Below are 72,089 nucleotides of genomic sequence, written 5' to 3'. Positions count from 1 at the left end.
AAGTGATCCCACTCATTTGAAATCACTACTGATTGATTGATTCAGCTGTTACTTCATAATCATATTGGCAGCTGTAAGGCCTGTGAGGCCGGTTAGGCCTTCAGTCCAGCTCCTGAAGACCTAACCAATGGGAGAGCTTGGCTGTTTCTACATAGGCGCCACTATAAAAAACCTGAGTGGACAGTTTTCTGTCAGACATTGTAAGTTTTTTACCCTTTAGTTTCCAACCAAACTTGAAATGAAATGAAATAAGGGCATTAGTTCACAGAGTCTAAACACAATCATGAGGATTCTGAATAATATGATAAAAAATTTGAAATAAAAATCATTAGTAAACCATAAAATGAATGTGGAGGTTATGTAGTTATGAGTGTGAGCAGCTGAAGTGTTTCTTTCCTAAGCTAATGCTAGTGCCCCTTGTCTCTCGCTCACACTCACACACACACACACACACACACACACACACACACACACACACACACACACACACACACACACACACACACACATACTCTTCTGTTTCAGTGAAGAGTCGCCGTCAAAGTGCTGTTGCCCTGCTGGAGGTGCCCACATGGAAAAAGAGTCATGTCAGCCAGTCTGAGGCATTTAGCACAAGATAATCTCACACATACACAGATACACAGCACTGTAAAAGAAAACATCAGGCCAGAACGAGGCAAGAGGCAGCCTGAGGCCGGGAGTGATTAGAATAAAGGGTCGTCATTGTCAGGTTTGGTGTTTTGAGACATCACGTTCATTCAGACTGCAGCTCCCGAGGATGAGTGAATTCTTTAACTCTGCTGGGAAGGCAGAGGTTCATGGATATGGACACAGCTGCATCCACAAATCCAAGCACACAGCAACGCGCCCATCAGGGACGTGTAATTAAAATAATGATAATAATTTATAGAAGTCTTCCAGTCCACACTGTTTGTTAGTGCTCCCGTGTGGTCCGGCTGTTTTTTTCCCCTTTTCTGTACACGTGCAGAGCTGAGATCTGAGAACCTAGTGTTAAACAGTTTAAGCCTAGTTTTAAACTATTCAACTAACTGGATACATAAGTGAAATCAGATAATTACTTTTAAATCCTCAACCATTAATAATTAGGTCAGGCAAACAATTAAATTAAATAAAACAATAATAAGATGCAAATATATTTTAATAGACATACTTTTATAATTGAATAGGCATTTTATTTAATTGTATGCCCTGGATATTGTTCACAAAAAAAGATTTGCAGATTTGTTATATATTATATATATTATTATAATATTTGCAGACAATAAATAAAAATTGCATTTTTTTCATAAGGTTAAATAAATGAAATCAATTAAGAATGAAATAAACAATAATAAAGGCTATTCTAAATGAACTTTTCAGGCTCTTGTGCTGTCAGTGATGGATGATCACTTTGGTGGATCATGTTGATGATTATTCATCATCTTTTATTCATCCTCCGAACTGAATCATGTCAGTAAGTAAATATGAAGTGATTCATCTCAAAGTGGTGTTTATTGTTTCCTCATGACATGGACTCTTCCTTAAACACATCAAACACATTGGTTTTGAAGTTGAAACAGGGAGAAAAAGTTCTCTGTAAAAACTTTATTTTTCTGACTTGATATCTATGAGCTGCCTTCAGACAAGTTGTTTAAATAAACATATGTGAACAGCTGAACTGTAACACAGGGCTGCTACAGAAGCCGCGCTGGACCAAGACCATTTTTTTCAGTGGAGAAGCTCCGTGCAGCATTCTGTACCCGTTTTTAAGCAAAATTAGACTTGTTCAAAGAGGTTTTTTAAACACTGGAACTGATGACATGATCACTAAAACTTGACTGTCACCCATAAAGCCAAACCAAAACCCAGATTACAAGCACATGTTCCGCTTTACACCCATTTAGCGATTCCACACCATCATTCACACGTATCCAGACATGTAAAATGAATATCACTGTTGTCGGAACAAAACCTCGTATCTCCATTTTTCAGTTTTTGAAATAATTTGAAAATGCTCTTTTGTCCTTTACATTGTGTCTAAATTTCATGAAGGATGGACCAAAAGAAACGACCCAAAATGACTTGGAAAAAAATCTGGTTCCACTGACATACATTAAAAGTAAAGTATGTTTTTTCCTTCTCCCATAAAGTTACCAGTGGAGATACAAGGTTTTATTCCAACAATGAGTTAAATTTTGAAATTTAAAAAAAAATTATTTAAAATGCTGTTCCATGGTTTCACATCACCACCACACACAAAGATTTTTATTGTGTAGGTGGAGCCTTATTTAGCCACAGCCCTGGATTTTACGGCAGAACATGAGACTGCATCTCTGCCCCTCTCAGCCACATGTACTGTGTCCCAATTCAGGCGCTCCATCCTTTGGACACTGCATTTTGCTGATTGTGTCAGCGGTGCGACTAGGATGTCCCATTTCAAAGCCTTCTTCATATGCAGCTGAGAAATGTGTCATAGAGGGATCCAACGGGTGCGTCCTTCACCATTCAACATATTGTCACGATTGGCCTCTCCCACATTTGTTTTGGTCCAGCCCCCTCGTTTCATGACTTTGCCCCTGATTGTTTCCACCTGTCCCTCGTCAGCCCTGTTCTATTTAAGCCCTGTGTTTGCCCCTTGTGTTGGCTGGTCTTTGTCATCGTTATATGCTGTGTTGGTTGTTCTGGTTACTGTATGTTGTTTGAACCTGCTTATTGTTTATTGTTTGTTTGTCTGTCATGCCTGCCCCCCTCAATCCATGTTGGTTCTATGACCCTGGCCTATTATGACTATGACCCTGGATTTGCCTTTAATAAATCTCGCTTATATCAGCATGTGTGAGTTGGTTCAAATGCAGGATTCGAGAACTTTGCGGCATCAATAGAGAAGCACACGGTGGCTGAAGAGTTCGCTTTTAAATATAAGTATTGGGTTTAAACTGAGGCAAATGGCTAACGATACAGATACGAAAAGAACAACAACAAAAATAAATAAATAAACAATCTCATCAGTAGCCAGTAGTTAGGAAGCTCTAATATCCAGCTCTAATAAATGAAAAATAAATAAATAAAATCAAAGTGTCTGGCTTCAATTTTAAAGAACCAGAAAATTTGCCTTATTTTGGCTCAGCCTTCACGGGTCTAAGTGGCCTTCAAAGGACACATCTTGGTAGACCGCATCCTTCAAAGAAGCCACCCCCAGAATTGGGACACACTGAGTGTGAGTAGTTAAATCCAACTGATTTGTAGTAAACGTGTCCCAAAGTCTAAAAAAATCAGTTCTTACCATTAAGAAACACATTTGTTCTGCAATGAAGCATTTTTTTGCGTTTTAATGAAAATATTATGCTTTTATGTGTGTACATTCGTTCAAAGCTTTGAGTTCTGCTCAAAATGAGCTAGAACTGTCACTACAGAAACATTTAGTAAAGTTGTATTGGTAGTGGAGAAGTGGAATGTTCAAACACTTTAAAATGTGTGTGTGTTTTTTTTTTCTGATTTTGGACCAGTTTGGTAGATTCAGCCCATCGTAAGATTTAAACGTGCCACAGTGCTTCCGTGAGTCATCATGTGTCAGTACACCCTGCTACAGTGGTCTTGAGCCTTTGTACACTACTGCTAGTATTTCAGTTAACTAGTCCACTGTCTGTTTACTGCTTCCTCTGCAGTCTTTATGAAGACAGGCTGAAGTGAGTTTAAATTCTCAGTGCTAAAAGAGCAGTGTCAGAACCGACACACTGTAATAGTGTTGAAGTGATGAAAACTAGTGGTCATTATTGGAGAATCATTAAGCCAATTCCCTTTAGTAAAAAAGTTTAGGTTTTAATCTCAGTGATTTCTGATGGTCCTTTTTCAGCAGAAAGGAACTTGAACGGGCATAAAAAGGGTTAAATGTAATGCTCACACTGTTGATTTAACGCTGGTGATTTTGCAGTGTATTCAACATTGTTAAAGTGATAGTTTGGTGAACAACACTGTTGTCTGTAGAAATAGACAAAAGTATGAACAGATTTTGGGTTTCAGTGTTGCTACTCTGTATCATTATGTCATTCAATGCCAGCAACCACATAAGCAAGTCTATTAGAGATTACTGAACAGCTCAGCATGGTTTGAGGAGCCATGCCTCAAAGGGTCAATGCAAAACATCTTGCCTGACCAACTATGTTTTACGTTATGCACTAAATAGTAGAATACATTTTTTTGCTGAACTAATCCTTTGATCTGCCATATTGCCCACATCATTGTTGACAGTGAGATGTGCAATACTAAGGCTGCTTTTATACAGTGAAACTTTCACAACTTTCACATCATTTCCATGCAAACTGACTGTGACACAAAGCCATTCAAATGCAATCAAAGCCGCATGCTGCACATTCAGTTACTCTACTAGTCTGCTGAATTAGCAGCTCATATGTTTTGATACACTGTATTGTTCTTGCTTTAAATTCTTCCTCAAGACGTAATTCTGTTGTGTTTGCAGCTTTTTTATCATCCTCCAGTATTCCTCTTGAACACTGTTCAGGCCTAGTAAAAGCACCAGCTTATGGTTGTTGCTACCAAACAAGTTATTAAATCTAAAGGGCCACTAACTTTTTCCACCAGCACTTTGAATGTTTTATTGGTGCGCACAATAAAGAAATGAAATATTATGACTGTTTGTGTGCTATTAGCTGTAGCACATTGTGCTTGTCTAGACTTGTAACTTAAAAGAACAGATCACATTTTATGACCAATTAATGCAGAAAACTGCACTCTTAAAATAGACGGTTCTTCAGTAAAATCAGGAAACAGTTCTCTGCAAGGTGAAATATTTCTTCAGACTGATGGAGAATGTGTTGTATATTGTTCTATGTTGTAGCATCGGCAGAAGAAGAAACACAAGGCGATGCTTCTGCTGCGACAAAATACTCTTTATTAACACTTGCAACAGCATAGATAGAGACCTGAACTCGAGGGGGAGGTCACCACTAGCCACCCACTTCGCCCGCTTGACGGTGACCCGCTCAAACACGAAACCCACAGCCCCCAACACTAAATAATTATAAATTACACTATGTAACACAAGTTTTGTTCCCAGCTTTTTAATGTTATATTCCAATTGCTTATGTCTAAAACAAATTAAAAATTGCTTACATTCATCATAAACTTCGCTTTTGTGACCACGGCAACGAAAATTATGAATTTTCATTATAGAAACAGACGATTTTGCATCTTCTCATTTATACAGTCAGACTAAGAACTATAGGCATTGCAAATTTACACAGATTACCAAAAACTGTTCAGAAGTGTGTGGTTTTCCGAGATTTACGACTATACTGCAAATCAGATTCACGAATCAATCCCCAAATATAGTCGCCCATCATGTTCTCGTTATATTGTCCTTGGTAACGGCATTCAGAGTTCATAATGTCCTGGTGGAAGCGCTCGCCTTGCTCCTCTGAATAAGCTCCCATGTTCTCTTTGAACTTATCAAGATGAGCATCAAGGATATGGATTTTGAGTGACATCCTGCAGCCCATTGCAGCATAGTTCTTTATCAGAGTCTGGACCAGTTGTACATAGTTTTCATCTTTATGATTGCCTAGGAAGCCACGAACCACTGCGACAAAACTGTTCCAAGCCGCTCTCTCCTTCCTATTCAGCTTCTTGGGAAATTCACTGCACTCTATGATCTTCTTGATTTGTGGTCCGACGAAGACACCAGCTTTGATCTTTGCTTCAGACAGCTTAGGGAAAAGATCTGGGAGGTAATTGAAAGCTCTCGACTCCTTATCTAGAGCCCTGTTTTATGAGCCCCAACTTGATGTGTAGTGGTGGCATCAGCACCTTGCGTGGGTCCACCAGTGGCTCCCACTTTACATTGTTCTTCCCCACAGTGAACTCTGTCCGCTGAGGCCAGTCCCGCCTGTGGTAGTGCGCTTTACTATCCCGGCTGTCCCAAAGGCAAATAAAGCAAGGATACTTAGTAAAACCACCTTGGAGGCCCATCAGGAATGACACCATTTTGAAATCTCCAATAACTTCCCAGCCGTACTCATCATACTTCAAGGCACCTAGCAACGTCTTGACACTGGTGTATTCCTCTTTCAGGTGCACCGAGTGAGCTACAGGAAGAGATGGGTACTTGTTCCCATTGTGAAGCAGCACAGCTTTGAGGCTCTTGCATGAGCTGTCTACGAAGAGCCACCACTCATTCGGGTTACAGGTGATACCTATAGCCTCGAATAGACCGGCCACATTGTTGCAGAAGCACAGTCCGTCTTGATGACTGAAGAAGGTGGAAAAAACTTGGTGACGCTTCCTCTGACCTGTGACTTGGACGCTTTCATCTAATAAGTTCCATTGCTTGAGCCTTGATGTCAGAAGCTCAGCGTTGGACTTGGTGAGACCAAGGTCTCTGATCAGATCGTTGAGGTCTTTTTGGTTAGGGTAGTATGGCTTCCGCTCCTCAAATGCACATGAAGAGAAATCGTGATCTTCAACATCTTCCTGGGTGTCTGACCTGCTGCTTTCTTCTGAAGGTGGTGTTGCTCTGTCTGGAGGTGTTGGTACAGGAAGTTCAGGGCAGTGTGGTACTGGGGCAATAGATGAAGGAATGTCAGGATACGTTACAGGCGTTGCATTTTTGCCAGTGCGACGTTTGGAAGGGTCCACCATGCAGAAGTAGCAATTTGTTGAGTGATCAGTCGGTTCACGCCAAATTCTTGGGACAGCAAAATGCGTGGCCCTCTTCTCTCCCCTGTACCAACCTATAAGCAAACAAAATAAAATTTGGCTTGAGAATTTGATTTAGGCCTATTTCACACTAATGACTAGTGGTATGTACGATATTAACACAGTTTGAAATCTGTTATATATCAAACAATAAAATATATCTGTATATATTTGATATATTTAACTACAACATGTGAAAAGGTGTTAATTAAAGCTCTTTTAAACTTTAACTGATTTAAAAATTTTGCAAAATAAAAATTTAAATCTGCTATTTAAGAGAGTATCATTTATCCGCTTACCTTCAAGAGTTTTCTTGCAGTGCTCACATGTGAAATGAGGAGCCCATGGTTTGTCTTGGTCACCAACAGGCATGCCGAAGTATGCTTTGTAGGCCTCACACATCTTAGCAGATGCTTCCACAGAGTACTTTTTCGCTCTTGTCTTTATAAAATGGTCACATACATAGCAAAATGCGTCTGCTGGATGTATGCAACCTCTTGATGCCATCCAAATTGACTAATTGCTGTGTACTGTAAGGAAAAAGGATGTCTCTCCAAACTCGATAAAAATGGTCAATCTTTATTCCATGCAGTATCAAAGTACAAGAGTGTACTGAGGATTCAGCAGAGCAAGACTGATCACCCGGTAGCAGAGTAACACATAATATATACATTTGAAAGTAGTGGTCCTTCCTAAGCTCCTCTTGTAATGGGTGTGGGGTGAAGTGTGAATACTGTCGTTATCAGAATCTGAATAGAGAATGAATTCACACCTGTCTGTCTAGGTCAATTCCCCTTTGTCTGTGATGGCTGTTGCCCACTTACTATGCAATCCCAATCAATTAGATCATGTCTCTCCATCTCTCAGGAAGGGCTATAGTGGCCCTATATAACTGTAGTTATACAGCTACCTACAATTCTGTACAGTCCCAGAAAGTTCTAGATAATTCTGGACAGTTCTAGAAACTTCTTGATAGTTCTCACAATTCCAGAAGCTTCTTAAGTATCTTGAAATATGGCGAATATCCTTAAAAATAGATCAATTTCAAAATATCATTGTGCTGACCACAAAAGCAAAGTTTACAGGGAATAATAACTTTTTTCTATTCATTTAGGGTACAAACAATCAGGAAAACACACTTAACAACTGGGAACAAATTTTTTTTGAAAATTGTTACATGGTGTTGTAAATAAATCATTGCCCATACCTTTAACTGACAAACAATGACATAACAACACAGATATTCCCTTTGTTGGAGGGTGCACACCTACCATGAGGCTCCACTAGTGGCTCCATAGCCACAGCTCCAGAGTCTCTCAGTGGCAGTACCACCCAGTAGCAAACCTCTACAATAATTACTTTCTGGAAATGGTTTTATGTAGCACCAAAAAATGGGACAAGCTTGACATTGTAACAGCAGGCCAAAGAAAAATGAACGCTGCACAAGCAGCTGTTTAAACAATTAGCATTAGTGGAGTAGCTAATGCAGCTCGTTACAGTAAAGTTAGCTGTGAGAAAGTCACATTTGTTGTTATGGCTCAGGAAACACTACCATCCTTGAGTAGGTGGGAGGGGGGGGGGGGGGGGTCTACTTTACAACTGCTAAATTATCCATCTTCTGTTTTACTTCTTGTCCATTTATCCGGTGAGCTCAATCATTTAAAAGTAAGTCATTCGATGTCATCCCATGATGCATCAGAGCCATTTTCATTGGCTGTTTCAAGAAACTTCTTTCACAACGTCATAACTGTTGCGGCTGAGTTTCAAGTGAGTTTCATTATGCTACACATTGCGCAACTCAAGTGAAATTTAGTTCCATGTAGGTTTCAACCAACTTATGTTGCATGAAAGTTTCATTATGTGAAAGCAGCTGTTAGTATTTTGCATAAGGAGCAAAGAAAAGCGCAGTCAGCTTGTTTGGTATAATATTCCTACATTCTCAGGAGCTACTACACTGCAGGATACATAAAAAAGCATATTAAAGTGTATATTTGCCGTGAAGCATCTAATCCTGATGGCTAGTTTTACATTAGGAGCCGCATTAAAAGCTCTTTCATCAGACTGTAGAGTTTGAGTTTCCACTCAGAGCTCCCTTTGAAACGGTGCTGGAGCTCAGTGGCCGGATTGATCGTGCAGTCCAAAACCAACACAGTGTCCAGCTGTGGTCATTCTGGAGCCAAATAGAGAGCCGCTCTCCTGTCAGTCACGTTTCAGCGCCTCTCCAGCTCAATGACGGCTTCACACACATACATACACACAAAGAGTTGGCAGGTTTGTGTGCAAGTCTATATGCATTTTACTGCTGGGAGCGTGACTAGTTGGGGTGTATTTGTGAACATATTAGTAATAGCCCACTATAATTGGCTTGAGCAGATTGTTGCACAAGCTAAACTGTGTATGAAAAATCTTTTGGGCTGCTGAACAAAAGGTCTTTGTCAAATTCTGGCTTGTAGACAGTGGAGTATAAACCTGATACAAGTGTGGGGCCTAATGTATGGCTGCCTGTACGTTTTTCAATAGTGATGCATACTTGGTGCCATTTTGTAATTTATGTGGTAATGAACTATTGGACTTGCCCATGGCTGTTACTGAACATCTGGGGGCTCTAAGCGACATCCAACCTTAAAGGCCCCCTCCTAGCCCAATTATATAATTTACTGTGAAAGATTTTAAAGAAAGAATAAATGCTTAATGAGTATAATGAAAAAGAACATAGAACATAGGATATTTAAAGCAGCACTGCGTAGTATTTTTTGTTAAAAATCAAAGAAGTAGCAACACTCAGCATGAAAAAAAAAGAACACACTAAAATATGTGTGTGCGCTGCTGTGAGTCACACCGTAAAGCCTTGAAAGAATCACTTAAAAGTGACTGACTTGGCAGAAGTTTTACAGACCAAGTCATACGTCTTCACATATTAATGTCACACGCACAGGCCCCAGAGAAGGTCCGACTTGATGTTTAGATCTCAAATACAAAATCAGCATTATGCTGATAAAGATATGATGAGAATAGTAGATAATTCACTCACATCCTTCACCACGCTCTGGCTGAGTTCAAATATTCTTTCAACGCACTCGCAATTATCATATTCATCCACTTGTGGGGGTCCGAAGCACAGCCAATGTTACAAAACATTATTCCAAACACTGCATGCAATTGCACATTTCCACCAGGGAGGTCTCCAAATCCCCAAATCCTACATAGTGTTGCTTTCAGCTACTAAATTTACATTTTATTCCTAAGACACTTTTAATAAATTGTGTATAGTGTAAAATCTGTTTGTTCTCTCATTGAGGGGAGTATCTTTCTGGCAGGCCAAATCAAATGTCCTCATGGGCCAACTTTGGCCTGCAGTCCACACTTTAGGAGTAGACAGGCTTGCTTTAGCCTGTTTATTAGCAGTGTAAAATACATACATTATAATCCACTTTAATGACATTTTATGCATGTGCTCATTTTTGTTTTTAACTGTACAAAAAGGCTGGTTAATTGTTCATTTGTCCCAATATTATAAGTAAATCATCACACATTTGTCAGTCTTTTAAAAATTTAATTTTTAATTGTACAAAAACAACTAAATGGACTCAAATTGTGGTGAAACTTGAGATGTCCTGATGCACTGAGCAATTTCTTAAAGAATCACAATCAGATTGAATCACTGTGCTATTTACAGCTCTGCTGTCCAGTCTGGCCTAGTCCGGCACTGCTTCGTATCAGAGGCCGACTGTCTAGAGCATTTTGCTTCAGCTTTGGAGAGACAGGAGCTTTAAAGAGCAGTGAAACATTCCTCGTTTTGTTTCCTGAAGAGGAATGGTTCGATTTCAGAGGATCTGCCACCCAGATGGTCTTTTCAAACAGTCGTGATGCTTTTTTTTTTTTTTTTTTTTGCTTTTTGTCAGGAATTCAGCCTTTTCTGCACATGTGTATTTATGTGTCGTTCCCCACCCACATCTCTCATTGTGTTTCCCCTTTTTAAGCGAATCCCGGCTTTGTTCGGACGCTGACAGCGGCCCACTTAGCTCCGACTCCGCTGAGTTCCTGACACGCCAGAGCAGTGTTAGACAGGCCCAGCCCCAGGCCCATATTGAACTCATACTCTCATTTTCTGTTGGATCTGAAGTAAACTGTCACTTACATGAAACACACTTCGGCCTCCATGTGCCTTTCATCCATCCGACAAATGTGTACTGTGACCCTCAAAGCTCCTTTTTTTAAATGAAAATGGATATATTATTGTTTCAGAAGGAGAGACAGAGAATGAGTCACAGTACACATGGACTGCCTGTTTTTCATGTATTAATTCTGGGGAAGGTGATATGCGACATAATACGAAAAATAAATTTCTGCCAGATGGCTGAATTCAATTTAAAAGCCTTTTCTGTTTGAGGTGGGAAGTCTCTAGCAGTATTTGTTAAAAACCCAACACCAAGCTTACTTTCTTTCATTTAGAGCAGCTGTTTGATGTACATAGGAGTGAAGTAGAAGACAGCTGTGGCAGGCCAAAGTAAAAGTCCTTCATAGTAAAGGGCCAGGAATCTGTATTCTTTAAAAATGAAAGGTTCTTTATTGAGATCACTTGCTAACTTGCCATTATGAGGTTTTATCTGTAGTCCAATCAGTGTGGCTGATGGATGTGGGAAAACCAATCAGAATTCATGTTTTACCCATGTGCCCAAGCTTAGTTAGTCAGGGCACACAGCTAATGTGGAGGCTATGTTTAAAGGCTAAGTTTAAAGTTTACCATAAAAAATAAAATAATAGACAGTATATCTTCTTCTTTCCTCATACTACTACTTCCATGTGGGTCATTCGTCATTAGGAGAGGGAATTCAAGTGGATACATTTTTAAAAGGAGAACTTAATTCCAAACGTATTTTATAGTCACTGGTGTTAATTGAATATGGTGTAACACCAGTGACTTTAACACCAGTGACATTGGGCAGGTGACCTTGTGCAACTATTTAAAATCAGTAATAAAAATGATGTGTGGCTTCATTTTGGCAAACATTTTTATTACCCAGCCATTAAACCACAAAACACCAGTGAGACGTTATGTGCTGCCTGATCAACAAAATTATTAATAAATTAATGAAATATAGTGAGCAAGTGTGGACTTGCCTTCTTATGCCTTGAGATGCTTCCTCTATGATGAGTGTCGACCCAATTAAGCAGTTTAATAAAGCTGAAAATACTGTGGTAAAATGTAACAAGAGTCCTGATAACACCGTCAACCAAAATCTCTTGATAAATGTCATTTTTAAATAAAATACATATTTAAATGTAGTATAATGTCAACGATATAAAAAGTAAACATGAATCTTATATAAAAAAGTAAATATGAATTTAGTTTTCATTATATGGGCCCTTTAAAATGTAGGTACTTTTACTTCGGCCTGCCACAGCTGTCTTCTACTTCACTATTATGTACATCAAACAGCTGCTCTAACTGAAAGAAAGTAAGCTTGGTGTTGGATTTTCTAGCCTATAAACCTGTGCAAATAACTGAAAATAAAATTGATTGCCTTTTTATTGACCTACATTTGCCAAAATTTAGTATTTATGACAAGAGAGTTTGAATCTCAGACAACTTGGTGAGTTTCCATCCCAGTATGAGTTTAGTAGACAGAACCTTAGCATTGTTCTGAACATGAAGAGAATGAAAAGGTTCCATTCAAATGCATGATCAAAATGATCTCAATGCAGTGACTTTGTTACGATGTGAAAGTACCACAGAGGAGTTTTGCTTTTTTGAAAGTGAAATCTTTGATCTTTAAATATCTCAAAACTGAACGCAGACAGATCCTTAAAATTCTAAGCTGACAAAATATTAGAAAAATGTAGCTTGAATAAACAGTGAATCAAAAGTAAGTGCTGCCGGAAAGAATGATCAGGGTGCACAAGTGTGAGCAAGTGTGTGTGCGCGCATGTGTGTGTGGTTAAGGGAGGTTCTGCCAGGGTGGTCCGGAGCCTCTCCTGGTGTGTGGGATTGTCAACATGACCTCTGCTTGAAATAAAAATCCAGAAAGCTCAACACCGGCCCATCTGTGCAGGGCCCAAGGGACGAGGGGAATGAGGGAGCGAGCGAGTGGGCTGGAGGAGTGCGCACTCCTGCACTCCTGAGCCGGGAGAGGAGTGCGTGCACTGCGCTTTAACAAAGCGAGCTTTGACACACTCTCCAAAACTATGTGTTAATTAACAACACACTGTCTGTGTTAGCAGTGTTATAGCAAACAGCACAGCACCTCTCTGACACAGCATTCCAGGCCAGGGCTGCCCAAAGTCGGCCCGCCGGGACGTCTGATTCGGCCCCGCAGAACGCTGCCCTCACCTACTTTATATGAGTCATTCTACAGAAACGTCCATCGTTGTGCCCCTAGGATTTACAGAGATATTACACTTGAAAAACATGCTAAAGTTACAGTTCATTTATATGTTAAAATAAAAAATAAGTTATTTTAACAGTTTACCTTCTCAAACCGTCAATTTAGCAATATTGGTTTTAAGTCAATTATCTAGAATTCTAACCACAGAAGTGCTTTTCCTCACAGCCATGTGTAAAGGGTAAGGCCATATTTTCAGATAAAAAACATGTTTTTTCTGCTATTTTAACTGCAATAATCTACACATGACTATGAAATATTTGTTTATATGACATAAACTAAACTAATGCCAAATAAATATGATAAAATATATAATGAAATAGTTGTCTCCAGGAGTCGTGTCACTGGTGTTACTGCGTAACAAAAAATCTCTTATTTTGAAATATAAATCACACTGATGACATCACTTGACTTCCTTTTACCTTTTTTTGAGGATCTATGAAGAAAAGCTCATGATACGTCCACTGTCTTTCCACTTATGAGAAATTTTCTCATTTAGCTCATTATTTCATATGAAGCTTTTAGTCGAAGTCATTGGTGTGACCGACTTTATTCTTATGTAAGTGTGAAAAACTAGAATACAAATGGATTCCATTTCATACTCTAGTGGATATTCCATGATTGACAGCATGTGGTTTGATGCTCTGTAGCAGGCCATTTTGTAAAACGCATTTTTCATTTAAAATGTCTCTGGTGTAAACTTTCTTATGTATAACACCGATGAGGACTGATAACACCAGTGACTCTGATGGACAAATTTGACGTTTCTGTAAAATGACCTCCACCTCTCTCTTTGTCAACTTACACAGTCTCTCCTTCTCTTTCTCCATCTTTCTCCCTCTCTATTTCCATCTGTCTTTTTTCTATCTCTCTCTCTCTTTTCTCTCCATTCTCTCTTCTTGTGGCCCTTCTTTTTCTTTCTCTCCACCTTTCCATCTCTTTTGCATTCATTCTCATCTCTCTCTGTTGTCATTTTTCTTCCTCCAGCTCTCTTTCTCTCTCCTTCTTTCCTTTCTCATTTTTCTGTCACTCTCTTTCTTCGTCTTTCAGCCAAAAAGACAATTTTGGAACTATGGTTCGCACCCTCTCGTACCGCTCATCTTATTTGGCTTGCATATTTTTGGGGCTTTGGCTTTCTGGAATGTATGACGGTTAGGAGGCCAAACAAGAACACTCTTAAAAAAGATGTTTTCTTTAGTAAGGAAAATTGTTCTATACAGAATCATGAACACAAACAATTTGCTGGATTAAAGGGTTCTTTGCATCATGACTGTTGGAGAATGAGCTATAGATGGTTATACATATAGAAATGTTTTGAAAAGGGTGTTACGATATGAGGATGTAACAATAAGGAACCTGTTTTTGTGCTGTGTAGAACCATTTTAAAGAACCCTTGAAGAACCATCTTTTTTAAGAGTGAATAGTTGTATATTGGTTAAACACCAGAAAAGAACTGTTAAAAATAATGAGAGCTTCAACGACGTCTATAAACTGTTGTATTTAAGCTATAAGTGTGAGTGGAAACTCTTTCATACTGTGGTCTTTTCTTCATTCCTTTGTGTATGTCTCCTCTTTTTTGTGTAATGTATCACTGACCATCACTACACTCATCATTATTATAATGACTACTTGTATCCATTATTACCTAATGATTTTAATAACTAAATGCTCATTTGCCAATAAAAGATGAAAACTTTAAACGATGCGGCAACAAAATGCTTCAAAAGACAGCTCCAAAGTAGGAGGTGTGGGCAAAAGTAAAGAAGCCCATGACCAAATGAATTTGATGCCTACAACACATTCCGAGGAAGTTGGGACAGGGGCAACAAAAGACTGGGAAAGTTGAGGAATGCTCATAAAACACCTGTTTGGAACATTCCACAGGTGAACAGGTTAATTGGAAACAGGTGAGTGTTATGATTGGGTATAAAGGGAGCATCCCTGAAAGGCTCAGTCGTTCACAAGCAAGGATGGGGCGAGGTTCACCACTTTGTGAACAACTGCGTGAGCAAATAGTCCAACAGTTTAAGAACAAAGTTTCTCAACATGCAATTGCAAGGAATTTAGGGATTTCATCATCTACAGTCCATAATATCATCAAAAGATTCAGAGAATCTGAAGAAATCTCTGCAAGTAAGTATGAAGCACAAAATACAACAACGGAGACCCCGGACTGTTGAACAACTGAAGTTGTGCATCAAGCAAGAATGGGAAAGAATTCCACCTACAAAGCTTCAACAATTAGTGTCCTCAGTTCCCAAATGCTTATTGCGTGTTGTTAAAAGGAAAGGTGATGTAACACAGTGGTAAACACGCCCCTGTCCCAACTTTGGAACGTGTTGCACACATCAAATTCAAAATGAGTGAATATTTGCAAAAAACAATAAAGTTTATCTATTTGAACATTAAATATCTTGTCTTTGTAGTTTATTCAATTGAATATAGGTTGAAAAGGATTTGCAAATCATTGTATTTTGTTTTTATTTATGTTTTACACAACGTCCCAACTTCACTGGAATAGGGGTTTATATATATATATATATATATATATACCGTTGCTACAACATTGGAAAAAGCCTCTAGTTCCATTGACTTACAATAAAAGTACAGTTGGTTTTTTCCTTCTCCTGTAAAGTTACCATTTTGGGGATACGAGGTTTTCTTCTGACAACTGCGATATATATACACTCACTGGCCACTTTATTAGGTACACCTGTTCAATTGCTTGTTAACACAAATAGTTAATCAGCCAATCACACGGCCGCAACTCAATGCATTTAGGCATGTAAAGGTGGTCAAGACTGCTTGCTGAAGTGCAGACCGAGCATCAGAATGGAGAAGAAAGGGGATTTAATTGATTTTGAACATGGTGAGGTTGTTGGTGCCAACCATCTCTAGGGTTTACAGAGAATGGTCAGAGAAAGAGGAAATATCCAGTGAGCGGTCAGTTGTGTGGAAGAAAATGCCTTGTTCATGTGAGAGGTCAGAGGAGAATGGGCAGACTGGTTTGAGATGATAGAAAGGCAACAGGAACTCAAATAACCAACCAAAATCTCTGAGGAATGTTTCCAACACCTTGTTGAAAGTCTGCCATGAAGAATTAAGGCAGTTCTTAACGCAAAAGGGGGTCCAACGTTCTACTAGGTCCTACCTAATAAAGTGGCCGGTGTGTGTGTGTGTGTGTGTGTGTGTTTATGTGTGTACACACACATACATAATTATATACACTATATTTCCAAAAGTATTTGCTTGTCTTCCTTCACACGCATATTATTAATCCATTGGGTTTAACGTGATGTCAGCCCAACCTTTGCAGCTATAACAGATACAACTCTTTTAGGAAGGCTTTCCACAAGGTATAGGAGTGTGTTTATGGGAATTTTTGACCATTCTTCCAGAAGCTTTGTGAGGTCAGACATGTTGGACAAGAAGGCCTGACTCGCAGTCTCCACTCTAATTCATCCCAAAGGTGTTCTAGGCCAGTCAAGTTCTTCCACACCAACCTCACTCATCCATGTCTTTATGGACCTGCTTTGTGCACTGGTGCGCAGTCATGTTGGAACAGGAAGGGGCCGTCCACAAACTGTTCCCACGAAGTCGGGAGTATGAAATTGTCCAAAATCTCTTGGTCTGCTGAAGCATTAAGAGTTCCTTTCACTGGAACTAAAGGAGCCGAGCTCAACCCCAGACCATAATCCCCCTTCCACCAAACTTTACACTTGGTATAGTGCAATCAGTCAAGTACTGTTCTCCTGGCAACGGCCAAACCCAGACTTGTCCATCAGACTGCCAGACTGAGAAGCGTGATTCATCACTCCACTACTATATATATATATATATATATATAGTAGAAGTAAAGTTGCTGGCTGAAAGCACAAATCCATTAAAATGTTACTTAAGTACACAGAACTAATTAAATGGGACACGACAGGGTGAAACTGATTTTATTTAAACTTCTCTCCAACTCCTGTGTGTTTCTTTGTGATGGTTCTGTAATTCTTTAATGGTGGGGTAATTGTCACTGTGGAGGAGTAAGAGTCAAGTCCTGGGGTAGACACGTGGCACCCACACACACACACACACCCACACACACACACACACACACACACTGGACGCAGCCGCCTTTCACATCTGTTCAAATAAACTCACCTCTGTGGCATCAGCAGTCAAAACACAGTAATAGTTTTTTTGCCCTTTACATCACCTTCACCTCTTTCACTCCTCCTCCCCACCCCAGCAAAACACACACACTTTCTTGTCTTGTACAGTACTGTACAAAGATCAGAGAGCACCCTTCATTCCTTCAATTTCCAAACAAATGAGCAAATTGATGTGTCATTCATATTTCAAAAGATATTTCTCAGATCAGATGGAAGAATACGTGGAAAACATTCCCAAAACTGGAGTTCAACATGACAAAATGGGACTTCTAAAAACAATGCAAGACTTGCTAGACACACACACACACACACACACACACACACACACAAATCCTCTTTCCTCCTGTCCCTCCACTCCACATTCATTCATGCTCTCTATCTCTCTCTCTCTCTGTTTTGACTCTTCAGCACCTGTCATGGCTGATCTTTATGAGCAGCTCTGAACTCAAACAGTGAGAAGAAAGTGAGAGCCAGCGGGGTTGGGGTGGGGTGGGGTGGACACACACACACGTCAGCCCTAAGGAGACCAGAGGGATGTGACTGTAACACACACTGTGTTAGTTTATGCAATTGATTCATGACTGAAATTGATTTTGATCCAAAGAAAATTCAGTGAAAGCCAAAATTTGTGTTCAGAATCACAGAAAAATGTTTATCATTTATACATTGTATTTACAAGTATAAAGCATGCAGGCAGTAGCAGAGTCTAGTCAGGTGTTGCATTTAACACCGGGTAATAGCAAGTATCGACTCACACTCCACACGTTGTGTTCTTCAGATGTGCTTTTATAGAAAATGTATTATTACTTTTATTTTTACTAAGAAAATGACCGCCATGAATGCAAACCAATGCACATGTCCACAAAACTCCCCCACCTCCAATTATTATTCATTTTAACAGAAGTAGTAGCAGCATTATACTTTCTTAAAGCAGGCTGTAGGCCAAACATGCAGTGTGCTGAATGTAATGTATGAAAGTGCACACCACTCATTATGGGCACTCATACACTCATCAGCACAGTGGTGGAAAATGCCGCTCGGAGCAGTTTTACGAGGTTGGAGTGATGTACACAGGAGTCGATGGCATGACGACACTGTAGAGGGTTTATAGATCTCTCTGAAAGAATGAACAGACCTTCAGAGATACACTGCGCTACTCTCCCTCCGCCAAAACTAGCACAGGGCACATTACTGCAGAATAAAGAGAAAAGAGTGGAAAAACTAAGATAGCTGAGTGTGAAGGAATAACAGAGAGAGAGAGGATTACAGAGAGAGAGAGAGAGGATTACAGAGAGAGGGAGAGAGAAAGGGGGTAATAAAGAGAGAGAAGGAATGAGTACAGTACCCTTTGCTTTTCTGACAAAAAAGCAACCTTTGGCCTCATTCATGAGCAATTTGTAAGAGGAAATTTCTTATTGAAGCCCATTTCAAACTCTGACGTTCACCAGTGTTTTCTTATTTGGGATTTGTTCCTAGGTAAGAACAGAATCTACACACAACAAAGAGCACAAAGGCGTGAGCAGTTCTGAGGTTTAAGAACACGTCATGAATCTAACTTTTTCTTAGAACCCTTCTCAAGAACACATTTAAGAAAAACGATAGAAAGATACTGACGAATGAGACCCAGTGCTTTCTTAAGCATGCTTATGTAGACTACGTTGCATTTTACCGCATACCATAAACGATTTGAGACACATTTTGAGTTGGTATGAACTGTTATTCCTGCTATTTATTTTAATCCACTCTGAGGAGCAAAATGGGGGACAAACATTGAACCAAGCGTTTAAACAATTTTAGCAAACAAGAACTGGAGGTGATGGTGGAAGAAACAACCAAGTCAAAGCCCACATTGGAAAAAATTATCATTGTGGGGTGACAAATTATGACTGGGCAGGAGCAGCAGAGGCAGCGTCCGTGATAAACTCACCTGGTCACCTGGTCAACCCTTACAGCCTAAGACAAGTGTGAGACTACCACAAGGTAAAGAACACCTTTAAGAGTATTTTCAAGAAAATCACCTGCTCTTACATTTATACTTAAGACAATAGCTAAGAATAGAAAATAAGAGAATTTTATTTGAAGAATACATTTTTTTCATAACTTATTATCTTAAGGAAAACACACATTTAAGAAGATTTTCTTTCTTAAGACGCTTTTGTGAATCCAGCCCCAGGCTAGTTAACGCATACACACCACTGTGAGTGCTGGGACGTCCCGACTCAGAGAGTGTACTGTTAAATAAATCAGCGCTAAGTGCACACAAAGCACATCTAAACGCTAACTGATGAGTGTCTCTCTCTAACTTCCCTAAACGTCAAGATTAAAATGTTTCAGAGAGAGAGAGAGAGAGAGAGCGAGAGAGAGAGAGCGAGAGAGAGAGAGAGAGAGAGAGAGAGAGAGAGAGAGAGAGAGGGAGGGAGAGAGAGAGAGAGAGAGAGAGAGAGCGAGAGAGAGAGAGAGAGAGAGAGAGAGAGAGAGAGAGAGAGAGAGAGAGCAGCTTTTTCAAATTAGAAGACTCCTCCACTCTGCCAAAAGCCACAAATTAGCCCCCTCCAGCAGCAGAGAATTAGGAACAATTTTGAGTTTGCTATAAAAAAAGCAACAAGAGAAAGGAGGAGAGCAAAACTACAGCCACAACTGGACCACCGGAGAACACTCAGAACACACATAAACACAGGGTCACCAAACAGCATGGGTGGCACAGAGAGAGAGAGAGAGAGAGAGAGAGAGATGTAATGACACTACAAAAAAGGGAAAGAAAGAAATAAAGAAAGAGAAAAAGAGAAGAATTTATGATGTCTCACAAAAGGAAAATAATGAAAGAAAGAGAGAAAGAAAGAATTAAAGAAAGAAAGGAAGGAGGGGGGAATTAAGGAAGGAAGGAAGAAAAGGAAGGAAGAAAGAAAAAAGAAAACAAAAGAAAGAAGGAATTATATCTCAAAGAAAGAAAGAAAGAAAAGAAAGGAAGAGTGAAAGAAAGAAAGAAAGGAAAGAAGGAAGGAAGGAAGAAAAGGAAGGAAGAAAGAAAAAAGAAAAAGAAAAAGGGAATGGCATCTCAAATAAAGAAAGAAAGAAAAAGAAAGGAAGAGTGAAAGAAAGAAAGAGAAAGAAAGGAAAGAAGGAGGGAGGAAGGAAGAAAAAAGAAAAAGAAAGAAAGAAGGAATGACATCTCAAATAAAGAAAGAAAGAAAAAGAAAGGAAGAGTGAATGAATGAAGGAAAGAAAGAAAGAAAGACGTAGTGACAAAAAAAAGACAGAAACAGAAGGAAATAAAGGAACAAGCGACAATCAAAACAAAACAAAGGAATAAAAATGAAAGAAACAAATCAAGAAACAAAAAAGACTATGATACCAGAAAGAAAGAAAGAAAGAAAGAAAGAAAGAAAGAAAGAAAGAAAGCGCTCAGACTGAGTGTGTATGTGTGTGAGTGTACGTTAGTGTGTGCTGTGTGAGTTTCCACACGGTGCCCACTTTATTATCTCCACCTTCCTCGCAGATCCTGTTCCTGCATAGTTGATCCTCTCTACCCCACTCATCACTGGTCAGGACCACAGGACAACTGCTGTCCTGATGTTATTTGGGCGGTGGTCCATTCTCAGCACAGCAGTGACACTGACGTGGTAGTGTGTGTGATGCCGGTACAAGTGCAGTGTTGGAGTGTTCGTGCACACTAGTGTCACTGTTGGTTGAGAGTGAACGGCCACATGAAAAACATCCAGCCAAGAACGGCTCTGCGGTCAGAAAGTGAAGAAGGGCTGAAGGACGACTAACACAGCATGTGCATCAAAAAATGAGCTACAGTCTCCAACGCCACACCAGCAAGGTGCAGGCAGAGGTTTCTAATAAAGTGGCCAGCCAGTTTGTGTGTGCTCTGTGTGTGGCTACAGGAACACATACACTGCCGACCACCTAGGCTGACCAGGTGGTCCGGAGTGGTTGTTAAAACATTGTAAATTACAGATATCTAATAAAGTCAAGCAGGTCTTTTTATTCTGGAGAGCGTAAATCAAACCATTCTAAGTAATTCAACATGTCCAAACGTATAAATAGAAACTTCAGCAGATGCTCCATTGTCTCACTGCCTTCTAGTGGGTGAGTTAATGATAAACACATTGCAGCCCACATGAATCAGGCTAAAGTGCTGATTTTAACAGCCCAAATCAAACAGCCGAGCTTGTCTAAAGCAACGCTTTCTCTTCTGTCTGTGAAGGCATCAATCTTGCTCGAGTTCTTTCTTCTGTCTCGCTTTGCACTAACAGCTTAACTCTTTTCCTCTTTCTGTACTTCATCAACTAGCTTAATCTCTCTCTCTCTCTGTCATATGCTCACTCTTTCACCCCTCACTAGCTCTCTCTCGTGCAGAACGCATGGCTGAAGTGTGAGCTCAGTGCCCTTCTGGGTGGCTTTCCTGCTATATGTCACTGTCATCCAGTCAGCAGCGCCGTTGGGGGGGTTCTACACTTATACATACATGCACACACACTTCATCATAGCACCCACATGCTGAAGTCATGTAGATGGACCTGTAAAACACTGTAGTTGGGCCATGGAGTTTAATTGGTCCTGTGGGGAACATGCCAGTAGGTGAGAGGGTGAGAGGGTGAGAGAGAGAGAGAGAGAGAGAGAGAGGGTGAGAGAGAGAGAGAGAGAGAGAGAGAGAGAGAGAGAGAGAGAGAGAGAGAGAGAGAGAGAGAGAGAGAGAGAGAGAGAGAGAGAGAGAGAGAGAGAGAGAGAGAGAGAGAGAGAGAGAGAGGGGGAGGTTATAATTGAATAAGCCCAGAATATAGAAGGGAAAACGATGCCAGAGAAAGCAAAAGCTAAAGGACCCAGGCTGTGGACACCAGCCATGGCCAACACTGAGAGACTAACTTACTGACTGAGACTTATGTACTTTTATACGGCCCACTTGCAGCTCTGTATGTGTGTTTGTTTTTGTTTTTATTTTTTTCTCTGACAAAAATGTCCTGACTTGGCATAAATACCATAGGAAAACAGGGCTGACCTGCAGGAGCAACACACGCCCCACATTTCATTACATGGTTTAAAACTGAAAGGATTAAACTGTTTCTAATTGGTAAGAGGTTAAATTTATGTTAAGAAAGTTCTAGAAAGTTCTACTTACATAGTTCTGTTGTCTGAAGAAAACCTTGTATCTCCACTTTGTCATTTTTCAGTTTTTGACACAATTAAAAATTGCCTGTTGTTCTTCACATTGTATATAAATTTCACATTGAATGAACCAAAAAAAAAAAAAAACTGGTTCCACTGACTTACATTAACAAAAGTAAAGTAGGGGTTCTCTTCCGACAACAGAGATATATATACGATACATATGGAGTATATATGTACTCAAATGTATATAATACATATGGGACCCATTACATACACTCACCGAGCACTTTATTAGAAACACCTCCTTGTTTTGACTCTTATTGTCCATTTTATTAGATCCACTCACCATAAAGATGCACTTTGTAGTTCTACAATTACAGACTGTAGTCCATCTGTTTCTCTGCATAGTTTATTAGCTCCTTTTCACCATGTTCTTCAGTGGTCAAGACCCCCACAGGACCACCATAGGGCAGGTACTTTTTGGGTGGTGGATCATTCTCAGCACTGCAGTAACACTGATGTGGGGGTGGCATGTTAGCGTGTGTTGCACCAGTACAAGTGTATCAGACACAGCAGAGCTGCTGGAGTTTTTAAAACACCTCAGTATCACTGCTGGACTGAGAATAGTCCACCAACCAAAAACATCCAGACAACAGTGTCCTGTGACCACTGACAAGGACTAGAGGATGACCAACACAGACTGTCCAGCAGCAGATGAGCTATCATCTGACTTTACATCTACAAGGTGGACCAACTATGAAGGAGTATCTAACAGAGTGGACAGTGAGTGGACACAGTGTTTAAAAATTCCAGCAGCACTGCTGTGTCTGATCCACTCAGACTAGTGCAACACACACTAACACACCACCACCACATCAGTGTCACTGCAGTGCTGAGAAGGATCCACCACCCGAATAATAATACCTGCTTTGCGGGGGTCCTGACCACTTAATAACAGGGTAACAAAGTATCAGAGAAACAGATGGGCTACAGGCTGTAACTGTAGAACTACAAGGTGCACCTATAGAGTTAGTGGAGCTGATGAAATGCACAATGTGTGTAGAAACAAAGAAGTGTACTCAGATCCAAGGGGATCAAACCAGCAACCTTGCGGTCACAAGGTTGGTTCCCTAACCTCCAGGCCACAACTGCCCCCATTTACACAATGTAATATATATTATTATATCTTATTGATACACATTGTTACAAATGTAAAAGATTTGGGATACATTATAGATAATGTATATTTTACAAATGGGGAATAATAGCATAAAATATAGCAGTATACATATATGGGACTTTATTTTTGCATATAGGTGTTCATATTAATATATATATAGGACACCTATGTCATACTTACATATATAAAAGCATAGCATTATTACAGTAATTTTTATAATATATTTGAGATGTATTATCATTACATATAGATACAGAAAAAGAGAAAAGCTTGGTGTAAAGTTTTTGTCTATTACATTACTGTGTAAATGGTTAACTCTGCCACATCTGTACATTCAATATATTTACAGAAATAATTCACAGTCATACCAAAATTATTGAATTGGGGTGAAATTTGAAACCTAATGATGCACTGAATCTTTTCCACAAATTGAATCATTGCGAGGGTTGAATTTACCCCTCTGTTGCTTGCATTGCCAATATTCCACAACTGTGTCACAGCTGTGCATTCAGTGTATTTTTAATTCTGAACCGTAAATCATGATGATCTGAACCGTACATCATCAAGAAATTCAAGGTATCATGACTCACTGAATCATTTCCTAAGAAATCATAATCTGATTGAATCATTATAAGCTACACTGTGAAAAAAAACGATCCTTGAGAGAACTCAAGATTTAAACATGATGCAGACTTTTTAGTCACCCTTTTTAAGGGTAATTTGTTTCCATTTTTAAAAGGGGAAACAGGCTACGCAACACCTGTTGCAAGACACCATCATCCAGAATGACTTACAGTGTAATCATGTTACTGAGGTAAATGACGTGGCATTAGGAGTCTTATTTTGGGCCTCTTGGTTCTGACCCAAGCACAGGATAGAACCTCAGCCTGCTGACGTCTACACCCATATTAAAGGCGAGAATTTTTATAGGAAATACTGAGCCCAAGACGGCACGGTGCTACAGCAGAGTGGGTTCAATTCTCTGGTTGGGTGAACAGGTTGCTTTCTGTGTCTGAGTGGGTTTCCTCTGATTTCCGTCCACAGTCCAATTGGAGACACTAAATTGCCCCTAGATGGGAGTGTGTGTGCGAATGTGTACGTGTTTTCCTGTGTGTCTGCCCTGCGATGGACTGGCGACCTGTCCGTGGTGTTTCCTTCCTCTCTGTCTAACAAGCCCCTCGTGACCCAGGACGATGAAGCGGCTTAGAAGATGAATGAATGAATGTTGAGATGTGGTGTGTGTGATTATAAAAACATCACCATCTGGTCTTTTGCTTGCAGTTTGTATATCACAGCAGGTAACACCTCTGCGCTCCACACAGGCAGGCATATCATACTGCACCATTTGTATCTGTGAATGTGTTCTAATGCTTACCTCTCTAACATCCAGCCTAATGTTGGACAAATCTAAGGAGATTAAACAAACAAACATCAGTAAGGATGACTACGAGAACAGCTGTTGAGAAAACTCAAAAGTCTCAATGCATCGTGTTGCCTCTCGACTTTGAATTCTCTCAACGGGTTTTTTTTTTTCCCATGTGGGCTCCAGTACTGAATGGTCTGCAAAGTTTTTCCATCAGTCCGGTGCTGTAGAGGCGTGTGAGGCTGCGTTCACTCAGAGTTGGTCAGCGAGCGTTCACAGATGTGGCAGAACAAACAGAAGAAGGAAAAGATAAATGAAGAACAGGACAGAGCGCTTGTTCAACATGATCAGAGCAGCCCCAGGGCGACGTCTGCTGGGAAATCCAGTCAAGACACAGCCAGAGAGCTTTATCTATCCTGCAGCGGGATGAGGTTGTTACTTAGAGAAAAGTCAGACGTAAGACGTAAAAGTCAAAAGTAAATATCAACACCAGCTCTTAAAAATATGAGCAGAAGTTAACTTCACAGTTACTCCACTCATAAGGTACTTAAAAGCTTAGAAAATGTAAAAAATAAAAAAAAACTTTTTGGTGTGAACCAAGTCTACAGTGTTTACCGTGGTGGTGATAGGAACCAGACATCCACCTATAACAGCTCCCTTGCAGAAAGTTATTAAATGAAATGGTTATGAATTCACTGCCTGAATATGTATTATTAAAACATATATGTTATATGCAGGATGGAGGGGCACACTCAGGATGTTGTGACGCAATATATTCCCACTATTTTACCATCAACGACATTACATATACAAACTTGTAAAATAGAAAGAAACATGTGAGTTCATGTGGTTTGGGATTGTTATCCAGATCATCACCACCGTGAAGTCAGTATGTTTCTCTACAGTGGAGCTTTTCAATATCAAGTCACTCTGAATAAGTGTGTTTGAATCTCAGTGACTGAATTATGCTGATATGTTAAAAAAAAATTGGTAGAATTTGTAGAATCAAGGGGAGATCACGTGTAAATATTTGTGCCCATATTAATCACAAAGCTGCACTGGGAATGAAGAGAGAGGCCACACATTTTACCCTCTTGTGATCTTAGCGCTCATCAGCACGGAAATCTTTCAGGTGCTGAAACCACCTTTGGGCCAAAAGAGTTTCAATATGAACTTTTAACAATGGTCTGGAAATAAAAATCTGTTTTTAGCCTTTTGTTTATACTTAACTGAAACATTATTGTTAAAAAAAATCAAAAGAGCATAATAATGACATGCAGTATAATAAAGTGGAAGCAGAGTAAGGCAGTTTCTTCTGCAGGTGAGCCAATAGAGATCTGTCTGTTTTGTCAGGTGTTTCCTAACTAACACCCATCCCTCATCAGTTGAGCCCCTCCTACACTCTAATAATATATACTGTGTACTCCTTGGTTAGTGTGTTTATTGTATTACAGTCATATGCAAAAGTCAAATAATGCTTTTTTGAAGTTTACAAATTCTCTACAGAGAACAACCTGAACAAATTTGTTCAGGTTTTCTGCAAATTGTAGTGCACTATTTTTACTTATATGCTGACTTTAACCCCATAAATAACCAGAGCACCTTGGCAGGCAAAAATTTCCATTATACGATTTTATGACCTAAGAATAGCTCAGCCAGTTGCACTGAAGGCCCTGTAGTTACTGCATAATGAGCCTCAGTACATAATGAGCCTGGGAATTTAATGTGTTAACATATTGGGAAGGTGTTTCTGTCCATCCTTCACTATGAGAAGACAACTTAGCGCTGTGGGTCTGAAAGGATGTGCAGCTGTCAAGAAGCCTCACTTAGAAAAAGAGACAGACACATTAAACAAAGAAGCTGAACAATGGACTGACCACCCCAGGGACCAGGGACCTCAGCTTCACTGAATTTGTTTGATTACTTTGATCATAAGAAGCAGAAAATGCAAACCCAACTTCTAAGACTGAACTGGGGAGGTGTGGAAAAATGTCCCTGCAGAATAGATATCTAGAGGAAGCTGGCTAACTAGATTTGCAGTGTTTGCCAATATACTGTAGTAGTAAATGTAACAAACTGTGAGTGTACTCAGTTTTGGCACTTGTGAACATGTCGGTCTCATATCCAAATCTCATTGTTTTTATAATTAACCCTCTGCTGCATGCATTATAAGAGCAATTAAAAAAAATCAATCCACTTTTCTTGCATAAAGTATATGTGACTACTAAATTCAAAAACAGTCTAAAAAACTAATGTCAGCCAGGGTCCTATTGGACTATGTTGCCTTGAGGCAACATTATGCGGCAATGAGAAGAAATGACACAGAACCGTGTTCCCTGAAGTGGTGAGACCGGGCTTGTGACTGGCTAAATCCATTCCTCTGTCAGACAATGTTGCTTCTAGGCAACAAACATCTCTCTGCAAATTCTCATAACAAAAAACTGATACTGAATGTTAAAAAGGAGATTTAAAAGTGCCCAAGTAAAGATAGTATGACCAAGTACATGCTTTTAATTGACTTCCTCAAACACTTTTCTTGTTAACCTTATTATTGTCTTTAAATATGTTTAATGTTATTATAAAGTGATGGAAAATGAGTTTGTTGCCCTTAGGCAACATTGTGCAATAAAGGGGGTTGATGTTATTACACCATTTGGAAACTAGACCATTACATTGTATGAACTCTCCACTGATAGATGTGTTCCAAAATGAGTAAGAATAAGGTCTCATTACATTACAAGAACATTTCGTCCCTCTAATATAAAGCTACCATGCTGAAGATGTGGTTTTGTTACAACAGTGATGATATACTGCATACGATTTACTTTAAAACAAAAACCAGCTAGGATTAGTGCTTAGCAACACAACTGGGACATCAGTCCCTAGAGAATTAGTGAGCTGAGGTTTAGGATTGCAATTCAGAAACCAGTGCGGGGGCCAAGCACCTCAGTGAGCCGTTTATTTTCACAAGAGAAATGAAAAAAAAAGTCCTCCAAAACATTATTCATCTGCAGATATATCCGGCCTCTTCCACAGATAGAAAAACACACAGTGCTCCGTAATCCAAACACAGGCCAAATGACCAAACCAATGCAGGGATTGTCCTCTTCTGCACGTTGCTGTAGGCTCCAGCCTCGGCGTATTTGAAGCAGCGTTTGGCTGTGTGGCATTAGGGAACTGTCAGCCATAATAAAGGGCAGCACGGAACCACAGCAAAAGCTGCATTACAATCATATACATACATTAGATTCAATGTCATTGTGCTTAAGGGCTCATATGTGTCTGATAAGAGTCTCGGCTGTTTGTGCAGCGTGTGCATGTGTTCCTCATTCAGGCCAGTACAAGAAGTGTGTGAGGGAACACATATCTTTGGCTGTGAATTCCTGCCGCTCGCAGAATAGAAAATGCTTAAAAAAGAAAGAAAAAAAAGGCAAACAGGTCCAGTTTAGCTCCCTTATTTCAGTGGTTTCAGAGACGCATTCGCATTCGAGGCTTGTCAAAAAGAGAAAAAGTGAGAAAGTTCACTGTTAATATGAATTCATCCCTGCATAGATGCAAATGAATTTACTTGTGTGAAAATCAGGCACAAAAATGAATGGAAGAAATTGAGATTTGGTCATTTCTGCCAAGAATGCAGGCCAAACTAATACAGCACTGACACATACACTGTGAAAACCAACACTAATTCATTTCAAATGACTTAAATAACACTGTACAACCATAAACCTCCTTTACATTGCTATGTTTCTCTGCCATACAGACACTTCAAACCCAAGATCCCTGATTTCCCACTATCTAATCCATGTACTTCTCCTGAAACCCAAGAAAATCATGAAAAAAGGCAAAGGATTGGACTGACTGCTGTTTTGGCCACGAATGTGCAACTTACAGTAATAAATAAGATGGATTTAAACACATACAGCATTCCTAATTGATGAGGGGTGGAAAAAAGTACATCCTGAACTCAATTTAACTGAGTTTAATGTAAAGTGAAAGCATGAAGCTAAACATATACTTCAGTATACTGTATATATTTACAGTTATAAGCTGACATGTCTTGTTGATTTTAAGTGAAATTAAGTCATCCCATCCTCTACGACTTAAACATTGTGTATTTGTCTGCAAATTTTAGTGCACAATTTGAATTTAACATATAAAATATGTGTGTGTGTGTGTGTAGGATGTATTCACTTATTTTCACTCAGAAAAACAACAGAACATATCAAATGACGAGATGCCAAAACTTTTTGGCATTTTTTTTTTTACACACAACGCATGTAAAGGTAAAAAGTAAATTCAACAAATTCATTAACAGTATATATTTGCTTGGCTGTGTGCACCACTATACTCCCTTAAAAGTGTTCTCCAAGTGTTCATTAGGAAAGCCAATGGCTCTACACAGAAAATGAACCATCTGAATGCATAAATTCTAAAATGCATAAATTCTAAAATGCAGAAATTTGAAAAACTGCTTCTTTTCTATGATGGAAAACCTGGTGTATAGTTGTATACCTTCTTGTTGTTCTTTAAAAGAAAGAGTTGCATGTCACAGAACCCTTATTGGTTCTACAAAGAGCCCTTTTTGGTTAAAACGTTTGCTACGATAGAGCAGTTGTGTGCTGGTTTATTTTATGCTGATATGAATAAAAAAATATTCCAATTCATGTGAATTTGACTGAGTGGAGAGAAAAATCTGATCTTTGAGATTTGTAATGAGTCGCCAGCATTTTTCGCCCGTTTTTAACGCAGTCATTTAACCTCAATTATGTAAAGAAACTTAAACTAATAAAGGCAAAAGCTTCTGAAATGTGTTTGAAGCCAGTCCTGCTACTTGGCTTTTACTCACAGACTCACAGATATGAAGACTCCAGCGGTGGAAAATAATGTAAAGCACATTCATATTACACATATGTCCAGTTTTATATTCCTCAGTTTTACTGTGGGCCGGTTTAGTGTACTGTTTACCAAAAGGCACTGTCAGAGAACCCAACAGCTGGATCCTCAGAGAGAACATAGGCAGTAATGTTTTTCCTCCAGTCAAAAAGCTAAGCATCAGTCTAATGACGTGTTGACTGTGTTAATATAAAAATATAGATTTGCTTTGCGTTCTTTTCTCCCGTCAGAAAAACAGTTCCGATGTCTGTGACTCTGATGCTCATATACAGTATAAACACTTAGTGCTGATAAATATGGCTCTTTCTCGACCACTAGAACTGCCAATGCTGCTTTCTCCAATGCATTTAAGCCACTGTGTCCATTTCTGCTCTGTCTGCATCAGTTTAATGATTCCGACTGTTATGATCTGTACACTTGCAGATTTGATATGAGCAGATGAACACAGGTCATATTTTGGTGTTTGCCTATTCCATTAAGTTTGGTCAAATGAAATGTGTGTGTTGATATTCTGAGTGTAAATAAGTAAACACATCCTCTACAGAGAACAGACTTCGGCACATTTCGATGCATGATCAGGGTTTATGTGCCGAATTCAACATTGTGATAAAATGTGGCCTATGCAAAAGTTATAGCACATGGAACATTTTCATTTTTACCAGCAAATAAACAGAAAATTGTGCAGAAATATGCCATATTTGAGGTCTCTGTAGATGATGTGTTCAGTTATTTCATTCAGAAAGTCAGCAAAGCATATCATTTGAAGAGGAGTGAAGCTTTAAGAAGCTCGTGCAGGCGACAGTATAGCCCTTTACTGGAAAACCTGAAACCTGCTGTTAATGTAGATTCCAACCCATTTATTTTGATAATTCAGTATTGATCCTAAGAAATAACGGAATTGAGTTAATCTGAGGACTAACAAACCAGACTGTCTACTGTCCAATTTCCAATTTAAAACTTAAAAACAACTAAAAAAATGATGTATTTATTGCAAACGAACACAATTTAAACTGAATAAATGTGACAGTGAATTTTTCTGCAGCTAAAATTTTATCAGGAAAATGTCTAATTTCATCTTTTTTTTAGTTTATTAAATGTTGGAATGACCATTAGTTTTAAAAAGCGTTTATTATTAATGTGTGAATAAAAAGCTACAGTAAAAAACAACAACAACAAAAAACAAAACAAATAAAAATCATTTTAAATGACTTTGGTCGACTTAGATTAACTAGCGCTCCGTTTTGCTGTTAAATGCTTTAAGGTGGTTGTTTGTTGTTTTTCTTTTCCACAGTTATGTTTAAAATATGTTTCAAACGTTTAAGAAAACACAAAAGCAAAACTGTACCAGGGTTAAATCTGTCTCCTCCGTTCCTCAGCTCTTTTTACCTTTCCTAACCGCTTTAACACTTTGTGCTGGAAGTCTCGTCTGTTAGGGTTGATGGCTGTGTCCTAAATATCTCTGACAGCTGTACGCAGCTGTTTACAGCGTAGCCAGAGCGGAGCAGTGCAGCGCGCGCAGTTTGCTGTACTCGTGCTGCAGGGAGTAAAAGCTGGGAGGAAGAGGAGGGATGAAGGAGGCGCAGTGCAGCGGAGAGGCCAAACCGAGATGAGGAACGGCCGCGGCCGGAGGAGCAGGAGCAGGAGGAGGAGGAGGAGGATTCAGAGGATGAAGGAGGCCTTTGGTCCCCGCGCCGGGAGTCCGCGCGAGCAGCGTGGAGAGCGCGGGCCACAGGCTGACGGGCTGGAGCCGCGGGAGCGCGCTGAGCTGGAGCGGCGCGAGGCGATGCTGCTGCCGCTTGAAGCGCTTGCGGCGCCGCAGGAAGCTGCCCTGCTCAAACATGTCCGAGGACTGCGGGTCCAGCGTCCAATAGCTGCCCTTGCCGGGGTTTCCGGGCTCGCGCGGCATCTTGACGAAGCAGTCGTTGAGCGACAGGTTGTGGCGGATGGAGTTCTGCCACGCGGGGAACTTCTCGCGGTAGTAGGCGAAGCGGCGGCTGATGAAGGCGCAGATCTCGCTGAGCGTGAGCCGCTTCTCGGGGCTCTGCAGGATCGCCATGGTGATCAGCGCGATGTACGAGTAGGGGGGCTTCGCCGGGGACGCGCCGCTGCCACACCGGGGCGCGCGCTCGCCGCTGCCGTCGCCGCTCTCGTCATCGTCATCGTCCTCCTCTCGAGAGCTCCGCGCGCTCCTGGAGCTCCTCGCGGGCGCCGCCGCAGCTGCTTGATGCTGCTCGTCGCCGTCGCGTGCGGCCAGGCCCACCACGTCGATGTCGGGCTCGTCCATGGAGCCGCGAGAGGCCGAGTGACCCTTCAGAGCGAGAGGATCCTGCGCGATGGAGACGGAGAACCGCGTGCACGGCGGAACGTCGCTTATTCCTCTCGTGGCCACGTTGATGGAGGCGCGCGCAACGGAACGCCGTGCGCGCGGATCGGGGCTTAACAAACCAAAACAACGACAACTGCTTCCAAAGAGCTGGTGCCACCTGCGCGCGTGCGCGCGTGCGGGACACACCGGATCTCAGGAATGCAGATGTATGGTCGCGCGCGCGGGGTGTCCATTCACCAAAAAAGGAAAAAGAAACGCTCTGTCCGTTTTAATTCCCACCAGAAGCTGGAAGTACAAGCTGCGCTCCCTCCTCCTCCATCAGAGCTAAAGTGATGAATATCACTCAGGAGGCTCCTATGTAGTTGATCTCTGCTCGTTTATTTGAATCGAGCCTCCTGTCCGAGGAGAAAAGCCCATCCTGAAGAGTTTCTCCCTAACTCTGTCCGCCAGGGGCGATGACGTCACGGCCCGTCAGGGTTTTATACGAGAAACGTCCCACCAGAAATACCCAACACAGGCAGCGAGCTTCTCATTCAGCAGCCTGTAAATACTAAAAATACCCCGCGGGAGACACTGCACACCCTCCAGAAACACGGCTCTTCAAGGGTTACTTGGTAAAGTATTGCACTGTTCTGTGCTCAACTCTGTTCCTTTTTTCTCTGTATCTATAGTGACTTTTGTATCTAGCAGTATCTGAGCTCAGGACCAGCCTTCTCACTAACCTATTGGTAACTAGCAAAGATACTTTCTCCAGATAGATAAAGCACTTCTTGTAAGTCGCTCTGGATAAGAGCGTCTGCTAAATGCTGTAAACGTAAATGTAAATATAAAGGGAATAGTTTTATTTAGAACCACAAGTTCTAGAACCATTTCCATGCTTCTTTGCATCATGAAATGGTTCTTCAGATTGATGGAGAATGTGATGTTTGTTTTTTTAAAATAGTTCTACGTAGTTCCAAAAAGTTTGACATTGTACCAGTACTATATGCATGTTCTTCATCAGTCTGAAGAACCGTTTCACCATACAAAGAACCATTTCACAATGAAATGAAAGTAATCCAGATCCAAAAAAGATTTGACAGCATTTGTCAGGCTGCCCAACATTTTTGGATCTAAATAGAACCATTGCCTGTTTCTCTGCTACTGCTCTGCACCCATATATATATATATGTACGTACATATGTACATGTATGAGTATATGTACACACACACACACACACACACACACACACACACACACACACACACACACACACACACACACACAACACTGCCAAAAGTATTCACTCAAGCATCCAAATCACTGAATTCAGGTGTTCCAATCACTCCCATGGCCACAGGTGTATAAAACCAAGCCCCTAGGCCTGCAGACAGATATTTGTGAAAGAATGGGTCGCTCTCAGGACCTCAGTGAATTCCACTGTGGTACCGTGATACGATACCACCTGCGCAACAAGTGTCCGGTCGTGAAATTTCCTCGGTACTAAATATTCCACAGTCAATTGTCAGTAGTATTATAACAAAGTGGAAGCGACTGGGAACGACAGCAACTCAGCCACGAAGTGGTAGGCCTTGTAAAATGACAGAGAGGGGTCAGCAGATGCTGAGGGGCATAGTGCGCAGAGGTTGCCAACTAGTCAATCGCTACAGACCTCCAAACTTCATATGGCCTTCAGATTAGCTCAAGAACAGCATAGAGAGCTTCATGGAATAGGTTTCCATGGCCGAACAGCTGGATCCCAGCCTTACATCACCAAGCGCAATGCAAATGCAAATGGACTCTAGAGCAGTGGAGATGTATTCTCTGGAGTGACGAATCACGCTTCTCTGTCTGGCAATCCAATCGACGAGTCTGGGTTTGGTTTTTGCCAGGAGAACAGTACTGACTGACTGCATTTTACCAAGTGTAAAGTAGGTGGAGGGAGGATTATGGTCTGGGGTTGTTTATCAGGAGTTTTGCTCGGCCCCTTAGTTCCAGTGAAAGGAACTCTTAATGCTTCAGCAGACCAACAGATTTTGGACAATTTCACTGCCTTCCTGACTTCAACCTGATAAAACATCCTTTGTCCTGACCTCAACCCAATAGAGCACCCAATAGAACCAATATCAGTGTCTGTCCTCACAAATGTGCTTCTGGAATGGTAAAAAATTTCCACAAATACACTCCTAACCCTTGTGGAAAGTCTTCCCAGAAGAGTTGAAGTTGTTATAGCTGCAAAGGGTGGGCCGACATCATATTAAACCCTGTGGATTAAGAACGGGATGTCACTCAAGTTCATATGCATGTGAAGGCAGACGAGCAAATACTTTTGATAATATAGTGTGTATGTATGTATGTATGTATGTATGTATGTATGCATGTGTGTATACACATTATATATATATATATATATATATATATATAAACAAACATCTGGGTGCAGAGCAGTAAAGAGCCAGGGTGCAAGATGAAAGGTCAGTCAGTAAAATGCCAATGTAAACAGAAAGCAGTCACTTACGGATTTACTTGAACAAAAAAGTACAAAAATGTTTAAGGTTTAATCTTTTCAAATGCAGTTTTTTGTAATACACATTCATTCTGAAACTGATGCCTGCAATCACATTCTAGAAAAGTTGAGACAGGTGAAATTTTGACTAGGAACATTGTGAATGTTGAGGAAAAGCTGAGAAGTTTATAAGCGAGGAAGGTTTGAGGTTTGAGGCTCACCAAAAATGCAACAGTAAAAAAGTCCAGCAGTTTAAAAATAAGATTCCTCAGTGAGCGATTACAGGGAGTTTAGATATGTCACCCTCTACAGTGCATAATATCAAGATTTAGGAACTCCAGAGATCTCCCAGTGCATAAAGGACAACAGCAGAAACAACAACCGAATGCCATGAAATCTAACATGCTTCTGTGATGGACATTAACTCATAGGCTCAGGAATATCGACAAACTACTGAGTCTGCATCCACAAATGCCAGTTAAAAATGTACTATGCACAATGGAAGTCATAGATTATCAATGACCAAAAATGCTGACTTATGTCGGGCTTGAGCTTATCTGAAATGGACTGATGCCCAGTGAAAATGTGCATTGTGGTCTGATTAGTGAACCTTTTCAATTATTCATTGAAATAATGGATGTGTTCTCTAGACCAAAGAACAGACTGTTACCAGCATGAAGTTCAAAATCCAGCATCTGTCAGGGTATTAGTGGGTAACCTGCACATCTGTGAAGATGCCATGAACATCCAACACATTTTGGAGCAACACATGCTGCCTTATTTAGCTCAAAATACTACATTATATGGCTGCAAAGCTGAAGATTTCATTACAAAAAATTACAATTTCCAAACTATTTCAGAACAGTGTGTCTTAATAATCATACATATACAGTACTGTGCAAAAGCTTTAGGCATCTAAGCACATTTTTAAACAGTTTACCTCAGCAGTGAGTTTATCACAATATACATTAGAATAAAGTCGTATTCATAATTCAAATAAACATAAAAACAATAAAAAGTAACAATTTCTTGGGTCCATTTTTTCCATGACACCTTCACAGCCACCACAGAGACTTGTCAATATCATCAATTACATCATGAGCTTAATTTACTGAAGCAATGATTGGTCAATTCAGGAGCTGCTTTTTAACTACATATAATACTGGGCTTCCTCGAGGAGAGGCTTGGAAATGGGTAAATACATTAACATCCAGAAAATCTACACATATATGTGTGTGTGTGTGATTATATAAAATCATATAAATAGTGATTTTCTGGATGTTAGTGTATTTAACCATTTCCAAGCCTCTCCTATATATATATATATATATATATATACACACACACACACACACATACACACACACACACACACACACACACACATTCATTATTAATATTCTGTAAATTTTGTTTATTCATATATTAACAACCTCAGCAAATTAAACTACACAAATAGATTTTGAAAATGTGTCTTGGGTGCCTAAGACTTTCGCACAGTACTGTAATTATATATATATATATATATATATATATATATATACACATACACATATACATACACACACCCACACACAGACCATCTGAGTGCAGAACAGTAGCACTGAAGAGCCAGGATCCAAGGTGAAAGTGCTTTTGCTTAATTTTGTGCTGAGCCATACATGCACATTTTAATAAATCTTTGTTTATGATGATTTATAGCAGTTCAGAGCATTATGCTTAAATGTTAGAGGAATGTTTATGTTTGTAATAACCACTAGAAGAGCTCACAAAGCACTGAATACCTCAGAAGTTCATTACTAAAGATTTACTTTTATTGAATACAAATACAAGTCACATGTAGTGTATAAACAGGCAAGCGTTGTCCCCCTCTCCCCCCTTTCCGTCTTGACCCATGAGGGAATGATCTGCTGCTCCAGTGATGCAGCATTACTCATTTAAAACCCTGCAACAAAGCAAATACAATGAACCACCAACAAATACTTCACTGGTTTAAGTCACAGTCTAGTTCATAACCACAGCAGTCGCCCTAAAACTGAGCGTCTCTCAGACTGCTTAGACCTACACTGATCTAATAAACAACTAAAAGTCCACAAACTGATTCAGAGCAGATCAGGAGGACAGATGTGTGGCCTTCAGCGGTTTTTTTTTTTAATGCACTTATTTCACTTTTTTAAAATGGCTTACACAAAGTCTTACTATTAAAAGGTGAATAGTACCACCAATTTTAAAAAAATTACTTCTACACAAGTCAACTGCGGTAAACAGTATGTAAGCAGTCATTCAGATTAATGTGAAGTGCTTCAATGAAAAATAACTTGAGTAAAACATTTCAAATGCAAGATTTTGACTTAAGCCCAAAATTGAGTGTTTCCCAGTTGTCCCTCAGCTTTTTCCTTTTGGATAGGCTTGATTTTAAGCTTAAGTTGTTTAGTGAAAATGAGAAATTCTGCTTTGTGATACCCCCCGCCAGGGACCATGCATGTCTTTACATGTAGTGTTGATTGTAAAATAGCAGTAAATCCAGAAAAATAAGTTTTCTTTGGGGACCACTTTGCCTTACAACAACTTTCTGCCATTAATGCTTTTCCAAAAATATAATTTTGGCCAAAACTTTGCCTCAGAACTTTCACAAAACAATGTTTTATGCACCAGGCAGAAACTCCTGCTTTCACACTCAATGCTAATAATTAGAGGCATTAAAATGTGAGTTTTAGACATCTGGTTCCCACCACTGTGAACAATTCTGACCGTATGCTACTCTAGAATGGTGTACTTCACATCAGACCCTGCTTGATGACTTCAGTGAAGCATCAATATTTCTCATTCTGCTGATTCATTGAGAATCAATCCTCACATGAAAGAATTCCATGCTACATATTTTCTTTAATTAGTACACCAAAACGTTCATCTTGGATGCATCTAATTCCGAAAGCATGAAAATTTATTTGTAGTCATCACATGTGCAGGACAGGAACTACTTTTCCTTCAGACTAGCCTTGAGACAGAGTGAATGCTCTATAATGGCACATCAAGAGTTACTTCACGCCACTAAACAGTTTAGTTAATACTACTACAAAGCTTTTAAAACAATGTTACATTCACTTTTACTGGTTTCCACTGTACAAATAAAGAATTTACATACACAAGATGCCCAATATGCATTAACATTGGGACATCTGTCTCGGTATTACTTGGTATCAGGCTGAAAAGAAAACATGGCATCTCACCATAATGACTACACTGTTAGAAAGAAGCGTATTATGCAGGTACATGATTCATTCATCAAGATACAAACAATGCAAGTGTACTCAAGGTACAACAGTGTTTTTAAGGTCCAAATGTTGTAACTTACATGAGTTTTTCCTAGTGGAAAAGTAGATATTTGTACCTTTTCATAACTGAACGTTTTAAATCAGAACAATAACATAAAAGCCCTGGAGACGAGACGAGGTGTGTGGAGTCAGTACAGTTTGGAAAATATAATTTCAATGGATTCTGGTTCAGTTATGTTCCCTGACTAAAGGTACTGGAATGTACCCCTGAGGGTACCACGACAGTGACAAGAGGGGAACTTCCCCAGTGACAGTGTCGTACCTTTTTTCCTGAGAGTGTATCAAGTTGTAATTAGTCAAACTGCAATGTAAAATGACTCCTTTTGTATAATAACCTTTTCCTCATGTCAAATTCCCCAATACTTGAAGGATGGTATAAACTGTGCTTTTGTTCTAACTATCTGAATGATTTCAATGAATTAAATATTTTAAGGCAACAATATCTTTTTTTTATACAACAAAAGAAAAAAAAAAAATCTGAAAGACAACATGAACTGCCAAGCACATCCAGTACAGCAATATTAACTTTCAGTGAGCTTGCCTACTTCATACTGGAGCCAACTGTACATCACTGTATTCAACATATGCTGAGAATTAAATATGGTGTAGGTTTACCTAATAAACACAGCCTACAATGGCCTTGAAGAAGGGCTACTTGGTACCTCAATCTTCTGAGTAGCTGAGCCCCCAGGTGGCTGTAGGATGCATTACACCGCACCGTAAAAGATTGTTTTCTACAATTTTCAATTTATTTGTAACTAAATTTTCAGAATGACTTGTAAACAATATATATGTGGGTAACTGACCACAAATACCAGTGACAACAACAAAACAACTACAAAACCCAAATGAGGAAGCTGTGAGCACAACAGGAATAAACACTTTACGAAACACAACAAGGGGAAAGTTCAATCGCAAGTCACCTGAACAACACACACTGAAGAGATGACAAAGGTTTGATGGAAAATGTGTAATAGACTTATCTATTTGAATGAATGCATAAGTTGGTAAACTTATTTTTAAGTAGTCAGTTTATCTTCCATGAGGCAAAAAGATACATTTAAACACATGCAAGTCTCTCAATGACAATAAGGCATCCTTTCAATCCACATTCACATATCGAGAGCCAGCAACTAATCACTTGCCAACATCTCATCACAGAAGACAAGGCATGAAATGGAGAAAATGACCAGATTTGAAATAACCACTGCAGATAGCTGTTCATGTAGTGTTTGAGACAAGATGGGTGTACTTACAAGTGAGGAAACAGGCACCTGTGATGACTTGGAAAAACAACCCTGAGAAACTGAGAAATTCACTTGAGGGTTTTTTTGTTTTAATGATGCTGGTGTGGTGTATTGTTGCTTTATATGTTTAGAGATGCCTTCACTCCATTAGAAGATCCTTAATCAGGCTCCTAAAACCCCCAAGCTGATGGAGAACTCTAGAACACAATGACAGTGATTCTAGGTCTCACCAGTTCTACCAGCCAGTGTGTTTGTTTTGAGAAGCGAGCTGAAGTAGATCTCCACACTTCAGACATGTGGAGTTGGAGTTGGCCTCCTTCCTGGGAATGTTCCAACACTGCAGACAACGCACACGGTATTTCTTGTACCTGCCAGGTACAAACAAGGATTCCCCAATATTAGCAACAAAAAAAACAAAAAACATTGGTTTTGGGTAAAAGATGGAGAAGTTAAGCTGAATGGAATGCAGGCACTTTGGAAAAAGGTGTGGAACACCTCGAATTGAATCAGTTGGCTTGGGAATCAGCTGTCAAAGTATACAGTAGTATGTCAAAGTTTGGCAGTCCCTGGTCTAAATGAAACCAAGTTAACATGCCATCTGCTGGGAGCAAACTTAAATACGGCATTTTCTGTTAAATTAAGTTCTATTTTTGCACGGAGTTCAACATACTGGAAAAAACACAGAACATAAGTGTGCCATTATTTTTGCACAGGCTACATTTGTTTTTTTTTTTCCACCCCAATATGTAAAATTCAGCAAATAAACAGTAGTCAAGTCTAAAGCCCTCACCTGATCCCACATGCATTGCAGAGTGGAGTGCCATCTTCAGCATCTCGCCATAAAGGAGTCTTCCTTGTGCAGCATGACGCACATATCTTCTCTGAAAGGAAATAATCACCCAATAGCAAAAACACACATTAACTAATCCATAGCTTTTTATTTGCTGGCATGTATTCTTGAACTTTATTATTTATTGTGAACACTTAAAACAAAATTATATATAAGAAATGAGCCCCAAGTAAGAGGTTTGCTATGACTATGGATCTTCAAAAGTTATAAAGATCAAAAATTTGTTCTAAAATGAATCACATCATGTCCATTAAATCACAAGTGAAACACTTCAGAAAAATGTTGCTGTGTTAAAAAAAAAAAAAAAGCTTAGTTAATGATTAAATTTAAGAAGAGGAAAAGGAAAGGAAAAGGGCTAGATGCATCTTTCAGTAAGCCAGTAAAAAGCATCTCATCCTTAATGGGAAATACAATAAACTAGGACAGATCTAGCACACAAGCCATAGCTTTAGAGCAGAGGGTGTGAATGTCAGTCATGGGATTTTTTGTGAAACTGTCCATAATACATTTTACAGCCTTAATTTACAATGTATGCCAGGCTTGCTTGAGCTCTAATCTGTGGTCAGAGCTCCACCTGCTGGTGGTGGCTGGTACTCACTGGACAGGCCTGCAGGGTCACTTTCCTCTTCAGAGCTGCTGGCGCGTTGGGAGCTCTGCTGTGACCTGGACCTGCTGCTTCTGCTTCTCCGGCCACGCCTGCACAGCTTACTACAGCAAAAAGGAACAAATATGGGTACAATGTTCTCCAGCAAGCATGTAAAATGAAAATATAAACATAGCTTCTAGCATAACTGGGAGAAAAAGGAAAAGTTAGGTGAACTGATGTAAACACATTTAATTCAACACAGTTCTTTGCCAGTTCAATCAGACAGGTTTTCCAAGCTAAATACACACATTCATCACAATAAATACAGCATGATTAGTGCCATGCATGGCTAATTTATCTTGACAAGACAGAAGCACAATAAAACTGAAATGCAGTTTACTTACGTGACGTCTGTACCATGTTGAGAGTTATAAAACTTCTAAAATTATGACTACGCTCATTTTAACACAATGTTAAAACCAAGCCCACTATGTGGAAGCTGTACTTTTGCCTGGCGAGCTGACACAGTGAGATGCTTCATGTGTCAAATGTGTCATTATAGCCAAGAATGTGATTAAAATAATATAGAATAGAATAATGACTTATACACACACAACTCCGTAATCAAAACCACTTATGATGAAAAAAAGTCACTTTTAAGGTACAAAAACAGGGCCTTTATCTACATAATATATCCATGTTACATTTTATCCCAAATTAGATTATTCCACACTTTCTCACACAGTTTTTGGAGGGATGTAGCAATACAATGTTGTGGTTATATTCAATGTGTAAAATACCACCTCTTTTTCAGGGGGTCCCATGTTGGTTGGCTTCTCCAGCGTTGGTGGGCTGCCAACTCATTCACTATAGTTTAATCAACAATTCTTCTTCTGAAAATGTTTCATTGTAGTCACGTGGTACTTTGGTACGTTACCACACATTAACTGAGATCTTGGACATTTCTTTTATCTTTAGTTTGAGAAATGAGTAAAAGTTCTCACCAGTCTCTTGGGAAACTGGACATATTTTCAGAGGTATCCCATTACAACTGCTAGGCTATGAAGGACCAACTGGGAGAACCAATTTGCAAGAGTGCCACCCTGAGACAGACCAGTGCTGCATCTCTAGATGGTTAAGACGGTTGAAGCAGCTAAACAATGAGCTTTCCCTGAATTTGTGCATCCATTTCTCCTTAATTACATTATACATTTACTTTCAGAGAGAAATCGATACAATTGGGGAGTTCAAGAGATTCATTACGATGCTCCAGGCACTCCAGGAACCCACCTTGGTTAAACTGCTGCATTTTGCAGTTATGATACGTCTTGAACTTAGTACAAGTACATTCATAAATACTTGATAATCACACAGTTAAAGACTGGAAAGTTTATCTGGAAGGTTTAAAATTGGTTACCATACAGTAACAATGTAGTGATTTGTTAGAGGGCTTATTTGCATACCAAAACTTTTTGCCAGATCAGTATTGCACAGGCTGATTTTGTGATTACAGTGATATATTGTACAACCTTATTATTAAGTGTTTTTAAAATCATACTTCCTTATGATAGTTCCTGCTTGCCTGAAATTTGAGGTGATCAGCAGCCGACACTGGTCAGTGCTGCGGTCCAGCTCTGCGTGCATGCTGAAAGTGACTCCCTGAAGCTCCGGGTCCTGAAGGTCCGGGCTGCGGGCAGGGCGAGACTGCTTTCTGGGCGTTCGCCTACGACTGGTACCACTTCGCTGAGCAGAAGGTGCAGCTTGGTCATCACAAGGTAGCTGGAGCGTCTCCTCCTTGTTGTCCTCCAGATTATTGTTGAAATCCGTTGTAGATAGGGAATCTTGTAGGGTTGACTGTGGTGCCATTGCTGACACATCTACATTGTGAGGCTCTGGATTTTCACAGGCAGTGAAAGCAAAACACAGAGAGTCTTTTTCCTCAACAAGAGATGACGTGAAGTCAATTGAGCTTATCTCAGGGTTTGGGGCTTGTGGAGCCTCAGATGTTGATGAAGCACTGACCATTTCTCCTACTTCTGCATGAAAAGGTGTCGGAGGCTGATCACAACCTTCCACATCTTTTGACACAACAAGTGGTACAACAGATGCTTCAACTAGGAAACTGTTCTCAGTGCTTCCTTCACTCATTACAGTGGCATTGCCGAAGTGAGAGATGCCCGCTGTATTCTTAGATATGAGCTCTGCGAGATCTTCCACAGCTTCAGCTTTCTCATTGTCATGGTCATCTGCTATCTGATTTGAAAGTAAGTTACAAGTGCTGTCTATAATGTTTGCTGCTCCATGCCAAACATCAGATGCTGAATCAACTGTGTCTTCTCTAGAGAACACCATGTATGTGCCATGAACAGTTGGCACAGAAGAAGAGCTTTCCATAACAACAGTGTGCTCAAAATCATCCGTTTTACTACTTGTGCATGGATCAACTTCTACTTTTTCTCCATGCATTTGTTCACAATGCAGCAGCCTCTCACACTGGAGGTTTATGAGACTCATTACCTCCCATGGACTACTGGTCTGAACATCGTTCAGCACAGAGAAGGCTCCTGTGAAGCTAGGTTGCACCTCAGAGTTTTTCTTCTGAGCTTGTTGGTCCGAGGGTGCAGGATGGCAAGGAATGGGCATGGATAGGGTCTCCTCTTTGGAGTGAAGTCCCTCAGTGTCCAGACTGTAGTGGTTTGAAGGTGTAGCAAGCTTAGTGGCCTCCTGAAGAAGATATAAGATGGAAGACTGGGATACAGAAAGGTCTTCTAGATCCAGGTCCTCTTGGACGCTCTGAGGGTAATGTTTGAAGTCATCTGGAGTGTCAACTCCTGAACTCATGGTTTGTTGCCTATTTACTGGGCAAAAGAGTGTTCGTTTAGGAACATAACCCAGCAAACAGTGTGAATTTGTTAATGTCTAGTGATATTCCTGAATAATTCCAGGCGGGAAATTGTCTACAAAATGAACAAAATGGTCTCCAGACAGGCTACCATACAGGGCTGACAAGAACTTGGTTTGTAACTATACGAGAAAATGACACAACACTTCATATTTACGAGTAAGACAAGTCCTAACAGTCTTCACATAGGCGAATACATCGTGTTGACAACAGAAACCATCTAAATTTAAATAAAACGTCGTGTTTTTAAGCTGCTACTCACCACATCATTCCCTCAGCTAGATTTCCTTCAGAAATTGTTAGAACGTAAATATCTCTTAAGTGACGCTCAGAAAACAGGCTCGAGCGCCATCACGCTGCACGCGCAGCTTCACGAGCCCTCACGAGCCCTAGCTTAAATCTCTTATTCACCTTTAACACTGTTTTTTTTTTTTTGTGTAAACAAACGTAAATTTGGGCACAAAAGATATAAAGTTGTGATTTTGTAGGAACGGGCAATACCCAAACCCACTGCGTCCCAGGCTAATCTCACTCAACTCATCATCTCACCATCTCTGCACAATTGATAATATTTTTGGCATAATTAATAACACCAATTACATTCAACCTACCTCATAAAAACAGCCCTGTAAACTTCCGTCAAACACCAAAATGCTCTTTTTCATTACTTTTAAAAATTGAGAACATTCTGTGTCACGTGACGTTGGCAGATCAAGTGACCTCACAGAGCAGGTGTAGCTGATTTCTAACTTGGCCAATCATAGGGAACTTATCTAAAATTTAAATAAGTGATTTTGCGATTTTTTTCCCCCCTTTGAGGTCCTCTGATGACATTCATGTGATTTTATGTACCACAAACAGTCATTAATTACAATTAAACACTGTTTTTGTTACTGTGCCTTTAAGCCTTTAAGACAAGCCTTAAAAATTTATTATGAATGGCTGGGACTATAGTGTTGCGGGCTGAATAGTTGGATATACATAATACATCCAAAAGTATGTGGACACCCCTCCTCCAGTGTTTCAGCCACACTCATTGCTAAAAGGTTGCTAGAATTAAACACATAGCCTTGCAAGCTCGATAGATAAACACAGACAGTAAAAGAGGTCAAGAGCTCAGTGGCTTTAAACATTGCACTGACACATTTGCCACAAGTTAGTGAAATTTCTGTCTGGCTAGATCTGCCCCAGTCAACCGTCAGTGCTACTATTGTGAAATGAAAGCATTTAAGAGCAACTAGAGCTCAGTCACAAAGTGGTATACCATGCAAACTCAGAGCAGGACCACAGAGTGCTGAAGCACACAGTGCCTATCCTCTGTCGAATAACTCACTACAGTTCCACACTACCTCTGGAAGCAAGATCAGCAAAAAAATGATTAATAAAAAAAATTGCAGCTCATTTTCATATATGGACTGGGGATTGGAAGTTTTTAATTTTTATTGGCGTTTACATGCTGCATTAAACTCTTTCATTTAAGAAAGTAGGGTAAATTCAGTGCTGTGACTCCCTACATAGGTTGTAAAGTAATGGCTCAAACACAAACAGTGCATAATAAAGTGTAAAAAAACAGACATTTGGGATTCAGCCACAAGCACAAGATTATTCCTTACTGGACCTGTAGTGCACTAGATAAGTCACATAGGGTACTACATAGGGAGTAGGGAGCCATCTGAGATTGAATAGACTACCTACACACATTTTCCACCACTTCCACTGCTCCTGACTGCTACTGAACTGCAGTAACATTTCAAATATTACTCTTAAAAATGTGATGCCTTTGCCTCTCTTGATGTTTACATTCACATTCCTGTTGGCCTGCTGAAGAACTGTTGCTTATGTGAGTTAATACCACAGCCACACGTGTTTAAAGGGGAAATTACACTTTATTTACCAGACCATGTACAGATTCAGGTCAAAATGTTTGCCTGTTTTCACAGTTGTGCGTATACAGATGATAACAGTACAGAAGAATTGAAGGCTTTGTATCAGGTTAGGTGATCCAGAACAATAATGCAAAGTATCTTCTTTTAGTGTGGTTTTATGCATTATATGTAAAATCTCCATAATGCATTTTAAAATGTCAAACAAAGGTAACTAATATTTTGATCCACTGTTTTATTACATTAAAAGCCATGTCTCCATCACTTGAGAAGTGAGAACTTGTTCACCATAGATCCAAAACTCTAGCGTATGTTTTCCTAAACAGATTTAGGCCAAAGACTAAAGTATATTGCCTACTGAAATCTGTATAGTCTATGATTATAATCCAAGGGGAAATCCACCAATATTTCAAAATTGCTGAACAATTCTGTCTGAGATGTAAACAAAGGCACTGTGAGTGGTTTGATCTGAAATGTGCATTATAGAGAAACTTAACATTTCAGATTTCTTTACAGTGGTGGTGATAAGAACCAGGAGTCACAATGTCTACAAGGCAAATATAACCATTTTATGTAATATTTAAAATGAACAGGGAATTGACACATCTTATAATTTGTCTTCTAATTATTTTCCTAATAACAACATGCATGTACCTCTCCACCATGATTGGATGTAAAAAAATATATATTTTAAGCCAAAACAAAGTCTCGGGCATCAGGCAGCATACCTGTAATCATTCTATGTAATATCTTTCTATGAGGTAGCTTTTTAGAGCCACTGAACACTTCAGAAATCTGGTTTTCATCATCACCATTGTGGCTAATTCTGACTTGTTAAGACTTTGACAATTACTTTGTTTACACCTTAACTTCATTATGTAGAAATTTAGAAATATGATGCACGTGGAAAACACATAAGTAGGTCACACCATCAAACAATACTTTTATTTAGATTTCCTCAAGCCTCTGGTGAGATGAATGTAAATACGTTTTCAAGCACACATAACTTTATGAAATGAAAAAACTAAAGACTGGGTGATTAAGCCTCTAGCTTACCTTCACACATATGAATGACTGTATGAAAACAATTGTGCGTCTGACTGCTGTGCGTAACGCGGAATGTATCCTTCACTACGGTCCTTCTGGACCTGCAGAATTCTAGAATGGAACTTTTACAACTGTAACTGAATTGATTCTAGAATTTCTAGTCGGGCTGTGGCATTCCTGCTGAGCAAAGGACAAATCATTACCCTTTTTAGAGCCTTTTAGATACCATATTGTACTCCTTACCACACACCCCTGGAAATGAAGTCAAGTCTTTTTGAATCAGATGGTGCCCATTTTCGAGACACAGTTCAATGTTTATGGACTCTTGCAATGCACTTGAGGAAACAAATCGGAGTAAAATCGTAGATTTTAGTGCATGTTCTCCACAGTGCTTACACATTTAAAGGGGAGACTCTCAGCCTTCTAGATAAAAGACTCCTCCCACATCTGCCTTTAGCCCTGACCTCTGCACTCTTTACTCAGTCCGGCACGCTCAGTGAGGTTTGGGCACATGGCCATCCACATAGAAGTTTCGTGTGACCTTGGGAAGGATCAGCTCCATGCCGTCAAGCTCAGGGGTCAGAATGATCTGGCAACCCAGTCGTGAGTTCTCCTGCAGCACAGGGGCCATGTCCAACATGTCATCCTCCCTTTAGGGTTAAAAAGATGTTACAAGTAGGTTATATGCACAAAATATATGCAGATAATCATTGGTAGTAATCTTACATTAATCCATTTCTAAAGTACTCAGACACTAATTTACTTTGAAAATGGGTAGGAATGCAGAGGCCAGTCTGGTGGAAGTACTCGTGAAATACAGCCGTAAGTTTGTACACTCTCTTGTCAAATTACATGGTTTGTTGATTTTCTTAGCACAAATCTAAAATCTTCGTAAAGGAACACAATTAAATGTCATTTTCTGTAAATGTTAATGCACAAAATATATAACAAAAATATAAAATGTGCCATAAATCTTGCACAGGCTATTTTTTGTCTATACATACAGAACATTCAACAGTGAATGTGCATTAAAAATATGCAGAGGTGTGTTCTCTATAGAGTTCTCTAGGTGTTAACTTATTTTCACTTAGCAAATCAACAAAACATGGGTGACTGTACTTTAGCATATGACTATACACCTATCAGGCATAACATGACCACCTCCTTGTTTCTACACTCATTGTCCATTTTATCAGCTCCGTTTACTGTATAGCTGCACTTTGTAGTTCTACAGTTACAGACCTTAGTCCATCTGTTTCTCTGATACTTTGTTAGTTCCCTTTTACCCTGTTCTTCAGTGGTCAAGACCCACATGGCCCCTCACAGAGGACGCACTATTCGGGTGGTAGATCATTCACAGCACTGCAGTAACACTGACGTGGTGGTGGTGCGTTAGTGTGTGTTGCACTGGTGCGAGTGGATTGTAACTACAAAGTGCACCTATATAGTAAGTGGAGCTGATAAAATGGACAATGAGCGTAGAAACAAGGAGGTGGTCATAATGTCATGCCTGATCGGTGTATATACAAACCATGGTTATGCAGAATGCTTCAATAAGCAACCTGCTGACATTTCAAATTCTAACACAGCATGAGTTACCTAAAAAGAATGACTTACAAGGTGGTTATAATAGCTTGTTACCTTTCTACAGGTTCTGGTAGTTTATCATAGTATTTGTCTTTCACATAAACATGACAGGTGGAGCAAGCCAAGGATGCCTCACAAGCACCTGAAAACAAAGCAATTAAAAATTAAACCTTTACTACATCTGCTGTAAACATGCCTACTCTTATTCTACAGTGCTGGAGACGTTGTTAGAACAACATATATAAATAAACAACAATAAAAAGGGCATATATTTAACATTTATCTTGTATTTGATCTTTTTGTCAGGTGCATTTAGTGAGGTACCGTTATCATAATTACTTTTTACTTTTACTTTTCACCAAAGAAGTGCCTTCTGTAAGTATAGTAAATATTACGACAATGAAATGAAAACGATCATCTTTCCAGACTATTTCTACAGGCTATTTTCAAGAACAGAATACATAAGTGCAGCATACCCTGTGTGTTCTGTGGTGGGATTTGCACATATGTGTTTCCCCATTATCTTGCATGTCACTCTGTATCCTGTCCCTGTTCCTCACGCATGCTAGCTTAGTTTCCTTTCATTTACATTCATTAGGTTAATTCAGGGCTCAACATCAGAAGACAAGTTCTACAGGATCCTCATAGAATGACAACCATCTATGTATGAAGCTACAGAAAATACTAATGAAAAAACTAGAGCTCACCTTCAAGTTCTATGCCATGTTTTTGCGCTAAATACAGGACGTTGTCTCCTACTTTACCCTTCACTGGGATCCTCTGTCCAGACCGGTCAATGAACACCACATTAACGCTGCATGAGGAGACATAAGGGGTAGAACAAGCATACTATTATACACTCTGATGCAAAAAATACAAATATATTATCATAATATTTTATTATAAAGGTGCCATAGCTTTTTGCACAGGCTTTAATATGTTAAGTTCAGAAAATAAAAAGTAATTCTGCATTTACAGGTGGAGAAGTGTGTTCTGGGGACCTGTTCACTTTTCATTTGGAAAACTAACAAAATGTAATTTGAAAAAGTGCCCAGACTTTTGCGGACAACTGGATGCTGCACATAAAATATTGCAAAAAGACTAAACAGTAAGCCAAGTTATAGATATTATCACAGATTGTTGTATTTTTTCTATTTGTATATATGCCTGTAGATAGGATCTGGTATATTTACTCTTGTTTTACGTCTACACCCTTATAACTATTACTCTGCTGTGTTGTGTGTCTGCTACTGGCTGCTAAATTTCCTTCAGGATCAATAAAGTATCTATCTATCTAAGTCACAGATTTCTATTTCAATTTTCTGAGAAATAATTTTGCAGTGGGAAAAAATAGCTAAACAAAATGTCTATATATATAAGAATGAAGATTTTATGTGTAATATAAAGGTTCTAAACAGAACTGATGTAACGCACACATCCTCGTCTGTCTCCTCAACGTTAGATCTGCCCTCTTCGCTCTGGTGTCGATCTGAAATGATAAACCACAATGTGAGTAAACAACACAGCAATGAATCTAACAAAGACAGCTTCATCTACTTAAGGGCTATGCTTGGACTTTTCCTGCTCTCCCAGCCAAGCCCTCATAATGAGATTTCACTGTGATGTTCCAGAACAAGAACTCATGATTGAGCAGGTAAGCACTGCTACAAGTTGTAAGCTGTAACAAGTAAAGAGAAGTTTGTAGAAACACACTCACCCAGTGTTTGCTCTGAAAGCAAGAGCATTAATAGGAATCCCCCCTTGCTGCAGTAGCAGCCGTTACTCTTCTGGGAAAGTTTTACACTAGATGTTTGAATATTATAAGGATTTGACTACATTCAGCCACACTCAGTACTAGTGAGCTAATGATGTTGGATAAGAAGTTCTGGATTGCTCCAGCTCATCCCAAAGGTACTGGATGGAGCTCCATCACTCCAGAGAAAAAGTTCCACTGCTCCATACCTCAATACTGGGAGCTTTATATCCCTCTAACCCATGCCTGAGCAAAGTGACCTTAGGTTCATATGCTGACTCTCTAGAGGGTCCCGTTCTATTGGTCAATGCTTTTCTATGGATGTTATAGAAGCTGTGCATGCGTAGTTGAATGCCTGTGTTGACAATGGATGCACCTTAAAGTAAATGAACAAACTCACTGGAGGACCATTTGGATACTTTTTGACACATAATGTAAGTCTGAATGGAATATTTCCCAAAAATCTTAATACAAACTCATTATTCAGTAGGGAAAATGTTAGAATGTAGAATCTGGAAAAGCATACAGCAGCATCACTGAAGTTTCTGCATAATTAAATTTATAAGATGTAAACAAAGTCATTCAGAGTGGTTGGGTGTGCTTTGTCCAACACTCTTAAAAAAGACGGATGTTGAAGGGTGCTTTAGTAAAGAAAATGGTTCTATACAGAACCATAAACACTCAAAGAACCCTTTGCATGATTAAAAGGTTTTTGCCTCATGAAAGGGTTCCTCAGACGGATGGAGAATGTGCTGTTGATGGTTCTATCTAAAATATTTTTTAAAAATGGTTTTATACAGCACCCACAAGAGTTCTTCTACTGCAGCAGGTGCTATATAGAATCCTTTAAAAAGAACCGTCTGCAGCTCATTGACGTGCAATAACCCTTTCAAGATCATAAAGGCTTTCATCATGGAAGGAATCCTTTAATCAGGCTAAAGCTTCTCTGGGTGCTCATGGTTGGATATAGGACCATTTTCCTTACCTGTGGACCCTTGAAGATCTTTAAGAGTGTACGGAACTGTTCATAGTGGTGGTGACAGGAAAGTCAAGCATTTAATGCCTCTAAAAATTCCTCATAGAAAATTAGTATATGAAAGTGTTTATGGATACACGGCCTGGTGCCTGAGGCAGCATTTTATGATAGTTTTAAGAAGGTTTTGGCCTAAAATGTTATTATTAAAAATCCACTCATGGTGGAGAGGCACATGCTGGGCGTTGTTCTAAGGTAAAATACTCCCCAAAGTAAAGTTATTTGTCATATTTACTGCTATTTTATCATCACCACCATCAACAACATTACATATAAAAAGACAAAACCTTTGGTTTTACTGCTGGGTTTGTGTTGTACACATCGTGACCCCTGGTTTATATCATCACCATTGTAAAGAGATCTACTCAGTGAGTTTCTCTACAACGAACCATTTCGCACCAAACCACTCTGAAAGGCTTTGGTTACATCTTAAAGAGTGAAATTGTGCAGAGGTTTTGAAAAACTTGGTGGAATTGCCCTTTAATGTTAATGGAAGCTCAGCTCGACTCACTGATGGAGGTCTGTAGCTGTCTGTTAGGCGCCGAGTAAAGCTTCATGGCCTTCCTCCCTCTGGCTGAAATCAGCACGACTCCGCTGCACATATTCAGCCGGTAAAACGGACAGACGGTGCAGTCCGGAGCGACTTTACCAAGCCTCACACTCAGAGCACGGACGGCAGCGGCAGCCGCCATGACGGTGTTTTTATCACTTGACTCCCAGCAACCAATCAGAAAAGAGAGCGCTCTGATGACGCAATCAACACGTCTTCTTTATAAAACGGCTCATTTATATGATCAATATGACCATTTTCACTCGTTTTCTGTTGCTGTTGCTGTTGGAACTGGACTGTACCCATCCTAGAAATATCGAAATGATATTGATTAACACCACCTTCATCAGAGAAACAAAACAGTGTTTTCCATTAATTACACACACGTTAACACGCAGGTTCTCCAAAGGTTCTCTAGACCCTTTTCATGCTTACACGCGTCTTTGCCTGGTGAAAAGGTTCTTCAGACTGTTGAAGAACGTGTTTTATTTGTTTCTGTATAGAACTTTTTTAATGGTTTTATAGAGCTCCAAAAAGGGCTCTGCTATTGTTTTGATGTCAAGCTTGTAATAATAGAAGAACCCTTTTTGTTGCTACATAGAACCAATTTCAAAAAGGCTCCATATAAACATGTAACACATTCTCCATCAGTCTAAAGAACGATTTCACAATGCAAAGAACCATTTAAGCATGAAATGGTTCTATATAAAACTCCATCCATCCATCCATCCATCCATCCATTTTCCAAGCCGCTTCTCCGTCAGGGTCGCGGGGGGGTGCTGGAGCCTATCCCAGCAGTCTTCGGGCGAAAGGCAAATAAAGGTATATAAAACTCACGGTTCTAAATAGAAGCATTGCCTTTACTCAAAATTCCTGTTTTTAGTATGTAGGTTTATGTCAGCTGTCATTCTTTAATAAATAAATAAATAATTTCACTGAAAAATGGATTTATAACATTCTGCAATTCAACATTTCAACATTTGAAACGCGCTATCGCCTCACAGCAAGGAGGGCCTGGGTTTGAGTCCCTGGCCAGGCGACCACAGTCCTCTCTGTGTGGAGTTTGCATGTTCTCCCTGTGTCTGCGTCTGAGTTTCCTCCCGCATTCAGGCCTTTTGGACATGCTAAATTGCCCTGCAATGGACTGGCGACCTGTCCAGAGTGTATCCTGCCTTTCGCCCAATGACAGCTGGGATAGGCTCCTGCGACCCAGAAGGAGAAGATGTGTGTTTCCAAAAAAGTTAGGCCCTGTGCAATGACATGCAAATCATTTAATATATTTCATCCTATAGTACAGTTTATTGAAAATAGTACAAAGACAACATATTAAATGTTAAACTGAGACATTGTATTGTTTTTTTATAGAAATATATGCCCATTTTGAATTTGATGCCAGAAACACATTTCAAAAAAGCTGGGACGGGGGCATGTTTTTCAATATTTTGCATCACATCTCTTCTTTTAACATTTTTTGTAAGCGTTTGGAAATTGAGGACACCAATTGCTGTAGTTTGAAAGTGAAATGTTTTCCCGTTCTTGTTTGATATGGGATTTCAGCTGTTTAACAGTCCATGGTGTCCCTTGTCATATTTTTGTTTGATAATGTGCCAAACATTTTCGGTGGGTGACAGGTCTGGACTTCAGGCAGGTCAGTTTAACACCTGGACTCTTTCACATTGGAGCTATGCTGTTGTAATACATACAGAATGTGGTTTGGCATTGTCTTGCTGAAATAAGCAAGGCCTTCCCTGAAAAAGGCGTTGTCTAGGTGGCAGTATATGTTGTTCCAAAACCTGTATATCGTTCAGCATTAATTCTGCCTTCACAGATGTGCAAGTCACCCATACAATGTGCACTAATGCGCCTCTCATAACCATCAAGGATGCTGGCTTTTGAACTGTGCATTGATAACAAGTCAGATAGTCCCTGTCCTCTACAGTCCAGGGAATACAGTTCACAAGAATTTTTGTCAGACCAGAGGACTGTTTTCCACTTCTCCTCAGTCCATCTTAAATGAGCATGTGATGATATTATGTAATGTAGATGATGAAATCCCCAGGTTCTTTGATATTTTACTTTAGGAAAATGTTACTCTTGATTGTTGCACTATTTGCCTTGTACTATTTGTGCAGTTTTTCAGAGAGTGGTGAATCCCTCCTCATCTTTACTTCTAAAAGACCCAGCCTCTGTAGGATGCTCTTTTATACCCAGTCATGTTACTGACCTGTTTCAAATTCACCTAGTTATTTGTGAGATGTTCCACCAGGTGTTTCTTTTGGCATTACGCATTAACTTTATCAGCCCTTTGTTGCTCCACCCCAACTATTTTGAAAGTGTTGTTGGCATCAAAATCAAAATGGGCAAATATTTTTAAGACAAACAATACAATTTCTCAGTTTCTTTGTTTAATATATTGTCTTTGAACAATTTGTCAATAAATATAGACTTTAAAAGATTTGCACATCATTGCATTCTGTTTTTAAATTCATATTTTGCACAACAGGTTCTTCTATTGTTACAATGTCAGGCTTGTGACAATAGAAGAACCTTTTTGGTGCTATATACCATTTAGACAAGAAAACAAACATACACAAAGGGCTTGGGGGTCTGAAGTGTCTGCACATAGTAGCAACAAACGGCCCTGCTGGAAGTGCTTTATTTTGACATTGGGCTGTAGCTGATTTATCCAGTAGGGGGTGCGACAGGACAGATGATGCTCCTCAAGGGTTTATCGAGGTGAAGTGCTGAGGTAAGAATGTCAAATTCAGGTCCAGAAAACAAATGTTTGCCCCTTTTAATTACAAACAATGACCTACGTCGAGCTACAGATCATACCTGTGATTTCATCAGCTATAACACACTGTTGTATTGCTTAAACCATAAATAGGCCAACTGTAAAACTCTCAGATGCAAATAACTTTGCAAGTAAAGCAAATGTGCAGCTAATCTGGTCTGGGCATCTCCCTTGCAGCCCTACATTAGATTAGTATGCCTGCATGCTGGCTTCCTGAACGAGACACAAAACAGAGAGCTCTTTTGTCTTTAGAGAACAAAAAGTTAATCAAAACTGTCCTGAGCTCTTCCTGTCTCGACGTTCTAGCTTACATTTACATCTAAAGCACAGCTGAAACGACCCTGCACTAGTAAATATATCAGCAACTCTAATCTGGAGGAGCAGTTGAGTGTCTGTCTGACCTGCCAGATCACTCACTGTGTGCTCTTTTTTTGTCCATCACAGAGATGTTCAGGCTGGATGTTTAGGCTGTAGAGCATGCATGCAGCCTTCAGTGTGTTGTTTTGGGTTTTTTTTCATGCCACAGGCAGAGCAGACTCCTCCAGCCTCCAGCTGATGGTGACTGCTGATTAAACGCAGGCACATCTGTGTTATCAACCCAGGCTTTTCTTTTCCAGCCTTGTATGTCAAACTGACAACATCTTTCTCAGAAGAACTTCATAGTTTCCACCTGAATGTTTAGCATAGTTTCCTAATAATATCTAACATTCTTCTTTTTTTTGTTTCTGTGCCTTAAATGTTTAGGACATAAGCCTGACATGTTATAAGTTATCTACTGGTAGTAGTTTTCATGCAGTCATGTGGAAATCATGACTGATATACATGATATACATGATAAAAAACTACAAACCCTACATGGTTGCTGGCATGTATGTGTGTGTGTGTGTGTGTGTGTGTGTGTGTGTGTGTGTGTGTGTGTGTGTGTGTGTGTAAAATGAACATATGAGAATAAATACAAATAAACATAAATGCAGTAAAAATGTATGAGTTTCTCAATTAAAGTGAGTTAATATCTTAGATTTTGATTCCAGATTAATTGATTGATACCATCACCACTCATGATAATATACAATTTCATAATGTATAATAAAATATTTATAATTATAATAAAGCACTGAATAGCCTAAACCTGAATAGCACCTTATAGTATGAATATATATATATATATATATATATATATATATATATACCTTACTAGCAAAAACACACTTGCTAGGATAAACAGTTTAAATTGTTTTAAGCAAACCTGCCTGCCTGAGACTGAGAAACTGTGGAACTCTTGTCGTATTTAACACATTCACATGTTCTGAGTCACTTGGCAAGTATAAACTAAAACAACTGAAGCTATACGTGGAATCAGTGGTGAAAGGAAGAGAGTAATCTGTTTCTATAATAATATAGAATAATCTGTATAAATCCTCCACACTAACTAAAAGGTGTACTATATCATACCAACTGACTTATAACACTAGCAGAATTGATTTCTTATTTATTTGAGTTCAACAAATTGGACATTGGACAGGCAGTTGGAAAAAATATATTTGCATGTTTGTTTTACAACTGCCTGTACCACAGAAATCTGGCAGAGCCCCCTTTTTAAGGCCGTGCTGTATATTTTACAGTGTTTCCACTCCAGTACATTGTAACTGACTGCTGTGCTAGTTTTAGTACTCAGCTGTGGGAAGAACTCTTGAAGCCTGAAACCCACATGTTACAAATTTGTTTGTCATTTTTCCCTAGGTGTGAAGTGAAGTGGTGCCATGTGTAACCTCAGGGATGCAGTGTCACTTCACTTCAGTCATCCTACTGAAGTGTTGCTCTATCTGAGCAGATCTATATGAGTGAACATTTCCACTTCTTTCACCACCGCTGCCTTGATCTGACCGAGTCAGGGTAACAAGTTAAACTTAGAAAAAGATCTCGGTGTCTGTAGTGAGATAAATAGCAGGAACTGTGATAAATATTGTAAAGGTGAGAAAAACCATCAGAGCAAAGCCGTCTGACAGAGCGGTGCTGAATGAGGGAAAAAAGAAACAGCTATGGGCAATTCCATCTGGCATTGATGCGTTGACCAGCTCCCTGGTACCTCAGTCAGAGTGTGCCTCCGTGGGCAAATGGAGAGAGCCCAATACCTGCCCACAGCAGATCTCCACCCACCTGAGTGCACTCTCAGGTGCAATATGATGAGTCATGAATGATAGTGAAAATTAGGTCAGTACTTTCCCAGAGCAGCGCTCAGGATTGTGAAGGTAAATAACCAGTTGATTACAGCAGTCGGAGAGATCGAACATTTTCCACTCATATAACTGATCATATTGCATTGATTTATAATTATTACAGTGCTTGTAAGATGGGCATTGTGTTGTTATTCCTCCCTGTTTCTCTGTGGTGGTGTTTACTAGTCAGTAATAGTATTTTGATGAGTTGATTTATCAGAGTAAATGAGTCTGATGGTTTAACAAGTGTCCTGAGATTGATACCAGATTCATGGTTTCCTAATAGGATCTAAAGGTTTCCGAGAAAAAAAAAACTAGTGGACTCTAATGGTAAGCCTTACTGTTTCTAACAGGTTTTTATTAGTTTTTATATTTATTGGTATATATTATGATTTGTAATTTCAGTGAGTGTGTGCTGCATAACCGTTTTAAACATTTCAGGTTAAGAGCATTTCCCCACACAGCTGTTTGGTGGGATCCTCTCACAGTTTGAATTCCAGCTGCCACAGCTCATGACGTCATAAGGGCTGATTGGCTGTGCTTGTTTAAATCCTGTGTACTTCTCTTTCTTCATCTTTTCTTCATTTCATTCCTCCATCTTTGCATTTCAGTTTGTGAGATTATTTGTTAGACTTTAATAAATGATCACAAAAAGCTGAAACATTTTTTCCTCATGTGTTGTATTTCTTTAATTAATGTAATAAAACATAAAAAAAAATTAAACTTCATTTTCTGTCTATTTCAGGCTTAATTCAGTTCTTGTTGCCTTACATTTTTTCTCTTTTTCATTCATTCTTTCTTACTTTCCTCTCTATATCTTCTTTTATTCCTTCTCAACTTGTTTTCAATTGTTTGTTTGTTTGTTTGTTTGTTTCTTTCTTTCTTTCTTTCTCTTTTTTAAATCTTACAAAGAGGAAAAAGTCAACCAGTTTACCTTCCACCCATAGAGGGGAATCCCCCTGATTTTTAGCACTGTTCTGCTTAATGAAATGGTTTAGGTGGTTTGGTGTGAAATTCCGTGTTCTAGAGAACATTACTCACTCAGAATTGTTAACAGTGATGGTGATGGGAACCAGACGTCTGAATAGTGGAATGCCTTCAAAAGCTCCCACACAGAGAGTTATAACATGAGATACCTCTAATATACAAAGCCTGATGCCTGAGACGTTGTTTTTCAAGAAGAGGTTTGGGCCTAAAATCCACTCATATCAGAGAGGCTCATACACAGCGTTTTATCAAGAAAGTTAGAAAAATTGAATTTTAATGTTTTTGCTTACATTTACCTGAAAACCTGTATGGGATTATGATGATGTATTAAAATATGGCCATAGAATCTGTTGTGTACAAATGACTTGGTATGTGTGGCGCTTTTCTCTTTGAAAACGTTGGAAAAACAAGCCTGAACGTTATTATGATATTATGCTCTGCGTTTGTTTTATTGCTCCTTAATGCTGTAATACATACAGAACAGCTTAGCTTACATCAGCACATAGTCACCACACAGGGCTGCCGCTGTTACATAACTGAGAGCAACGTGTTTACAAAACGAGCATTTCTCTTCCTCTGTCTCTCTTTCTCTTTATTATTCTCTCCTCCTTCTCTCTCCCTCTTTCTCTCTATCCTCCCTTCTCTCTCTCTTCATCTCTCTCTCATTCTCTCTCCTGCCTCGCTGTTTCTGTTCTTCTCTTCCTCCCTGTCTCTCACTGTCTCTCTCTTTCTGTCTTTCATCCCAACAGTCTCTCTTTTATTCTTTCTTTCTCATTTTTAAAAAATCTTTGACCCTTTCTCTCTTTCTATTCCTTGTTTCTTTCCTTCTCTCACTTCCTCTCTCTCTCTCTCTCTCTCTCTCTCTCTCTCTTTGTTGAGCATGGTTTGCCTCTCGTCACTATCGGTGGGGTGCCAGCGTATACAGTTCTACAGTTAGCACAGGAAGTGCAGTTTGGGGGGGAGGGGGGTTCTTCACTTTCCCCTGAGGCCCACCATCCGCAGACAGTCTTTAAACTGATCTATAGTGTTTGATTGATATAGTTGTAGAAAAGTAAATTATGGGCTTTTTGTGTTTCTAACCTCCTCCTCACTCTCTTGCCTCTCCGCAGCACTGCGAATATTACTGTGAATATTATTATTATTTTGTGTATGTATACAACCAGTGCATGTCCACTGATGTCCTTGTGGTGTGTGTAATACTGTAGCCCTGCTTGTGTATAATTACAAAGTTAAATTATATTTAGGAAGATTTTTTTTAATGCCAGGAGACATAAATATGTTACATATTGAGATATTCTTACACTTTGGCACATTCTAAATGTTTACAGTAAGTATTAACAGTGTTAGTATTACAGTAAGTATTAGCAATAGCATTATTGGTCAAACGGGGCGAGGACAGGTGAGGACAGGCAAGTGAGCACAGGTCCAATGTGGACCTGGGTGTGTGCGCTTCTGGGATGAAAGAGGCGTCTTTTCAGCTGAAACAGAGAAATAGATAAAAAGCAGGTTACAATACGCCCTGATAAGGCTCATCCTCGCTTTTGAGTGTGAGAAAGAAAACGGCCATCTCGCTTCAGCGAATCGGCACGAGCTTGCCAAGCCTTACTGCTTCCTTGGAAGTTGCATTGCTAAAGGCCTATGATTGTTTTCCTGCACAAGCACATTTCATGGCTTATCTCTGTTTGTTTTCATTGACTTTTCACAAAACTACAGCTTTCTGTTTACAGGTAGCTGTGGTCAGTGGGCCAATATGATAAATAACACTGAAATAGTTGATAAACTGCATCACGATGCACTTTGCTCAGCACATTGTTAATATTTCTTAATTATTCATAAAAAAATGCAAGATTTAGACCAATCATACACAAGAACCATTGGAGTGGAGATTACACTGTGAAAACTGAAAATGTATAGTATCTGACAGGTTGTTAGCCAGTTACGACAGAATGCTGCAGCTAAGTGTTACGAGAGAATGCTGCAGCTAAGTGTTACGACAGAATGCTGCAGCTAAGTGTTACGACAGAATGGTGCAGCTAAGTGTTATGAGAGAATGGTGCAGCTAAGTGTTACGACAGAATGCTGCAGCTAAGTGTTACGAGAGAATGCTGCAGCTAAGAGTTACGACAGAATGGTGCAGCTAAGTGTTACGAGAGAATGCTGCAGCTAAGTGTTACGACAGAATGGTGCAGCTAAGTGTTACGACAGAATGGTGCAGCTAAGTGTTACGACAGAATTGTGCAGCTAAGTGTTACGACAGAATGCTGCAGCTAAGAGTTACGACAGAATGCTGCAGCTAAGAGTTACGACAGAATGCTGCAGCTAAGAGTTACGACAGAATGCTGCAGCTAAGTGTTACGACAGAATGCTGCAGCTAAGAGTTACGACAGAATGCTGCAGCTAAGAGTTACGACAGAATGCTGCAGCTAAGTGTTACGACAGAATGCTGCAGGTAAGAGTTACGACAGAATGCTGCAGCTAAGAGTTACGACAGAATGCTGCAGCTAAGAGTTACGACAGAATGCTGCAGCTAAGAGTTACGACAGAATGCTGCAGCTAAGAGTTACGACAGAATGGTGCAGCTAAGCGTTACGACAGAATGGTGCAGCTAAGTGTTACGACAGAATGCTGCAGCTAAGAGTTACGACAGAATGCTGCAGCTAAGAGTTACAACAGAATACTGCAGCTAAGAGTTACGACAGAATGCTGCAGCTAAGTGTTACGACAGAATGCTGCAGCTAAGAGTTACGACAGAATGCTGCAGCTAAGTGTTACGACAGAATGCTGCAGCTAAGTGTTATGAGAGAATGCTGCAGCTAAGAGTTACGACAGAATGCTGCAGCTAAGAGTTACGACAGAATGCTGCAGCTAAGTGTTACGACAGAATGCTGCAGCTAAGAGTTACGACAGAATGCTGCAGCTAAGAGTTACGACAGAATGCCGCAGCTAAGAGTTACGACAGAATGCCGCAGCTAAGAGTTACGACAGAATGCCGCAGCTAAGAGTTACGACAGAATGGTGCAGCTAAGAGTTACGACAGAATGCTGCAGCTAAGAGTTACGACAGAATGCTGCAGCTAAGAGTTACGACAGAATGCTGCAGCTAAGTGTTACGACAGAATGCTGCAGCTAAGAGTTACGACAGAATGCTGCAGCTAAGAGTTACGACAGAATGCTGCAGCTAAGAGTTACGACAGAATGCTGCAGCTAAGAGTTACGACAGAATGCTGCAGCTAAGTGTTACGACAGAATGGTGCAGCTAAGTGTTACGAGAGAATGCTGCAGCTAAGAGTTACGACAGAATGCTGCAGCTAAGTGTTACGACAGAATGCTGCAACTGTTATAACACATTAGATTATTGAAACTTCTACAAGATAATATTTGTCCTGAAGCTTGTTGGGCAAACAAGGACTGCCGTCAAATGCTTTACAAACTGACGAGAATCAAATAACATTCAGGTTAATCTGGAAAAATCTGAGCTAGAGCTGTATTTGCTACCATTTTATGGGTCCATCCTTAAGGCATAAGGGGACTACTTTTTTAGTGGAAGGAATTGGAAATATTAAAGCACATTTTGCATTTTTACTTATTTATATATATTTATATATGTTTTTGCAGAACTCTTATATAAAGCAAAAATACACTCAGTGTTATTATCATGACTAACAGCTTGCAACACAAAACCTCAAGTTTTACTGCTTAAATATACACCATGTATCATCAAGACGTGGAGTAGGCCATCAGATCGTGTGAAATTCTGTTGCTGCATGTCTGGTTTTGAAGCAGTGACCATTGACCCCTCAGTTCCAAATCCCAAAACAGAAAACGTGATATGCCAGTTCATCCAAGAGTAACAAATATGATGCTTAAAATAACAGGCAACGTGTGAAAAAGGGAAATCTGAGCAAACAGAGTGTTGAGAACAGGGTCTGTTTGATCTTGGAAGCTCTGTGAAAGAAAGAACAGCATGAAACTGATTGGGTTTGAGCTTATCTGTCCAGTCATGCGTATCATCAGAACTGAATCATCACAACAACTACAGTGCAGTTTCAGTTTGAAACAGAGACCCATAACACATTTTCACATTCACGTTGAAGTAGATCTAAATCTCTCTCTCTGACTCTGATTGCTCTGACAGAAAGGAGAAAGAAAAAGACGTCTATGGAAAAGGAGCGTAAGTGAAATAGGCTGCACCATGTTGGAAATGCATCGAAATGAACATGAAATTTCACCTGCATTGATTTTGGAATGATTTTGCAATTATAATGGAAAGTATTCTAAGTCATTAAATGAAAAATGTTCAGTAATAAATATACAGTATATATCCTCACCTGTATCTACAAATACACAGTAAAATAATAAATTAACAATTTATGAAAAATGTAAAAAAAAAAAAAACAGGTTGAAGCTACATGACATTATTATTATTGTTGTTAGTATTATTATTATTATTATTATTAGTAGTAGTAGTAGTAGTAGTAGTAGTAGTAGTAGTATTTGTAGTAATAATAGTTGTAGTAGTAGTAGTAGTAGTAGTAGTAGTTGCTTTAGTAGTAGTAGTAGTATTTGTAGTAGTAGCAGTAGTAGCAGTAGTAGTAGTAGTATTTGTAGTAGTAGCAGTAGTAGCAGTAGTGGTAGTAGTATTTGTAGTAGTTGTAGTAGTTTGGGGTTTTGTGAAATTGGCTAAAAAAGAACTTTCCTCTGGTATAGAATTTAGAAATGGATTTAGAAAAGTTTTTTTGTACTCTTTTGTACAAGCTGAAGATAAAATAAATGAAACATTTGTATGTTATTTAGTGAGTAATAAATGTTCATATTTGTGGTTTGGTTTAAATTTAAACCCCTTTGTTGCTTCATTCTGTGAAACATCTTTTAAATGCTGTGTCAACCATCCCTGTAACATGTGGCAGTCAACCCCTGCTGGGGCTGCTTACAACATGAATTTAGTCATGAAGGCATTAATTCCTATTAATAACTATTTTCTGAGTTTTTTTTTTAAGCTAAGATGTGAGAAAATGAACGACTTGAGAAAATGAAAGAGAGTGTGTACATCCGTGCTTTAACCTGTCTAAAAAATACAGAATTGTACTACAGTAATCACATTTTAATCAAATTGTGCTGAAATTGGAGATTTTATGATGTAAAATCTCTCATGTTTAAATGGTTCTTTAAGAATGATTGAATCACTTGAATTTAGAAATGTATAAAAATTTTGATTGATTGAAATTACTTGATTCAGATGAGTCCATCGTTTCCACTTTATGAAACATATTAGATATATTAGTATACAGGTTACTTACTTTTGATGTAATATATTTCATTCATGTCAAAACAACGGACACATTTGAACCCAGCCAATTCAATCTGTTACTTTTCTTTAGTGTAGGCTTCACTATCTCTGTCTAGCTCCATGTCTGACGAAAGACTAGATGCTGTCCAGGGACAGCTGTGGCTCTGAATTAGCAAGAGGGAGCAATGAGTGAGGAAGGAGGTGATGGATGGGAGTTTTCTCTCACCTCCCACGAGCTCTGTGGCATTTCACTGACCTAGAAACAGGACAGAAAACAGTGGGCGAGCCGTGGGTGGCAGAAGAAAAACACAGTAGTGTCACAGACAGGAGAGAAAGTGGTGGAGAAAAACTTAAACAGCTCAAACAGCACACACAGACACACACACCACGGAAAGCTTGAAGCAGGGCGGCAGTTTTTCACATTGACCACAAAAAGAGACTGATTAGCATTTCACATACGGTCTGTTTCATTCTGAGTTATGGTGGCACAGAAAAGCTCTGGTGCTTTGATTTACTTCAAAAGACTTTCCACCGTAGTGCTGTAGATGGTTTTTTTTTAACTAGACACTAACCTGATTTTTTTATCTGATCAACATTTCAATGCTATTATTTTTATTGTTTATAGCTTTGTATAAAAGGTCAAGCTCCAACATTCTTACTCATAACATCGACTTTACTAGAAACATCTACCTTCTACTTCCACTCATTCACCACTTAATTAGTAACACCTCCCTTCTACTTCCACTCACTGGCCACTTTATTAGTAACACGTTCCTTTTACTTCCACTCAGCTGCAACTTTATTGGAAACACCTACCTTCTACTTCCACTCAGTGGCCTTTATTGCAAGTAAATATCTTAAAAAAAAAAAAAAGACGGAAAAAAGACGGAAGGTTGCCGGTTCGATCCCCAGCGCTGACAGTCCATGACTGAGGTCCATGACTGCGCCACTCCGGGCATGTTTGCTCACTGCCCGCTAGTGTGTGTGTGTGCTCACTAGTGTGTAGGTTTGTTTCACTTCACGGATGAGTTAAATGCGGAGGTGAAATTTCCCCATTTGTGGAATTTAAAAAGTGATTTTGGACTCACAAAATTGTGTGAAATTTTGTGACACAGTATTGAGCTGCTAGTGAGCAATTTGGGGTAAAATGGGTGGAATGAGAACCCTATGCTGTGCTCTGCTGTTCACATTTCTCCACAAACACAACCAGGCTGAGATAAAATGGACATCTGCAACTTGTGCGGCCTACAGGTTGAAAACCAATGGTGTAGATCCATTCCATTATTTTTAAACTTAAAAAAGGCTTCTTTATGCTTGTTCACATAAATGATTCTTTAAAGAACCACACACTGAAATGTTCTTTAGGGAACCAAGAGTGATTCTTCTGGGGCATCACTCTAAAGAACCCTTTTATTTTTAACAGTGTGCTCACATTCGCTTGAGACCATAACATGTTGCTGGAGAATCTTTACCTCAGTTCACAAAAATAAAGTGCTGCTGATGTTTTCTGTCAGTTGGAATGTATCACATCAGCATGTATGAAAATCCCACAATCCCCTGTTGGACACTGCAAACACAGCATATGGGCTGGACCCACACTGTAAAACTAACACGGCATGGTAGGTCTGGACCGTCTTCAATCACTTTTCCACTGCATTTTGGTCTGCAGCACCATATCTCACACGGGAACAGAAGCCTGAGAGGTGTGGACGATCGCTCTTTTGTTTCTTTTTTCTGACCATTCTCTTTCTCTTTCTTTATTTCCTTTGATTTGCCTTCAACTCTCTGAAACCACAGATATGCTTTTTCAGCAAAGATCACAAAAGAGACGCGATAGCGTGCATGAAGGTTTCTTTCCTCCGAGGAGGCTATTCACTCAGCATTAAAAGCCAGCTTGAAATAGAGGAAATCCATTCTTCATTGTTCATGATGGAAATATATGGAATGAATAGCACTGAGTGCAGTGAATGAAGAGCTTCTCTTGGCAAACCCAACTAAACCGCAATCCTCACTTGTCAGTTTCGCTACAGAACGTTGACGCACAATATAACCATATGTTAATTCCATTCACAGCTATATTTGTTAAAATTGTAAGTGAACTGCAGGTCTTTACACTTCGAAGCCTTTACTATCAATCAAGAAAAACATTCGTATCAAGACTTTTATCTGTTGGTTTACTTTCCATGTATTTGTCATAGTTTTCACACCATTCTTGGATTATTACCGTAGCCTATTGTTGACAGTTTTTAGTCGTCTTAATCATAAGTTTGGAGTTGCAACAAATGATGTAAACTAGATCTGTTGGTTTAAGTTACCTGCATGTACAATAAATACAAAATAGCATCATGGGTCTCACACAAACAACACAAGTCCTGTTTCAAGTCAGTGAGTGGTGTTTGTTTATTAGATGTTTGTTAATAACACCTTTAGAGGGCGACAGTGAGTGATGTTTGTTTATTAGATGTTTGTTAATAACACCTTTAGAGGGCAGCAGTGAGTGATGTTTGTTTATTAGATGTTTGTTAATAACACCTTTAGAGGGCGGCAGTGAGTGATGTTTGTTTATCTGATGTTTGTTAATAACACCTTTAGAGGGCGGCAGTGAGTGATGTTTGTTTATCTGATGTTTGTTAATAACACCTTTAGAGGGCGGCAGTGAGTGATGTTTGTTTATCTGATGTTTGTTAATAACACCTTTAGAGGGCGGCAGTGAGTGATGTTTGTTTATCTGATGTTTGTTAATAACACCTTTAGAGGGCGGCAGTGAGTGATATTTGTTTATCTGATGTTTGTTAATAACACCTTTAGAGGGCGGCAGTGAGTGATGTTTGTTTATCTGATGTTTGTTAATAACACCTTTAGAGGGCGGCAGTGAGTGATGTTTGTTTATCTGATGTTTGTTAATAACACCTTTAGAGGGCGGCAGTGAGTGATGTTTGTTTATCTGATGTTTGTTAATAACACCTTTAGAGGGCGGCAGTGAGTGATGTTTGTTTATTAGATGTTTGTTAATAACACCTTTAGAGGGCGGCAGTGAGTGATGTTTGTTTATCTGATGTTTGTTAATAACACCTTTAGAGGGCGGCAGTGAGTGATATTTGTTTATCTGATGTTTGTTAATAACACCTTTAGAGGGCGGCAGTGAGTGATGTTTGTTTATCTGATGTTTGTTAATAACACCTTTAGAGGGCGGCAGTGAGTGATGTTTGTTTATCTGATGTTTGTTAATAACACCTTTAGAGGGCGGCAGTGAGTGATGTTTGTTTATCTGATGTTTGTTAATAACACCTTTAGAGGGCGGCAGTGAGTGATGTTTGTTTATCTGATGGTGCTTTATCTGAAAGCACACATTCTCTTTTGCACACACTTTCTGACACTCTCGAAACCCACTAGTTTGCTATCAGAGACGGAGCATGTTTTAACCCCTTTAACACAAACACTTTTATGTAAGAATTTACCAGTAATCAATCAAGACGGGATGTGAACCAAGCTAGTGTTGAAACCCCAGGAAGACTGGCACGGCAATCAACCATGACGGAAGCTCTTACAGTTCCTGGAAAATTATTGGGAGGGATCATATCTCAACAGAAGCCAATACATTACTGGAAAAGAGGATGATAATGTAAAACATGGATCCAGTTCAAAACATTAAAATATTTACATTGTAAAATATTAGCACTGCATAGATTGTTAGCACAGTTCTACATATTAGCACAGTTTAAACTATAGTTAAAAAGTTGTTCAAAATTAAAAAGTATAGTTAAATAGAGTTTCAATCAGTGGCTCTGTTTTAAAAAATAGCCACATTAAAACAGCACCATTCAAAATATTTCCACAGTTCATGTCCTGGATACTGAATAAGAAACTATGTACTGACCCACTAGGTGGACATAACCAAGTGAGCTCTCCAGCTTCTGAAGGCTCTAAACATTATTATTGATTTCCTACATAATTAATAACATTTTGATTTACAATGATGAACATATATTTTGATAGAAAAATATCACTTCAGGCCACAAGAATGCAAACGTAGCCTAAAGTAAATTAGCATTCAGGAGTGGTTAGCTTGACAGCTTGACTTTATGATGTCTGACAGGCCATAATGAACAAAGGCATTATTAGTAAGAAGTATTATTAGTAAGAAGTATTATATTGTGCCCTGGAGACTGGCATATGTAAATGACCTCTGTTCTGATTGGCTGAATTGTATTATGCTACATTCAAAAATGTATACATATATGGACAGCATGGACTGTTACTTTCTGAAATGTTAACACTGCATCACACTTTTTTCCAAGATAAGGACCCTTTAATGCTTGTGATCTGGTGACGTTTTCATTATTTGAATCAAAAACTCTGCTAAGCAGACATTCCAAAAATGGAAGGTCTCCAGCAATCCAGCCTAGAGACATGCCTAGATACGTCCAGTGTGTGGCAATTTGGTAGGTTCTTTTCAGTGGAAAGTTCAATGAGATTATACTCCCATTTCTCAAATGTTAACTATGTGTGTACACCACATAGTTGTAGCAAGGTGGTGTCAAAGGATTTCAAAGGAAGGAACAATAAAAGCTATAACCTTAAACCTCTGTATCTCTACCAGAACATGGAACCGTTGTTTCCAATCATTTACTGTTCCTAACGGTTTACTGTTGATAAAACTGAGCAGACCTGGCCGGGTGATGGAGGTTAACCTAGAGCTGATGACATCTTCCTGTGCTTCTATGTGGTAATGGGGGTGACAAGCGTTTGCAGCGTGTGGGTGTTGATGGCCGTGGGCATGCTGCATCCTGACTCCTCATATTGCCACAACTCTGCCTGATAAGACCACAAGCCTCAGACTGTAAATAACACTGGAGTTCCTGTCAACTGTGTCATATTCTACTGCAGTCGCTACATAATACAGTACAATTGCACAAAGTGCATCATACTACAGTTCAGTGCGCTACATTCTTATAAAGGTGACAGAATGGGTACTTTGGAGTGATGCCATGCCTAAAGAACCGTTCTTTGGTTCATCCAAGAGCTACTTTTGTTAATGAGATGTACAAGAACCCCATAAAAGCTTTGGAACTATAACATTAAGCCTTTACTAGATGTGTTGCCATATGGCAACGATTACTTTCTTGTTTCACTGTTTTCCTCTTGCACTCTGTACCACTGTTTCACATCACATGGTGAGACCTGGCATCTAGAGTGCTCTAATATTGTGTGTTGAATAATGTGCAGGATCTATATATAACAACAACAACAAACAACAAAGTTAAACAATGTATTGGAGGGCATTTTTTCATAAATGAAACACAGTTAGAACTTGGGGGTCTTATTTAAAAGAATAAAATATAAATGTTGCCATATAGCAACAGCATTCAACAAAAAAAAATTGTAATCTGCAAGGCATTCAAATCTAGTAAATGAATGCACATCTATTGGTCACTGGCAATTTCACATCAGTTTTTATATTCCAAGTAGATTATTGTCATATTTTTTCATATATTCTTCTGTATCCTTAATATATTTATGCATATATGGTTGTCCATGCATTATTTTTATTATGCCTGGATGACAAAAGTAGCCAAAAGCAGTGTATTGGTTTACTTCCATTGTATGCATTACAGATTGCAGCTCTATTGTCATATGCTGTTGCCATATGGCAACAAAATGCGAGGTACCCTTCAATATTTTGGCATTTTTAGCAATATTTCTATAATTATGGCAGTTTCCAATTGAATAAATCAGTAAAGTAATTTTGTTGTATTTCAGTATTGCAGGACTGTTGGATGGAAATGATCAAGTCCTGATGGGTAATTTTCAGGTTCAGCCTTTTCAGGTTAGAGAGTAAAAAAGATATTAAAAAGTAAAAAAAGAAGAGAAATCATAAAAGAAATCACTAGCAGTCATGCTGTCATTTAGTGAAAATGACTGATTGATCTATATCAGTATAGCACTTTCATGTAAGTAAAATCAAGCAAGCAAGCAAGCAAAATTTATTTATATAGCGCTTTTTACAACAGGTGTTGTCACAAAGCAGCTTTACAGAACAATCAGTATTACAGAGAGAAGAGAAAAGAAGAAAGAAAATCCGGGTCCGAGCCCCCATGAGCAAGCCAGCGGCGACGGTGGCAAGGAAAAACTCCCTAAAAGAGGAAGAAACCTTGAGAGGAACCAAGACTCAGAAGGGGAACCCATCCTCCTATGGTCGACACCGGACAGCGAACATTATTAGTAAGAAGTATTATATTATAGTATTATACCAAAAACAGCCTGTTTAATTCTAAGGGCTAAGGAGAGGTTGGAAAATGGTCATGTAAAAGTGAATTATGACTGCATAAAACCACACAAATACGTCATAAGCATCTCAAGGACAGAGATACAAGCCCAAGAAAATGCAGGACATGCATTTTGACAGTGGCAAGAAAAGCTCCCAATGAGCAAGAGAAGAAACATTGAGAGGAACCAATCCTTCAAAACTGTATATAATGGGTTAACCAGTAACCGATCACTGCTGTTAGAGGCCTAGCAAATAAGAAATATATCCATAAAAGCAGTCCCTGTTACTGTCACTGCTGCTGTTGCCCAATAAAGAAACAAATGAGAAATGGATCTGTAAAAACAGTCACTGCTAGTGACTTGTTACAGTGTTACTGTTAGTCATTGTTACAGATGAGTAACAGTATTACAGAGTTATTGTTACAGTTGCTGTTACAGATGAGATGCAGTGTTAGTGTTACTATTACTGACTAGCCACAGTGTTATAGTGTCACTGATGCTGATGATAGTTATATAGGTATATAGCTATAACACTGCTGCTAGTCGGTAACAGTAATGCTGTTACAGTGTGACTGTAACAATTACTGTTGCTAGTTAGTATTAATAACTCTATAATGTTGTTATAGTATGACTGCAACTGTTACTGTCGCTGTTACTGATGAGTAATAGTGTTATAATGTAACTCTTACAATCACACTAAGAATGTTACAATGTTACTGAGACTGAATAGCAACGGTAACACACCTAAACTGTTACCTTTACTGTTACTGTCATAGTGTTACTGTGTTACAGTGTTACTGTTACAGGCACTGTAACTGACTAGTAACAATGTTAAAGTGTTTCTGTTACAGTTACTGACAACTATGTTACTGTTATAAGTCAGTTACAAATGACAAACAGATCTATGAAAACCAGTGGCTGTTGTTAGAATTATATCACGATAAAAATGAAAAAATAAATCCCAGTTCCAAAAAAGTTGAGACACTGTGTAAAATGTAGGCATTCTGCACAGCAGAAGGGTTAACGGACATACTGGAAGCTCCATGATGGCCGAACTGGTCTGGAGGCGGAGGGCAGGTGATCAGTGTAGATCTTGCAACAGCATCAGACAAGACAGGATGTGCTGTTGCTCAGCTCAGCAAAGAAACACACAAACTGTTCTGTTTGGGGTGGCTAGACACAATATACACCGATCAGGCATAACATTATGACCACCTCCTTGTTTCTACGCTCATTATCCACTTTATCAGCTCCACTTACTGTATAGCTGCACTTTGTAGTTCTACAGTTACAGACTGTAGTCCATCTGTTTCTCTGATACTTTATTAGCCATCTTATCTTCAGTGGTCAGGACCCCATAGACCCTCACAGAACAGGTCCTATTTGGGTGGTGGATCATTCTCAGCACTGCAGTAACACTGGTGTGGTGGTGGTGTGTTGGTGTATGTTGCGCTGGCCTGAGTGGATCAGACACAGCAGTGCTGCTGATTTCACAACAAAGCCTTCTGAATGACTTTGTTTACATGTCAACAACTGAATTATGAATACTTTTTTTACATTTGGGATCCCAACTCTTCTTGAATTCTTGGTGGGGCCTTTCTTTATGCTTTCATTTTGCCAGACAAAACAAAGAAACTCCTTTATCCACAATGTATGAAAGGGAGATGTGGAAATGAGAAAAGTGACACGTTTGATGGACTGATTCATCAAACAAATTCAATGTATTACATTGTTTTGTGTAATTAGTATCAAATTCTCAGCAAGAAAAGTCCTGAAAATTCCTGAAAAGTCCTGAAAAAGTCCAGCAATATCTGACAGCAGCTTAAATACTTCCAATAAATGAGAAGAGATGATAAGCATAAAGGCCTTAGTCTGCTCTTCTAGTCTGCCTTTCAAGACCTGTTAAGCGCAGTTTGATAGCTCATATCCGTTTGGAGAGCCATAAAGGAGTTAAGCTCTATGAAAATCAGATGGTTGGGAGTAAGGAAATACTTTAATCAGGTATGCTACTATTACTGTGTTACAGTTATAGATCCACAGCTGTAGTTTAGTTTACTCCAGAAGTGATATGTTAAGGTTATTAAGACTGTGTAGTGCTATAACACCTCAATTAACACACAGCCACAGGCTAGAAGTGTTTCTTTAATATCAGCGGATATGCCCTGCACCTTAGGGGCTCTAGCTCTCACCTTCTTGCACGCCCGCACGCAAAATCACACGTGCAAGCACACACACATAAGACCCCATACATACCTTAAACACACGTTAAGCCATTTCACCAACGTTAAACAAAGACTTAATTCTTCAGCTTTGTAGATTTATTTGCAGCCCTTCACAGATACTTTACCTCCCTGCGGGTTCGGAGCAGCCTGAAATAAAGATTAAGGCCGGTCAGATTTATGGAGAGGAATTCCAGACCTCCAGGGATAAAGAACATCAGCCTGAAAGAGCAAACCGTGAACCGTGAACATGTTGTAACATGTGCATTACACATTTACAGGTATATTTGCTTAACAACTGGGATGGGAGTACTTATAAATGATTATTGCAATGTTGTATGTACTTATATACATCATTTCATTGGTGAAATGGACAGCCCAGCCAATTTCATGGACCGCCACTAATGTAAATAGCAAAAAAGCTGTACATTGAGCAGGCATAATTGTAATTTAGCTACTAATTTAACTACTTTACTAATATTACAGTTTAGTCTTATAGCTAGTTAAATCTATGTTTGTGAATTTATTCATACATAGATACTCATACATAGATACAGCAGGTCAGAATTAAGAAATGAATGGAATTATCAAATAACTTTTGGCAACTCTTCACTCGCAACAACTTCCCTCACATTCAGCAGAACCCTCACTCTTAGAGAAGACCACCTGTTTAATGGCCCCCAGGTAACTTGAGTTTGAGATCTCTGCTATGATTTTATTAATGTAAGGAGTAGGGATACCAATACTGGTATTGGGACGACACTGCACTCATTTACTCGAACTTATACCAACATTCTGATACCTGCTAATACCATGTGACGTAAGCTGAGTGTACCCGACTGCACAAATGAACAGATAACTCATGCTGGCAGTTACGGAGGCTCTGCTTACACAGAGAAGTGTTACTGACTCTGTGACATTTGGACACAAAGT

General features: G+C 39.4%; 3 protein-coding genes across 7 annotated transcripts; all 3 read right to left on the bottom strand.

Moving 5' to 3' along the window:
* Window positions 1–27,902: 27,902 nt before the first annotated feature.
* Window positions 27,903–32,579, bottom strand: LOC108424703 (forkhead box protein D1-like). The gene is made up of 2 exons (XM_017692890.2): window positions 31,148–32,579; window positions 27,903–28,401 (listed from the first exon to the last, which is right to left on the bottom strand). The coding sequence occupies exon 1, from the start codon at window positions 32,084–32,086 to the stop codon at window positions 31,283–31,285; it is 804 nt and encodes a 267-aa protein (XP_017548379.1). The 5' UTR covers window positions 32,087–32,579; the 3' UTR covers window positions 27,903–28,401; window positions 31,148–31,282.
* Window positions 32,580–36,479: 3,900 nt separating this feature from the next.
* zglp1 (zinc finger GATA like protein 1) lies at window positions 36,480–44,261 on the bottom strand. 5 transcript variants are annotated; one of them, XM_017692948.1, is made up of 6 exons: window positions 43,797–43,816; window positions 42,215–43,483; window positions 40,645–40,754; window positions 39,987–40,077; window positions 39,427–39,564; window positions 36,480–36,559 (listed from the first exon to the last, which is right to left on the bottom strand). In XM_017692948.1, exons 1-5 carry the CDS (start codon window positions 43,802–43,804, stop codon window positions 39,432–39,434), a joined length of 1,611 nt encoding a protein of 536 aa, XP_017548437.1. In that variant the 5' UTR covers window positions 43,805–43,816; the 3' UTR covers window positions 36,480–36,559; window positions 39,427–39,431. The 5 variants fall into 5 exon arrangements, with proteins under 5 accessions (XP_017548437.1, XP_017548439.1, XP_017548438.1 ...); XM_017692950.1 differs by lacking the exons at window positions 36,480–36,559; window positions 43,797–43,816 and adding an exon at window positions 44,146–44,261 and having other exon boundaries at window positions 38,677–39,564; window positions 42,215–43,490; XM_017692949.1 differs by lacking the exons at window positions 36,480–36,559; window positions 43,797–43,816 and adding an exon at window positions 44,146–44,261 and having other exon boundaries at window positions 38,677–39,564.
* Window positions 44,262–45,400: 1,139 nt separating this feature from the next.
* On the bottom strand, window positions 45,401–51,533 carry fdx2 (ferredoxin 2). The gene is made up of 5 exons (XM_017692891.2): window positions 51,349–51,533; window positions 49,486–49,540; window positions 48,759–48,865; window positions 48,106–48,193; window positions 45,401–47,114 (listed from the first exon to the last, which is right to left on the bottom strand). The coding sequence occupies exons 1-5, from the start codon at window positions 51,527–51,529 to the stop codon at window positions 46,958–46,960; spliced, it is 588 nt and encodes a 195-aa protein (XP_017548380.1). The 5' UTR covers window positions 51,530–51,533; the 3' UTR covers window positions 45,401–46,957.
* Window positions 51,534–72,089: the final 20,556 nt, after the last annotated feature.

This window comes from Pygocentrus nattereri, chromosome 30 (assembly GCF_015220715.1).
Source record: "Pygocentrus nattereri isolate fPygNat1 chromosome 30, fPygNat1.pri, whole genome shotgun sequence".
NCBI lineage: Eukaryota > Metazoa > Chordata > Actinopteri > Characiformes > Serrasalmidae > Pygocentrus > Pygocentrus nattereri.
The sequence above is the reverse complement of the archived record's forward strand: the minus strand, read 5'-3'. Positions and strand labels throughout refer to the sequence as shown.

Coding starts and splice junctions, on each gene's coding strand:
- zglp1 (XM_017692948.1), bottom strand. Junction 40,078..40,644: donor TGACCCTGCAGGCCTGTCCA/GTGAGTACCAGC, acceptor ATTTCCTTTCAG/AGAAGATATGTGCGTCATGC. Junction 39,565..39,986: donor TGCAATGCATGTGGGATCAG/GTGAGGGCTTTA, acceptor TGTACCTGGCAG/GTACAAGAAATACCGTGTGC.
- LOC108424703 (XM_017692890.2), bottom strand. CDS start 32,086: ATGGACGAGCCCGACATCGACGTGGTGGGCCTGGCCGCACGCGACGGC.
- fdx2 (XM_017692891.2), bottom strand. CDS start 51,529: ATGGCGGCTGCCGCTGCCGTCCGTGCTCTGAGTGTGAGGCTTGGTAAA. Junction 49,541..51,348: donor ACAGCTACAGACCTCCATCA/GTGAGTCGAGCT, acceptor TTATCATTTCAG/ATCGACACCAGAGCGAAGAG. Junction 48,866..49,485: donor GAGGAGACAGACGAGGATGT/GTGCGTTACATC, acceptor CTCCTCATGCAG/CGTTAATGTGGTGTTCATTG.